We start from the raw sequence: 72,089 nt of genomic DNA on the forward strand, positions 1-72,089 counted from the left end.
ACATAGCAGTTTGAAACATTGTTGTCTTAATGTAGTAAATGAGAGCAGAGGCGAGAACATGGGATTGTATCGATATGATCAATGGGGCTGCTTGCCTGATGGAGTAGTAGTAGGGTACTGCCCTTCAGTTGGATACTCGGAGATATCCTCGGAGGCAGAACCTACCATGAAAGACACCACAGAATATAATCAACACATGGCAATATGCAACAATATGATGGATGCTATGACATGGCAAAATGAGGTGTCCTGCCTAATGCAATGTGAAACAAGTTGAAATGGGTCCATTTGAATCAAGGATTCAAATGGAAGCTTAAGTTCTTATGCATTATAAGTGTATTAGCTTGTTTCACCTAAACAGAAAGGTTAAAGTGTTTTGTCATGCATGAAACCATTACAGATGGAAAGATTGAATTTTTCTGATCATTTTTCATATGTAATTTGTTTGATTTGGAGCTATGGTTGATTTTCTATGATTTTTAGAAGTTTTGGCTATTTTCTGGAATTTCCTATATAAGAATAAACCCATAAAATAAATAACTGCGTCAGCAATGCGTCACTGTGACGTCACCGATTCAAAGGCGCCAGCCTAGGTCAAACCTGACGGCTGGGACCCACACGTCAGTGAAACAACTAATTAACAGGGTTAAGTTAATACTAACTAAACTGTCAGTGGGGCCTGGGCCTGCATGTCAGTGACCTATTGGGTTAACTAAAAGTTGATTAGTGCTAAGCTAAAATTAGCAGGGCTCTAGGCCCACCTGTCATTGACCCAGGGGAGTTAAACCCTAGGTCAAGCGAGGTCAACTCGCCGGCGGTTTGACACTGGCGATGACCGACGCGGCGGAGGGCTTCGGAAAACGCCCACAGGCGACTATTTGCCCGGCGGAGAGGCTCTACGTGATGAGGAGACTCGTCCGCGTCTAGTGGTGGTGGTGTTGAGGCTCGGGGTGGTCGGAAAAGACGCCGGCGATGAGTTTGGCGGTGGCCGGAGCTCGGGTGAGCTCGGACTCGTCGCTAGGGGACACGGAGAGGCACGTGGGTTAGTGCGTTGAGCTCCTGGGGGTGCGGTAGGGCTAGTGGAGAAGGTGGCACGGTCGTTGGGTGGCCGGAGCCTCGTCGGCGACGAGCTCCGCGGTGGCGCATGCGGGTGAGCTACATGCAGTCGCTACGGGGCTCGAGAGAGGGAACGGAGAGGGTGGGGAGGTAGCTAGGCTCACGGCGGTTGCGACGGAGCTGACGGCGAGGTCGGGGACGGCCTGCTGCGACGGTGACGCTGAAGGGGGTCTCCGGCGGTGGCGGAGTCGGGGGAGGTTGATGCGGTGGCTTCGGGGCACGCGAGCGCTCGGGGCTTGGCCTGCTCGACGGAGAGGAGGGTGGCGGAGCTCGTGGACACGGTAGGGCGGCCCAGAGACAACAGTGGCTATGGCTACGACGGTGAGATGGCGGCGGCTGCGGCGGCCATGGCGTCAGGGGAGCGAGGGAGAGAGCAGGGGGGAAGTGTCAGGTGTCCAGGGGGTCGGGGGCGCGACGTGGAGGTCATACTGCCCGTCCAGTGACGAAGCGGCAAGCAGGAGGTGGCGCACGGCGGTGCGTGCGCATCGGGAACGCGCCCATCGTCCTTCTGTCCCAAGGAAGGGAACGACTGGCACGGCCAGATGGACTGGGCCGTGCTGGGCCGGCCACTTGGGCTATAGGCGCGCCAGGTAAGAAGGCCCAGGTGGGTTTCTCTCTCTCTGTTTTTCTATTTTTATTTATTTTCTATTATTTCTGTAACTTTAGGGCTTTATTAAAAATGCCAGGGCATTTCCAAAAATCATAAAATTAATCATGGCTACTGCTTAGAATATATCCAACAGTAAACATTTTAGTTTATGATTATTTGAGCATTCAAAATATATTATAGCATTTAAATGCCCAAATGCAAATACTATATGAATTAATCCAATGACCTTAAGATGTCCTAGAAAAATGTTCACCATTTTTGTCAAAGGTGTTAACCCAAAACAAAAACGGTGGGCTTTTTAGAAGGGCATTTCAGGTTCATTGAAAAGTTATTTTAGTAAACCCTAGTTGTTCCAGGGGGTGTTGGGGGTTCTATCATCCCCATTTCATTTTTTTGGGAAATTTAAACATGATGCAATCACTCTAATGCATGAACTAGCTAGGGTGTGACACGCTATATCATGACAGTCAGTTTTTGGCTTTGCCTACTGAGGTGCTCGTCCGGATGAACCAGGGCACAATCACTGTAGTTCTCTTGGTGCTGCCTTACCCGATAAAGTGGAACGTAAGGCACCAAAACACAGGAGCCGGGAAAACCCAACATTTGACCAAGGACAATGATTCGGAGATGATGCATATAAGGCCAAACTTGCGACGCCGAACACTCCCTAAGGTATTCGGTCTTTATGGTATAAACCGGGCCTAAATAGTGCCCTTTGTAAGAAGCCCCTTGTGTCCAGGTATGTGCATTATTCTGACGTGGCCACATGCCAAGACGTCAGCATCCTTCTCAATTGTGCTGAGGATTCGGTGGATGTGTATCAACAAGAGACAGTAAAAAAGGTTTGCGCAGGGTCTTAATCTAAAAAGAATCCTTGGAGCGGGTCCCTGCTGCACGTCTGTGCCTGTGTCTCCGTTGTGCCGTATCCTGGACGGGTGTAGCACAATGGTCATCTGTAAAAAAGAGGAACTTAGGTGAAAAAGTTGTCGTGCAAAATGGTGGTTTTTTAAAGAGACCATGTATAACGAGAAATGAGTAGAAATTGCCACTTGTCTGCGCGCGTTGAGCCCCTTGTATTTGTAATAGGGGTGTGGCCATCAATCCAGTATAAATTACATATAGCAGCGCCGGACTCGTCTAACCGCGTCCGTGGTCTTGACGACCTATCAAATACTTTAGTTGGCGAGGCCGTTTTTAGTGTGCGGTTGCCAAGGCAGTCGCATTCTCTTCGGCGCGCAAGGATCTCTTAATACTTCCGTTCACTATAATGATGTCGCGTGGAGCGGGTATCTTGAGCGTCAGGGAAGCGTAATGTGGTATTGCATTAGAGCGAGCAAAAGCTTCGCGTCCAAGTAGTGCTTGATAACCGCATTGGAACGGGGCAATGTGGAAGGTTAAATGTTCGCTACGGGAGTTATCGGGGAAGACGAATATAACCTTTAGTAGCAGGGAGCCCGTGCAGTGAGCCCCTGGGCCTGGCATTACTCCTTTAAAGGTAGTGTTGCTATGGCAAATTTTCGTTGGGTGTATCCCCATTTTGCGGATTGTATCCTGGTATATCAGGTTTAGACTACTGCCACTGTCCATCAGGACTCATGTGAAGTGGTATCCGTCAATTATTGGGTCTAATACCAGGGCAGCCCATCCTGCACGCCAGATACTTGCTGAGTAATCACGATGGTCGAAAGTGATCGGTTGAGACGACCAGTGGCAGGACTCCGCGGTGATAGGCCCTTGGGCATATTTTTCTGGGAGTGCCGTTTTGTTTCTCCCCTTGATCACGTGTAACACGTTTACTATTTTGACTTCTAGTGGAAATTTCATTTGTTCCCCAGTGTCTTGCTTGAGAGGCTCATCCTTGTCTTCGCTTGGTGTATCCTCCCCCTTGTGTACGGCATTGAGCTTGCCGGACTGCTTGAAGACCCAACATTCTCTGTGGGTGTGATTACCGGGTTTACCAGGGGTGCTATGGATTTGACATATTTGGTCCAGAATTTTGTTTAGGCTGGACAATTCATCTCTGGCGCCTATAGAGGGCGGCTTTTGCTGACCTAGCCGAGAGCTTTTGAATCCGGCGTGTACTGCCGTGCTCTTCGTGCTGTCTTCTTTATTCCGGCGTTTGTTATTGCTGTTGCGCCGTGATTTCCCATTTCCATCTCTAACTTCGGATGTAATGGGGTCGCTGGTGCTGCATTTGGCTAGCCAGCTATCCTCACCCGCGCAAAAGCGGGTCATGAGGCTTGTTAATGCTGCCATTGTTCTCAGCTTTTCTTGGCCGAGGTGTCTGGCAAGCCATTCGTCACGGACGCTATGCTTAAAAGCTGCCAAGGCTTCGGCGTCCGAACAGTCGACAATTTGGTTCTTTTTAGTAAGAAACCTGTTCCAAAGTTTTTGGGCTGACTCTCCGGGCTGTTGAGTTATATGACTCAAATCATCCACGTCCGGAGGTCGGACATAAGTCCCTTGAAAATTTGCCTGAAAGGCGTCTTCGAGCTCTTCGCAACTTCCAATGGAGCTTTCGGGGAGGCTCTTAAGCCAGTGCCGAGCTGGCCCTTTGAGTTTGAGGGGTAAATACTTAATGGTGTGGAGATCATCTCCTCGAGCCATGTGGATATGGAGTATATAGTCCTCAATCCAGACCCCAGGGTCTGTTGTTCCATCGTATGCCTCTATGTTTACGGGTTTGAATCCCTCTGGAAATTCATGGTCCAGCACCTCATCGGTGAAACATAGGGGGTGTGCGGCACCCCTATATCTGGGTGTACCGTGTTGTTCAGATGTTTGTTGTGTTGCATCGTATGCTGGAGCACGCTTGCATGGTCCATAGATGGATCTGGTTTCGCCATCCTTTTGATGCGAGCCCTCGCGTAGACCGTGTATTGGCTTATGTGCGGCGTTGCTTGCCGCTTTGTGTTGGCCGTGAGGTCGTCTATCCGGCCAGATGGCTATTTTAATTTTTGGTTGTGGGGGTCTAAGGCCTCCTCATCGAATTCAGGTAGCAACTTCCGCTTTGGGTAGCTCTTGGTGGGGCGATTGCCGCCGTACTTCGCTGCTGTGTTGAGTACTTTACTCCATCTAATTTGGAGTGTGTCCTGCGCAGCCTTGAGCCTTTGCTTCTGCTTTTTCAAACTCCTCGCGGTGGCAACAAGCCTTTGACGGGCATTCTGCTACTCCGGGTGTCTGTCCGGCGTTATGTCGTCCGGACTATTATCTTTGACAGAATTGGTTTGTTCGGTTTGATTCTCCGTATTGCCGTGGTCCGGCGGTGGTTCGCCCTGCTCCAACGCTGGGTCTGTATGATCGTTATTTCTGCCGAGGCGGGATTTGGGGCGGCGCTTACGCCGCTGCTTTGACTGCTTCTCGAGGGAACAAGCCTTCGTTGCGTCCTTCCGTTCCTCGTCGTCGTCTTCTTTTGGTGTGTCCACCATGTATACGTCATATGATGAGGTGGACGTCCAGCACCCTGTGGGCGGTGGTTCCTCTTTGCCTCCCGCATCGTCGTCCATACCGTCAATGTCTTCGGAGTCGAAGTCGAGCATGTCGGTTAAATCATTGACAGTGGCTAGAAAGTGGGTGGTGGGTGGGCATCGAATTTCTCCGTCGTCCGCATCCCAATCCTGTTGGCCATAGTCCGGCCAGGGCTCTCCTGACAAAGATAGAGACCTTAGTGAATTCAGAATGTCACCGAAGGGCGAGTGCTGAAAGATATACGCGGCGGTGAATTCCATGATCGGCGCCCAATCGGATTCGATTGGCAGGGGCGCAGACGGTTTGGAGTCTAGAAAAGAGTCCGGTACCTTGGAGTCACGGGCTTCGCAGAGGATTAGGCCGGTGTTTGGCTCGATCGCCACTGAGACTGTAGCCCATGAGGCAGTGTCTAGCCACCCATCCTCGATTGGCGCAGTTGGCTCCGAGCTAAGGGTCGGAGCTGAAGCGGGTGCGGCCTCTGGGGTACTGTTCGGCGGCAGAGCTAGGTCATACCCGTCATGTCAGTGCAGCGCGCCCGGCTGTGGCTCAAATCCGTCGAAGATCAAGTCTCCGCGGATGTTGGCCGTGTAGTTCAAACTTCCAAATCTGACCTGACGGCCAGGGGCGTAGCTTTCAATCTGCTCCAGATGGCCAAGCGAATTAGCCCACAGTGCAAAGCTGCTGAATACGAAGATTTGTCCGGGGAGAAAAGGCTGACCCTGGACCACATCGCTATCGATGATAGTAGGAGCCATCAAGCCTAATGGCGATGACACAGAGGAACTCTCAATGAAAGCACCAATGTCGGTGTCAAAACCGGCGGATCTCGGGTAGGGGGTCCCAAACTATGCGTCTAGGCCGGATGGTAATAGGAGGCAGGGGACACGATGTTTTACCCAGGTTCGGGCCCTCTTGTTGGAGGTAAAACCCTACGTCCTGCTTGATTAATATTGATTATATGGGTAGTACAAGAGTAGATCTACCATGAGATCGGAGAGGCTAAACCCTAGAAGCTAGCCTATGGTGTGATTGTATGTTATGGTTGTTGTCCCACGGACTAAAACCCTTCGGTTTATATAGACACCGGAGAGGGTTAGGGTTACACAAGGTCGGTTACAAAGGAGAAGATATCCATATCCGTATTGCCTAGCTTGCCTTCCACGCTAAGTAGAGTCCCATCCAGACACGAGACGAAGTCTTCAATCTTGTATCTTCATAGTCTAACAGTCCGGCCAATGGAGATAGTCCGGTTCTCCGGAGACCCCCTAATCCAGGACTCCCTCAGTTATATTACCCATGTCATGCATGTTGTCTTGCATTGCTTAGTTTTTACATCATATATGGATTGCCATCTGCTTTCTTGCTTACTATATAAAACATATATTTGAATTATATCATGCCATCATGTTTACATAGTACATACACATCATCTATCTGAATTATGGCATGGCAACCCATTTAATAAAGCATCATATAGTTTTATCATCTCATCATGTTTAGTGTTTACAGTCATCATATTTTGAATTATGGCATTCTATCCGTGAATGTATGTGAATTATGGCATGCCAACCTATTTAATAAACACATTATATAGTTATGTCATGTCATCCTATTTACATAGTCTCGTATTTTGAACTATGTCTTTCCATCTTTTTTAGTTCGCCATCATAATGTGAAATTGTGTCATGCTATCCTGTTTAGTTAGCCATCATATATGTGAAATTGTGTCATGTTATCATGTTTGGTTAGACAACATAAATATGAATTATTTCATGCCCTCTTTTATTCCCCACTATCCATTACACCTGTCTATCATACAATGTCTATACTTTCAATTACTTTTCTTGTTTATCAGCCATTTGAATTGGAGAGCGTGATGGTAGTATCTAAGGGAGTAACAACACGGTCTTCAGAAAAGATAGTGCTACCAGTTGATGCAGATAGAACCACGGTTGTACTTTCCCAAGGACCAGATCCACCACACATAACCCAGACTCTCGCAGATTGTACCCCTACCCAGTTGGACAGAGAACCAGCTACACCCCTTCTAACCCCAACCCCGGAAGATAGTAACCCAGTTCCAGTTGACACAACACCATCTCCACCATAGAGCACCCAAACACGAGCAGTTAGTAAGGGAACTACAGTGCCCAAAGCACGAGGACCACCACTTCAAATCCCAACTCAACGCTTAAAGCAGAAGAAGATTTGTGCTCAGGTCAGGTTCTGTAGCTATGGTTCATACTCCTTTGCTCTTGCATTACTGTATTTACTCATACCAACTATTTTCAAATTTGAAGGATGGAATTGAAACTCCAATGGCGCAACAGGTATGTTTTAAACCTGTTTCTTTAACTGGTTTGCTGTTGTAACCTACTCTATGTTGATTTCAGTTTCAATTGAATAAACAGTTATGTTCTCATGTCATGCACATTACAAGTGTTGTTATTGCTCTATAGTTACCCACACTTATATTCTGTCTATTCTGCTTTGTCTTGAACAAATATTATTTGAACTATGTCTCTATCTTGATTTGGCAGCAAAAACTAGAATGATATAGACCATAAAGTGACCATGGTACATAGATATATGTTTGTTTCATGTTGTTATCCTGTCCACTTTACTACTGAACTCATTTACCAAAATGAGTTTCATATACAACATGGTAAACATGTGATGTGTCTGCTTGTTTCTCTTTTAGAATGTGGACAAAATATTGGAGAACAGTACCGTGTTATCCAATGGTAAAGGAAGTAATGCAGATAAGGTTCAAGATAGTGAGACATCCCTGTTGGTCTCCAAGAAAGCTGATAAAAACTATCTTGACGACAATGAGGGAACCCAAAAGTCATGTCTTGATGTAGTGTTCGAGTTACTGGCCACTACTGCTGGCACAAGCTCTTCGAACTCGCTGCCTGAATCCGTTTGTCTTCTTGAGTCTCAACTTCAAGTTGAAAGACATCGATCAGATGTGCTGCGATAGGAAGCTGAAGGACTGAGGAAGTCCCTACAGAATTCAGATGCATATTTTCTGGTGCAACAGCAAGCGCTGGAGGATTTAAGTGCCAAACAGGAGAAAGTTAATAAGCTTTCTAAGCACCTTACCAGCATTATGGGTACCCAGGATATTGTTTCTTGAGATCTTCTGAAGTGATTTCAGTTCTGGATTTGTTTTGCTGCGGCGTTTATTTGCGTTGGTCGCCAACTTTGACAACCAGTGTATATGATATGCTACTTTGTTCCCTATATTTGCACTGGTGGCAAACTTTGATGCCCAGTGGATGTAATATGTGTAATAGCCATGATAGCCTAGCGTTAGTTGCTTGCTTATTTATTTCCTTATTGTCTTGTTTATTTGTTTGCTTGTAGTCATTGCAGTTCTTTTTCCGCAGTTATCTAGTGGCTGCAATAACCTATTTTTTAAAACTAGGCCACAATAACCACGGGCTAATATTTACTGTAGTGACACCGGGCCTCCTACTGGCCGTAGAAACAGTGGGCCTTCTACGGGCCGTAGAAACAATGGGCCTTCTACGGGCTGTAGAAACAATGGCCTTTTGCGGGCCGTATCATCAATGGGCCTTATACGGGCTATATGATCGATTGGCCAAACATGGGCCAAACAGACCGCATTATGGCCATAAATGGGTTAGAGTTGGAATCGTCCATTCATGGGCTGACCATAACGGGCCATCGTTAATAGGCCATATTTGATGACGCTATGAAAATGGCCCAACGTATTAACAGACCACAAACGGGCCAACTGTAACCACGGGCTGAATTTGGCCCACAAGCAGAAAATGACAGTAACGGGCCGTAAGTAAACGAATGCTGGAAATGAGCCCAAGAATAAATGGGCTTTGAGAAGGCCGAAAGATAACATGGGCTGGAAACGGCCCAATGGAATAACGGGCCGTTAATGGGTATAAAGTGATACACTATTCATTACGGGCCAGTTTAACCACGGGCTGTTAATGGGTGTAAAGTGATACACTATTCATTACGGGCCAGTTTCACCACGGGCCGTTAATAGGCCAAGAGTTACATAGGGCCTCATATGGGCCGAAAGACGTCATGGCCATACATGCGCCAGAAGTGAAAACGGGCTGGAATCATATTGGATGGCCCAGATGGCGCTACTGGGCCTAATTCGGATAGGGCGTAACGGGCCTTTGGTTAGCGGGCTGTAAATGGGCTATATGCGAACAGGCCGTTAACAGGCTTTCCATGGGCTGGCCCGCCACCTTTTGACCAAGTCAAACAGGCCGGCCTTTTCACAGGAATGGGCCTCTGTTGGGCCGTGCCACGTGTCGACATATCATAGGCGCCTTCCGTCTAATGAGTGGATGACATCTGTCCCAACGATGAGCCGACACGTGTTTCCTCCAGCCAATGATGATTTTACACGTGGAAAATCCCCATTAGTTAGGGCTGTTAACGGGTTATTGGATCCAAAACCCGACCCGATAGATTAACGGTGTTCCATTACATGGATGCCACGTGTCGGTCACTCAGGGAGTCCTGGATTAGGGGGTGTTTGGATAGCCGGACTATACCTTCAGCCGGACTCCTGGATTATGAAGATACAAGATTGAAGACTCCGTCCCGTGTCCGGAAGGGACTTTCCTTGGCGTGGAAGGCAAGCTTGGCGATACGGATATGAAGATCTCCTACCATTGTAACCGACTCCATGTAATCCTAACCCTATCCGGTGTCTATATAAACCGGAGGGTTTTGTCCGTAGGGCAACATACACATCAACAATCATACCATAGGCTAGCTTCTAGGGTTTAGCCTCCTCGATCTCGTGGTAGATCTACTCTTGTACTACCCATATCATCAATATTAAACAAGCAGGACGTAGGGTTTTACCTTCATCGAGAGGGCTCGAACCTGGGTAAAACTTCGTGTCCCTTGTCTCCTGTTACCATCCGGCCTAGACGCACAGTTCGGGACCCCCTACCCGAGATCTGCTGGTTTTGACACCGACATTGGTGCTTTCATTGAGATTTCCTCTGTGTCGTCGCCATCAGGAAGGATGCCTCGCCCCGTCTTTAAAGACGGCACCGTTGCTAAGGGAGCTTTGGCCGTCGGCCAAACCCTCCAGTTAGGTGGCTTTCTTATGACCGCCTGTTTGGCTTCTGCGCCGACGATGACCTCTCGAGCCATCGAAAACAATCTTCATGTCAACTCGGAACTCGCAGAGCAGTTAGATCCAATAGAGCTTTCCTCCATAAACGAGCTCTTAGATCGCTTCGCCGACCTCGGAGTCGCTACAGATTACGACCAGATTGGGCCTAAAACCGATCTGAGAGAGATTAACTCTCGCCAAGTCACCCATCATGTTGCCGTGGTAGAGGGATAGTGCGGCGACCCTTCATCTATCTTAAGGACTTGCCACGTCTGGATTCCTGATCCCTCCAAGCCGGATACCCGCAGAGGGGAGGATATCACTCAAGGCCTAAAATTAGAGTCAGGCGACGGGCTGGATTCATTAGACAACATCCAGGAATCCAAATTTTCGAGTTCAGAAATTCCTCGGCCTCTGAGCCTTAGATGGGGTGAGGCTTCGGATTTAATTCCACCCACCCACCCCAACATAAGCGATCTATCCAAAATCAGGCAAGAACCCGGTGAAACAGTAGATCATTACTGTGCCAGATTCCTCCTGGTTAAGAACAGGCTAGGGGACTGCTGCGAGGAAGACGCAATCTCAATCTTCTGCAATAATTGCACGGACAAGGGAATACTCAACGCCATAAGTCGCCGTGATATTACATGCTTCGCTGACTTGGCGTCCAGTGTACGAAAGTATTGTGTGATGGAAAGCGCCTGGAAAACCGAAATAAAATTTTGGGACAATCCGGCCCTGAATACAAACCCAGTCCGAAATAAAAGGGTGCATCATCACCAGTCACCCGGGTCAAGCACTAAAAAGCGAAAACCCTCTACAGGGCATGGAAACGTACTGGAAGGGTGGCTTAATGGACCCTGTATAATTCACAGTAAAGAGGACGCCACACCAACTCACAGCCTCAGAGCATGTTGGATACTCCGGCAGGTGGCCAAAATTGGCGAAAATCTCCTAATTCCAGAGGCCACAGAAAGCCACCCCAGAGACACCAATACGGTATTAACAGTCTTCGAGACTTTCACATCAAATAATATGCGAAAAAGGACACTCCGCAGCCTTGTTGAAGTCTACCAAGTAGCAACAATAAACCCATGGAGCGACACGGCTATTACCTTTAACGCCAGTGATGAACCTAAATTCCGAACAGCCTGAGCACCAGCCGCATTGGTCCTCAGTCCAATAGTGGACGGCTTTCGTCTTACCAAGGTACTCATGGACGGCGGCAACAGATTGAACCTCATTTATGAGGAGACTCTTCAAAAAATGGAAATAGACTGGAACCGCATTGAGGGAAGTAGCACAACCTTTAGAGGAATAATCCCCAGTCAGGAAGCGCGCTGTACAGGAAAAATCACACTAGATGTGGTGTTCGGCACGCCGGATAATTACAGGTCCGAAGAGGTCACGTTCCAGGTGGCTCCGTTCAGCAGCGGTTATCACGCTCTGCTAGGGCGGGAGGCGTTTACAATCTTCGAAGCAATACCCCATTACGGGTACATGAAGCTCAAGATGCCCGGGCCTAACGAGATCATCACTCTCGCTAGTGATCCGGACATAGCACTCCGTGCCGAAAACAAGACAGCCGCATTGGCCCTCGAGGCACTATCTGAAGCCCTAGCGACTGAGGAGCTGACTGCGCTGCGCTCTACGGTGAATAGGGACGACGTGGTACTCGACAAAAGATCCAAGTCCACCTCCTTTAAACCGGCGGACGAAATAGTCAAATTCCAAGTCCATCCAACGGACCCCAATAAAACAACTTCCATCGGGGCACAGTTAAACCCTGATGTCGACGCTGCATTGCGAGAGTTCCTACGAGAGAACTGGGACATTTTCTCCTGGCACCCTTCAGACATGCCAGGAATCCCACGCAGGCTGGCCGAGCACAGCTTAAATATCCAAACAGGATTCAAACCTGTCAGGCATGCTCTTCGGCGTTTTTCCGAACCTAAGAGACAGGCCATGGGGGAGGAGGTAGCAAAGCTATTGGAGGCAAGATTTATCAGAGATATAAAACATCTGGAATGGCTAGCAAACCTGGTGATGGTACCAAAGAAGGAAAAATCCTGGCGCCGGTGTGTTGATTTTAAAGACCTTAACAAGGCTTGCACAAAGGATCCCTTTCCCCTCCCCCGCATCGATCAAATTATCGACGCTACCGCAGGACACGATTCGTTGTGTTTCCTCAACGCATATTCTGGCTACCATCAAATCAAGATGGCAGAACCAGACCAAGCCGCAACGGCATTTATCACACCATACGGGCCATTCTGCTTCAACACGATGCACTTCGGGCTCAAAAACGCCGGTGCAACATATTAGCACATGATTCAGACATGTCTGGCAAGCTAGATCGGCAAAATAGTGGAGGCATATGTAGATGATGTGGTCATCAAAACAAGACATGTTGAATCTCTAGTAGACGACTTGAGGCTCACATTTGATAACCTCCGAACATACGACATCAAGCTCAACCCGGAAAAATGCGTTTTCGGCGTTCCAGCCGGAAAGCTCTTGGGCTTCATTGTATCCGGTAGAGGAATTGAAGCAAATCCAGCCAAGATCCGAGCTCTGTCGCAACTGGATATCCTAAAGGACCTCAAACAAATACAAAAGCTAACCGGATGCGTGGCGGCTCTAAGCTGCTTTATCTCCCGCTTGGGAGAAAAGGCCCTACCCCTTTACCGCCTCCTTCGGCGCACCGAACACTTCAAATGGACGGACGCAGCCATGGCCGGACTCGATGAAATAAAAGCCATACTGGCAACAAACCCAGTCCTGGCTGCGCCAAACATTGGCGAACCAATGCTATTATACATTGCAGCAACACATCAGGTTGTAAGCGCAGTGCTCATCGTCGAACGAGAAGCGGACGGACACAAATTCCCCCTTCAAAAGCAGGTCTATTATGTGTCCACTGTCCTCACTCCCTGCAAATCACGGTACCCGCATTATCAAAAGATTGCGTGCGCGGTATTCATGGCATCCCGGAAGCTACGACACTACTTTCAAGAGTATTCAATAACGGTAGCCTCAGAAGTACCACTTAACGATATTATAAAAAACCGTGATGCAACGGGCCATATTGCGAAATGGGCCATCGAGCTCCTCCTGTTCGACATAACTTATAAGCCACGACGAGCCATCAAGTCACAATTCTTGGCCGACTTCGTCGCAGAATGGACGGAGGCCGAACTCCCTAAAGAGTACGGCACATATTCAAATTGGATCATGCATTTCGACGGCTCCAAGATGTTGGCCGGACTGGGGGCTGGCATCGTTTTGACGTCCCCCACAGGAGACATAGTTCAATACGTACTACAGATTATGTACACGGACTCCAACAATGTAGCCGAATATGAGGCCCTTTTACATGGTCTCCGGATGGCAGTATCCATGGGCATCCAACGCCAAGAGGTGCGCGGGGACTCGAACCTCGCAATATCCCAAATAAATGGAGACTTTGATGCCAAGGATCCAAAAATGGCAGCTTACCGCAACGCCGTCCTAAAAATGTCAGCTCGGTTCAAGGGGCTTGAATTTCACCATATAGCCCGGCAAAATAATCAGGCGGCAGATGTCCTGGCACGCATCGGCGCAAAACGCGATGTAGTCCCCCCCAACATCTTTTTGGAAAGGTTGTTCAAGCCATCCGTAGCATGGGAAGGGGAGCCGAACAGTAATAGCCTGGACCCAACCGCACTGCCCGACACTGAACATTCTGACACAATCGGAGGCTCTGCCAATGAAATAACACCTTCAGCCCACGTAATAATGGCCGTCATTGCCCCGTGGACAGAACCATTCCTCGCCTACCTTACTAGGCAGGAACTCCCCGAGGACCAAAATGAGGCACGCTGCATAGTGAGGCGATCCAAAGCCTACAAAGTCCACGAGGGAGAGCTTTATAAGAAAAGCACTACCGGAGTCCTTCAAAGGTGCATCTCCGAAGAGGAGGGGCGGAATCTCCTGGCTGAAATTCATGCTGGACTCGGCGGTCATCACGCTGCAGCCCGGTCCCTTGTAAGCAAGGCCTTCCATACAGGCTTTTATTGGCCGACAGCCCGAGCAGACGCTCAGGATTTAGTCCAACGATGCACCGGTTGCCAGCTCTTTGCAAACCAAAGCCATATGCCACCCACCACCCTCCAAACCATCCCCATTACTTGGCCCTTCGCGGTCTGGGGGCTTGACATGGTTGGCCCCTTAAAGGCGGAACCCACAAGAAAAAATACTTACTAGTCATGGTGGATAAGTTCACCAAATGGATAGAAGCCAAGCCTGTTAAGACGGCTGAATCCGGACCGGTGATAGACTTTATATCCGGGGTTGTACACGGTTACGGCGTCCCCCACAGCATCATCACTGATAACGGCACGAACTTCACGGCCGACGAGGTAAAACTCTGTTGCAAAAACATGGGCATCAAGCTCGATTATGCTTCCGTCTATCACCCACAAACTAACGGCCAGGTTGAACGTGCAAATGGTCTTATCATGAGCGGCATCAAACCCAGATTAGTGCGGTCCCTCAAGGAATCTAACACGCACTGGGTAGAGGAGCTCGACTCCGTACTCTGGGGGCTACGGACCACGCCGAATCGCACCACCGGATACACACCATTCTTTATGGTGTACGGCGCAGAGGCAGTTTTGCCTTGCGACATAATTCATGACTCACCTCAAGTGCGCATGTACAAAGAAAGAGAAGCCGAGCTCGATCGGCAGGACAGCTTGGACGCATTGGAGGAGGAGCGCGACATGGCAAAAGCCCGTTCCGCATTCTATCAACAGCAGGCTCGAAGATACCAAAGCAGAGAAGTACGGGCCAAAAATTACAACGTTGGCGAATTAGTTCTACGACTACCGGACAAGAAAAAGGACAAACTCAAGCCCAAGTGGGAAGGTCCCTTCATAATTTACCAAGTCCTGACTGGTGGAGCGTACCGCCTGCGGGATGCATCGGATAACCGACTCGAGCCAAACCCATGGAACGCAGCCCGTCTCCGAAGAATCTATGCCTAGCGTCGGACTCTGTGTTCGTCTCCTTCCTCTGTCCATTTTTTATATTTTCTATCTTACATTTATCTTCTTCTCTCTCTCTCTCTCTCTTATAGCCTCTAAAGGCTCATAAAGTGATGTGCTATCCGCGCTCATTAAACCTGGGGGCTTCTTTAAACAGAAGCTTATTCATGCGGGCTTCATGCCCAACACATGTGTCACACTTCCGCATGTACCTTTTATTCACCATTATATGCACCGATATGACTTAAGTTTTGGCCAAGCTGGGTTGCCTGGCTCCTGTGCTTACCCCTACGTTCCCGATTGTTCGGTTAGGTGGTAAAGGGAGCACCTCTGCGATTGTTACTGCCGGGTCAGCCAGATGTGTACCTCAGACTGGGTGAAGCCGAAAGCTAGCGTTCTTAAGGGAATATTCGGTCGGTGAACTAAAGATGATCTTTTTTATTTTTATCTATACGCCCCCAAATGTTTTTCCTGCATTTCTTTTCGCAGCATGGACATGCACCTTAGGGCATGCCTCCCAGGGAAAGGAACCCCTAACGGAACTATTCTCCCTGGAAGATGTTTCTTACTAACCATGTAATATAACATACCTAGTCGGGCACTTGTCTGTTCACGCCCTAATGACCCCTACGCCTGGTCTCCATGCATTCCCCGGTTCCTATATAACCACATGGGAATTCGGACACACTCCGGACCGTCAGGTCCTGAGGCTGAAGCGAAAAGGTCGGCCATGACAAATGATCTACAATCCGGCTAGAAGGCATTATAAATGTCAATTAAATTACATATTCATTTCGACTGGTTGTATTCCTATTCAGTACCATCTAACAGGCTATCTAATTTACAGGCCTGCTGGGAATACTTTGCGGCCAACCCTACTTGGCCGTATACTAAGCTTACAGGGATCTCCTTCCCATCGGGCCCTACAGGACCGACCTTGGCCATGTGGTTGCGGTCAGCCTTTACGTACCGCGTCCTCACCATGGCCCAGGCCTCCCTAGCGCCTTGATGGCAGGCTGATATCTTCCACAATCGAAAGCGCCGACGTGCTCCCTTTAGCTTCTTCGCAAGCTCTCCAAGACCTTCGGGCATGGAGACGGATGGCCACACAGCCTGGGTGACGCCTCGCATCGCCTGCCGAACTCGATCGAGTAGTTGCAAGAGCTCGGGAAGAAGGTCACCCGTAGAACCAGGCATCTCCTCTGCAGGATGACCTGTTAGCACACCTACAGACATTGCTCTGTTAGTCGACTTCCCCGCCGAACTTTCTTTCAAAAGGTTCGTTCAAGCACTTAATAAATATGCCGCGCCGAAGCCGCTGATTCTCCTTCATGGAGTCTGACAGCTGGGCACGAACATCTTTCAGCTTGACACCCAGCCTGGTGTTGGCATCTTGGAGAACGTTTTTCTCCCCCATCACCTTTAATAGCACCCTCTCACCATCCTTTAGCTGGCGTAGGAGGTGTTGCCTTTCCGGATTCAATCCGGCGCCATCTGCAATTTCATTTGTCAGATTCGCACCAAAGCCGTGCTTCGCAAAATACTTATCTTTCGAAGTGTATATTACCAGAGGGGGTCTCCTTAGGCTCCCCTGCCGCGGCTTGTGCGGCCTCCAGTTGGGCTTTGTACTCTTCCAGCTCCTTGGACAGTAGGGAATTCTTTTCTGTAAGAACCTGCATATCAAATGATCGTTAAATCAGTTATTGTCACTAGTAGAAAACGGACCATTAGTACCGGTTTGTAAGGGCCTTTAGTACCGGTTATGGAACCGGCACTAACATTTCGGCACTAAAGCCCCCCCCCTTTAGTACCGGTTCGGCACGAACCAGCGCTAAAGTGCCACCACGTGGCGTGAGCCCGCGCCCTGGTAGGGGGGACCTTTAGTACCGGTTGGTGTTACCAACCGGTACTAAAGGTTTTTTTTTTGAAAATTTTGGAAAAAATTTTTGTTTTTTTTATTTTTAATTTTTCTGAATTATTTGATGATTTAGTCTCTAATAACCTCTCTTAACTGCTCAAGTGTGGATCACTCATTCCAAATCATCTAACTTCCCGACCGGTCACCCATCCCTCTCACTACTCCAGCCCGACCACGCTTAGCTTTCAGGTTCTATTCTCCTTCGTTTCCGAGTCTGCACTTGTTGTTTTCCTGACAATAGTAAGATGTCAATCCTATTAACCTTCAGGAATTTTGCTTGAGCATGAAGTGACACATTTCACTGTTTAAGTTTGAAACTATTGTTTTAAAAACAATAATTATTTAGTAACACTAATATTTCTTGAATAATTAGTTTGACCATTGTTTGACCACAGTTTGACCACAGTTTGACCAGATTTGACCAAAATTGAAATAACTAAAATAATTATTTAGTAACACTAATATTCTAGAATAATTAGTTTGACCATTGTTTGACCACAGTTTGCCCACTGTTTGAATATTTTTCAATTTTTTCCACTCTAGATCTTAAAAGCCCCGTAACTTTTTTCTATTAGGTTTTTGAGGATTTTGCAAATGTTTAACGGGGTTCCCCCCGTTAAATTCGGATGTAACTTTTTGAGTAGATGATTTTTCATATAAAAAACTTTTTCATCCGAGTTAGTATGCAAAAGTTATGCCCATTTTTACAAATTTCAGAGAGATTTTGCAAATAAAGTCAAAATTCACATTTGCAAATTTTCCCAACAACTAGACCACATATCACATGAAAAACTTATTTTCTTTTATTTTTTTGACATTTCCATTATTTTCTTTTATTTTTTTAAACTGAAAAGGCGATCCACCGGGGGGGGTAGAGTTTGAAAATGGGACCTTTAGTACCGGTTCGTGCCACGAACCGGTACTAAAGGTGATCGTGGGGCCCCGGCCTGACGCCAGCCTGCCACCACCCCTTTAGTGCCGGTTCGTGCCACGAACCCGTACTAAAGGTTCAACACGAACCGGCATTAATGCAAATCCGTTCGAATCGGCACTAATGGTACCATTAGTACCGGCTCAAATACAAACCGGCACTAATGTGCTTCACGTTTGACCCTTTTTCTACTAGTGTCTAACTGTTTCAAGTCTCGAGGGCTACTGCTATATATATATACCAAAATTTTCTCACCCGTATGTCTTTTACATATTGCTCTGTGGCTCTGGCTAGACCATTTTGAGCGGCACGGAGGTGCGCATCTCGCGAATTGAAGGCATCTAACGCCCCTTGGGAGAAACAAGCGTCGTGAAGAATTGTCCGGCGATGCCTGTGGTTCATGGCACTCTCCACCTCAGAGTTGGTGGCAGACAACCGGTCCACATCCTCCGTCGGAGGAGCGTCTGGCACGCGCCTTGCGTTCGCCTCCGCCTCCGGACCAGGCTTTGGAGCCTGGATGGTGGAGGCGCGATTGGCAGCCTCTCTGGGTATAGACCGGCGAGGTCTCTTTGTCCTGAAGAGAGCACGAGTGTCAATGTGCCTTGAAGGTATAACACCTGGGATAAGGGGGTGCGCCATACCTTTGCGCTAACGCCTTGGTCCGTACTGCACTTCTTTTCGGCCCATGGGGCCCCTCGTTGGCTTGTCGCCGCAGGTTCGGCCTTCCGCCTTAAAAACCTCCCCTGCAAAGTTCGGTTGCAATCAGGAAACTGAACACGAGTGGGCGGACACCTATTCGGGGTACTGGGACTTCGATCTCAGGTACCTGGGGCGTTAGGATTAGCCCTGGGTAGTCGGCCGTAATGGCCACCAAGGCGTTGTCCTCGCTCAATTGATGGAACACTCCATCAATCAGCTGCACAGATATGTCCGGATCCTCTTGAGAGGCCGGGTCGAGGGACCGTCCTGGGTCCTCGGGTTGTGGATGAGGGCTGCTTATTTCCTTAACAGCCCGGCGCAGTTCCTGCGTCAAGGTCGTCAGACTGAATATTTAACAATGGGAATACAAAATGGATGGACAAGTAAATACGGCCACTTACCCAGCTCAGGGGATTGTGCATGGAGAATCCACCCTGAGGGTTGACGCGGATAAATTCCTCCTCTTCTCCCTTATACAAAGTGGACAAGATCTTTAGTAGAGCGGCAGCTGAATCCGGCCCCTTATGACCGTAGCGGGTGGCGTCGTCCTCCCCGTTGAAGTCCCACATGGGGTGGCTTCTATACTGAAGCGGCTGCACCCCCCGCATAATGCATTCGGCCATAACCCCGATCATGGTTAGTCCAGAATGGGCTAACAATCTTATTCGGCCCATCAGGTAAATGATGTCCCTGTCACTTTCCCTCTGAGGGCTCCATGGGCGCCAGCTTAGGCGCTTCTTTAAGGGAGCACTGTTGAATTCAGGGAGGCCGATCCGGACGGGATCCGGCAGCGGGACGTCTTCTATATAGAACCATTTCGAGGGCCAGTCTTCGGAAGCCTTCTTTAGGGTTCCGGACAGATATCCAGTCCCGGCGATGCGCCACACTTCGGCTCCGCCCACCTGATACATTGACCCCTTCTTGGAACGGGGCACGAGGCATAATAGCTCCTTCCACAGTCCGAAATGAGCTTCAACACCCAAGAACAGCTCGCAGAGGGCTACAAAGCCCGCGATATGCAATACTGAGGCAGGCATGAGATGATGTAGATGGAGGCCATAGAACTCCAGCAGCCCCCGGAGAAATGGGTGGATTGGAAATCCGAGCCCCCTTATTAAGTAAGGGATGAGGCACACCCGCTCTCCTTTGGAATGATAAGGGGCATTCTCTGCTTGCTCTCCGCCGTTGTAGACGGCAAGACCGGCTTGAACCGGGACCATATAGGCCGGGGGGAGAAATCCCTTGGTCTGGAGCGTCACTAGCTCACTATGTGGGGTGGAACATCTCTCCCAATATCCAGGCTTAGGGCTGGAAGGGCGAGGGGAGGAGTTGCGATGGCTGGCCATGGTGGAATAGACCTTTGTCGGATGCGCTTTGATGAACACTCGCGGAGGGGAGAAGGTGTGGATTGGATCTAAATCTTCGTCCCCTTAAATAGGGCAGCCCATTTACGCGGCTAGGGGTGTGAATGTAAAAGCACTCAGACTTTTCATATTCGTTTGACACGTGGGAAGCGGCCATTATTGGGCGTAGAAGCCAAGGAGCGCAACATCTACAAGAAACCGGACTTTATTCAAATAGGTACACGGAATTTGGAGGAGAACCCGCCTTGAATTGCCGAAGACAATCTGCGCGCCGGACTCGTCGTCATTGAAGCCTGGTTTAGGGGCTACTGAAGGAGTCCTAGATTAGGGGGTGTTCGGATAGCCGGACTATACCTTCAGCCGGACTCCTGGACTATGAAGATACAAGATTGAAGACTCCGTCCCATGTCCGGAAGGGACTTTCCTTGGTGTGGAAGGCAAGCTTGGCGAGACGAATATGAAAATCTCCTACCATTGTAACCGACTCCATGTAACCCTAACCCTATCCGGTGTCTATATAAACCAGAGGGTTTTAGTCCGTAGGACAACATACACATCAACAATCATACCATAGGCTAGCTTCTAGGGTTTAGCCTCCTCGATCTTGTGGTAGATCTACTCTTGTACTACCCATATCATCAATATTAATCAAGCAGGACATAGGGTTTTACCTCCATCGAGAGGGCCCGAACCTGGGTAAAACTTCGTGTCCCTTGTCTCCGGTTACCATCCGGCCTAGACGCACAGTTCGGGACCTCCTACCCGAGATCCGCCGGTTTTGACACCGACAGTCACCCTTGACGAAAGCACTTCTGTGACGCGCGATTTGTCGTCATGGAAGTGGACACTTCTGTGATGATAATTTTGGTAATGTCATGGAACACTTCTACGATAGCGCAGGTATGACTATCTTGATTCTATCATAAAATCATCATGTATGTACATGCATGACAAAAAACGCGACCTACAGTGACAAACACGTATCATCACGGAAGTGTATTTTTTGTAGTGGAGGCATTATCCGAAGCCCTTGTGGAGGAGGAGTTAACCGCGCTGCGCTCCACGGTGGACAGGGACGACGTGATACTAGACAAAACATCCAAGTCCACCTCCTTTAAACCAACAGAAAAAATAGTTAAATTCCAAGTCCATCCAACAGACCCTACAAAAATAGCATCCATTGGGGCACAGTTAGACCCCGCTATAGACGCCGCACTACGGGAGTTTCTGCGCGAGAATTGGGATATATTCGCCTGGCACCCTTCAGACATGCCAGGAATCCCACGCAGATTGTCCGAGCATAGCCTTAATATTCTAAAAGGATTCAAGCCAGTCAAGCAGACTCTTCGGCGTTTCTCCGAACCTAAGCGACATGCCATGGGAGAGGAGCTGGCCAAGCTACTGGAAGCCAGATTTATTAAAGAAATAGAACATACGGATTGGCTAGCAAACCTAGTGATGGTACCAAAGAAGGACAAATCCTGGCGCCTATGTGTTGACTTCAAAGACCTTAATAAGGCCTGCCCAAAGGATCCCTTCCCACTACCTCGCATCGATCAAATCATCGACGCTACCGCAGGATACGAATCATTGTGCTTCCTCGACGCATACTCCGGTTACCACCAGATTAAGATGGCGGAGTCTGATCAAGCCGCAATGGCATTTATCATGCCATACGGCCCCTTACGTTTTAACACAATGCCCTTCGGGCTCAAAATCGCCGGCGCAACATATCAGCGCATGATCCAGACATGTCTGGAAAAGAAGATCAGTAAGACTGTGGAGGAATATGTAGACGATGTGGTCATTAAAACCAGACACGTCGACTCTTTAATAGACGACTTGAGGCTCACGTTCTCCAATCTCCGAACATACGACATTAAGCTCAATCCAGAAAAATGCGTTTTCGGCATTAAGCTCCTGGGCTTCATCATCTCCAGTAGAGGAATTGAAGCAAATCCGGCTAAAATCTGAGCTCTGTCGTAGTTGGCTATCCCAACTGACCTCAAGCAAATCCAGAAATTGACTGGATGTGTGGCGGCTTTAAGCCGCTTTATCTCCCGATTAGGAGAAAAGGCACTTCCCCTTTATCGACTTCTTCGGCACAGTGAACACTTTGAGTGGACGGATGCAGCCATGGCCAGACTGGAAGAAATAAAAGCCATCCTGGCCACCAACCCAATCTTGGCCACGCCAACTGTTGGCGAACCAATGCTATTATATATAGCGGCAACTCACCAAGTTGTAAGCGCAGTACTCGTCATCGAACGAGAGATGGACGGACATAAATTCCCACTTCAAAAGCCAGTATATTATGTATCCACCGTCCTCACTCCATGCAAATCACAGTACCCACATTACCAAAAGATAGCATACGCGGTATTTATGGCATCCCAGAAATTACGACACTACTTTCAAGAGTGTTCAATTATAGTGGCCTCCGAAGTACCACTCAATGACATAATAAACAACTGCGATGCCACGGGCCGGATTGCCAAATGGGACATCGAGCTCCTCCCGTTCGACATAACATATAAGCCACGACGGGCCATTAAGTCGGAAGTACTGGCCGATTTTGTAGCCGAATGGACAGAAGCCGAACTCCCAAAAGAGTACGGCGCATACTCCAATTAGATCATGCACTTCGGCGGCTCTAAAATGCCAGTTGGTCTGGGGGCTGGCGTCGTCCTGACATCCCCCACCGGAGATACGGTGCAATACGTGCTCCAAATACTATATACAGACTCCAACAACGCAGCCGAATACGAGGCCCTATTACACGGCCTCTGGATGGCAGTCTCCATGGGCATCCAACGCCTAGAGGTGCATGGGGACTCAAACCTCGCAATATCCCAAATAAATGGAGACTTCGATGCCAAGGATCCGAAAATGGCGGCATATCGCAACGCCGTCCTCAAAATGTCAGTTCGGTTCGAGGGGCTTGAATTCCACCATGTAGCTCGGGAAAACAACCAGGCGGCGGACATCCTAGCCTGTATCGGCGCCAAACGCGACCCTGTCCCACCGAACATCTTCCTGGAAAGAATTTTTAAACCATCCGTGGTATGGGAAGGGGACACTGGCAAAAATAGTCCGGACGCGGCCACAACCCCAGATACTGAATACTCTGACACAATCGGAGGCTCTGCCACCGAAATAACACCTTCAGCCCACGTGATAATGGTCGGCATCGCCCCGTGGACAGAACCATTCTTGGCCTACCTAACTTGACAGGAATTACCCGAGGACCAAAATGAGGCCCGCTGCATAGTGCGGCGATCTAAAGCCTACAAGGTCCATGAGGGAGAGCTTTATAAGAAAAGCACAACCAGAGTCCTTCAAAGGTGCATCTCCGAAGAGGAAGGGCGGAAGCTTTTGGCAGAAATCCATGCCAGACTCGGCGGCCACCATGCCGCAGCCCGGGCCCTTGTAAGCAAGGCCTTCCGTACATGTTTTTATTGGCCGGCGGCCTGGGCAGATGCACAGCATCTGGTACGACATTGTGTCGGTTGCCAGCTTTTTGCAAACCAAAGCCACATGCCACCTACCGCCCTCCAAACAATCCCCATTACTTGGCCCTTTGCGGTCTGGGGGCTCGATATGGTCGGTCCCCTCAAAGGGGGAACCCATAAGAAAAAATACTTACTGGTCATGGTAGATAAATTCACCAATTGGAAAGAAGCCAAACCTGTCAAAACGGCTGAATCCGGACCGGTGATAGACTTCATATCCGGGGTTGTACACCGTTATGGCGTCCCCCACAGCATCATCACTGACAACGGCACGGACTTTACAGCCGACGAGGTGAAACTTTGGTGCAACAACATGGGCATCAAGCTCGATTATGCTTCTGTCTATCATCCGCAAACTAACGGAAAAGTCGAACGAGCGAATGGTCTTATCATGAGCGGCATTAAACCAAGATTAGTCTGATCTTTAAAGAAATCAGACACTCATTGGGTAGAGGAGCTCGACTCCGTACTTTGGGGCTGCGGACCTCGCCGAATCGCACTACCGGATACACACCGTTTTTATGGTGTACGGAACTGAGGTGGTGCTTCCTTGCGACATAATTCATGACTCACCTCGAGTGCGCATGGACGAAGAAAGAGAGGCCGAGCTCGATCGGCAGGATAGTTTGGATGCCCTCGAGGAGGAGCACGACGTGGCAAAAGCTCGTTCCGCATTCTATCAGCAACAGGCTTGAAGGTATCAAAGCAGAGAAGTGTGGGCCAAAACCTATAACGTTGGCGAACTAGTTCTACGCCTACCGGAGAAGAAAAAGAACAAGATTAAGCCCAAATGGGAAGGTCCCTTCATTATCGACCAGGTTCTGACCGGTAGAGCGTACCGTTTGCGGGATGCATCGGATAATCGACTCGAGACAAACACATGGAACGCAGCCAGACTATGAAGATTCTACGCCTAGCGCCGGACTCTATGTTCGTCTCCTCACCTCCATCAATTTTTTTACACATCTGTTTTTTCTCTCTTTCTTTCTCTTTTCTCTCTTCGAGGCCCTAAAGGGCTACACTTGTGTCTTGGTTACACAATCTTGACGCGCTAACCACGCTCAATATACCTGGGGGCTTCTCATACAGAAGCTCAATTTAATTACCCTTCCGGGCTTTATGCCCCGCACATGTGTTATTCTTCCGCATGTACCTTTTTCGCCATTATATGCATCGATATGACTTCAGTTTTGGCCAAGATGGGTTGCCTGGCTCTTGTATTTATGCCCTACGTTTCCTTAATTCGGCTAGGGCATAAGGGGAGCACCTCTATGATTGTTACTGCCGGGTCAGCCGGATGTGTACCTCAGACTGGGTGAAGCCGAAAGCTAGCATTCTTAAGGGAATATTCGGTCAGTGAATAAAAGATGACTTTCATTTAAATTACTACACGGCCCCAGATGTTTTTAGCCTGCATCTCGCAGTTCAGACATGCACATTAGGGCATGCGTACCCAGGGAAAGGAACCCTTAACGGAACTATTCTCCCTGGAAGATGTTTCTTACTATCCATATAATATAACATAGCTAGTTGGGTACTTGTCTATTCAAGCACTTATGACCCCTATGCCTGGTTTCCATGCATACCCTGGTTTTTATATAACCGAGTGGGTATTCGGATACACTCCGGACTATCGGGTTGAGAGGTCAAAGTGAAAAGTTCCGGCATGACAAATGATTTACAATCTGGCTAGGGACATTACATATGTCACTTGAAGTACACAGTCACTAAGACTGATTAAATTCTTCTTCTATACCATCCAACAGGCTGTCTAGCCTACAATCCTGTTGGGAATACTTTGCGGCTAATTCTACTTGATCATACACTAAACTGACGGGGATCTCTTTCCCATCGGGCCCCACAGGTCCGACCTCGGCCATGTGGTTTGGGTCAGCCTTGGTATATCGTGTCTTCACCATAGCCCAGGCTTCCCTTGCACCTTGTCGGCAGGCTGATATCTTCCATAATCGGAAGCGTCACCGCACTCCCTTGAGCTTCACTATAAGCTCCCCCATGCCTCCCGGCGGGGGCGCGGATGGCCACAAGGCTTGAGCAATACTCTGCATCACCTGCCGAACTTGTTCGTGTAGTTGTGAGAGCTCTGGTAGAAGATCACCCGAAGACCCGGGCATCTCCTCCGCGGGACGACCTGTCAGCATACCTGCAGACATAACGCTGTTAGCAGGCTTCTTCGCCGAACTCCTTTAAAAATTCGTTCAAGCACTTACTAAAAATGCTGCGCCGAAGCTGTTTATTCTCTTTCACAGAGTCCGCAAGCTGGGCTCAGACATCCTTCAGTTCCACGCCCAGCCGGATATTGGCGTCTTGGAGATCATTTTTCTCCTACCTGACTCGCGTCAGCATGCGGTCGCCAGCATTTCGCTGCCGATCATCACGTGTCGTATCCGCCTCCACGGCCTCCAGATTCACTACGGGGCCACCTGCAACATCTATTGTTAGGTGTGCATGCATGCCGCATACTACCCGGTAACGATATTCTTTGCAATAGACAAAAGAGTTACTAGGGGGACCCTTTTTGGACTCCTTCAATGCGGCAGCAGCGGCTTCCAGCTGGGCCTTGCACTCGTTCAACTCTTGAGAGAATTGGGAATTCTTCTCCGTAAGAACCTGCACAAATAATGATCCTTAAATCAGTTGCGTCAAATGTTTCAAGTCTCAGGGGCTACTGATACATATAATCGTCAGATTTGCTTACCCGATATCCCTTACATACTGGTCCGTGGCTCTGGCTAAACCATTTTGAGCAGCACGAATGTACGCGTCTCCGAAGTTGAAGGCATCAAATGCCTCTGGCGAGAAACAAGTGTCACGGAGTACGGCCTGGCGACGCCTATGATTCATGGCGCTCTCCACTTCTGAATTTGTAGCGGATAGTCTATCCGCATCCTTTGTAGGAGGAGCATCCGGCGTCCGCCCCATGTTGGCTTCCGCCTCTATGTCCGGCCCTGGAGCCTGACTGGTGGAGGCATGATCGGCAGCCTCTCTGAATATAGTCCGGTGAACGTTTTTTCTATGAAAGAAGCATGGACGTCATTGCATTTTAAGAAAGACGACCACCACGGAGCGAGGTTTTGTTTCATACCTCTGCGCCGGCGTCTCCGTCCTGACCGCCATCCTTTTTGGCCTACCCGGCTTTGGTGCCTCTTGCTGGTGAGTTGCTACGGGTTCGGCACGGCGTCCCGAATGCCTTCCCTGTAAAACACCATATGTGTATGGTAGGTGAAGTGTCTAAAAGGGGATCCTATTTTTGGAGTTGGGATTTCGGTTTTTCTTATGTGCGACGCAGGGAGCAGTCCGGGATAGTCGGCCGTTATGGCCACCATGGCGTCATTGCAGCTCAATTGATAGAATTGTCTGTCTATCAGCTCCACGAATATGTCCGGATCCTCTTCGAGTCCAGGACCGAGGGCCCGGCCAGGGTCCTCTGGTTGTGGAGATGGGCTGTTGACCTCCCTTACAGCTTATTGCAGTTCCTGCCGTAAAATGGCAAGGTGAGTACCTACGACGAAGAATGCGGGAAGAATGGGAGTAAGAGCTATAACTCACCCAGCTTGGAGGGCTGTACATAGAGAATCCATCCCGTGACTTGATGCGGATGAACTCCTCTTCCTCTCCCTTGAACAACTCGGACAGAATTTTTGCTAAAGCAGCTGCGGAGTCTGGTCCCTTATGCCCGCAACGGGTGGCATCATCTTCCCCATTAAAACACCACAGGGGGTGCCCTCGATATTGAAGTGGTTGCACTCCCCGCATTATGCATATTGACATAACCTCGATTATTGTCAATCCTGATTGAGCCAGCGCTTTAATCTGGTTCATCAGGTAAAGGACTTCTCATTTGTCTTCCTCTTGGGGGCTCCGTGGGCACTAGCTTCGGCGTTTCTTCAGAGGAGCATTGTTGAACTCAGGAAGACCCCGCCGAACAGGGTCTGGAAGGGGGACGTCCTCCATATAAAACCACTCCGAAGGCCAGTCTTCGGACATCTTCTTCGGAGTACCGGACAGGTATCGGGTTTCGGTGATGCGCCATATTTCGGCTCCGCCCACTTGATAAAGTGACCCCTTCTATCTGTGGGGCACAAGGCAAAATAACCTTTTCCACAGCTCGAAATGAGCCTCGCAGCCCAGAAATAGCTCACAAAGGGCAACATAGCCAGCGATGTGCAATAAGGAAGCAGGGGTGAAATTATGCAGTTGGAGGCCGTAAAACTCCAGGAGCCCGCGGAGGAACGGATGAATTGGAAATCCGAGTCCCCTTAGAAAGTAAGGAACAAGGCACACCCGCCCCCCTTAGAGGGGCTAGGGAAGCTCTCCGCTTGCTCCCCGCCATTGTAGGCGGCGAGCCCGGCTCGGACGGGGACCTGCTACCTCTTGAGCTTGCGTTGGATTTCCCCGAAGAGGAAAGGATGATGCAGCAGAGTAGCGTAAGTATTTCCCTCGGTTTTTGAAAACCAAGGTATCAATCCAGTAGGAGGTGTCGGCGTTCTGGGAACGGGGGTCCCCAGACTTGCCTGCCTGCGGCCTGCGGCGTGGCTCAGGTGGGGGCCCAGTGCGGCCTATCTTCATCAGCGCAAGCTCAAGACCCTCGCGAGGGGCCAAGCCTCGCGGGGCGGACGACAGTAAGCTTCCTCAAGAGCGGCCTCATTAGGCAGGCTCGCGAGGAGGCGGAGAGATCAATGCAAGGGTACCTCGCGAGGATCCCATGACAAAAGCCATGACGATCAAGGCCATGCGGGCGCCAGGCGGGCGCCGGCCTGCGCAGGGTCCTTGTTTCCCCTTTGGTGCAAAGGGGGCAAGCACAGGCCAAGGTATCAGGCAAAGGTTACCATTCCGGTGCAGTGAGACCAAGACCAGCCGAACGGCCGGACGGAGGTCACCGTGGAGCCCAAGACGGCGTCATCACCAGTGCTTTTGGCAGTCGAAGACCACCTTTGTTCAGGATAACTTGTACTAGATGTTCCCCTTCAAAATGGCCAATTGTTGGCGCCCTTCCCGCTCAATTATTCGGGGAGAGGCCCAGGGCCTCTATAAATAGAGCTAGCCTCCACAAAGGAAAAAGGGGGCAGCAGTAGAGAGAAAGAGAGGGGAAAACCCAGTAGAGACTAAGTAGAACACATCGCACCAGCTCAAGAACACCTCTCGCGAGGCTGTTCTTCCCTTGTATAGTCCATCATCAGCCCTAGAGGTAATGCACCACACCACACCACTGGAGTAGGGTATTACACCACAACGGCGGCCCGAACCAGTATAAACCTCGTGTCTCTTGTGTTGTTCATCATTTTCATCTTAGTTCGCACGAGAGGATCAGACGCAGATCAGTAGGGGAGAGATCTCCGCGCGCACCCAAGTGTTCGAACCTCAAGGGTCTACCAGAACCTGAAATTCGACATTTGGCGTGCCAGGTAGGGTGCGCCGGAGTCCTTCTTCCTCCGTGTCGCGTTCCGCCGCTTTGCCACCCATATGTCAAGCAACCCGGCTGCCAACGCCGACCGCTGGGCGGCGTGGCCCGCCCACACCGTGTCGCCGTCTCAGGGTGACCTCAACCTTGCGCCTCAGGCAGCTCGTGCTCCACAGGGCACTGCGGGACGCGGGCGACGCGGCCAGACGCTACCTGCCCTCACACCACGGCAGGTGCGGGCCGCAGCAAGGGCCTCGAACCACGCCGCTGCCACGGCGCCATACACCCGACGAGAGCAGGCGAACTCCAGGGTTGCGCTCACGGTGGCCCGAGAGCTACTACGGTGCCGCTTTCTAGAAGGCGGCCGCGACGTGTTGTTGGGGCGAGTGGCCGAGCTCCTGGACGCCGCTGCCTCAGGAGCGCCCCCCTTCTACATCCAGCTGCTGCCCCAGATCCAGGACAGGTCGCACGACGGCGTTACGCACGCCCACGCGATTTTAGGCGGGCCCCAGGGCCGGTCCAGCGCCAACACCTCCGCCAGCACCAGGCGGTTGATCGCGCCGGCCCTTCCCCAGGCCGGCGAAGGGATGGGCGTCGCGGCCTTTGGCCTCGGCGGACCACCGCGTCATCACATACAAGGCAACGCCCCAAGCCAGACTGCGTGGCATACGGGGCGCCACAGTGAGGTCCACGAGGTGGTCGCCCCGTAGGCCTATGTACCCCGCATGGTGGATCAAGGGCGCGAGCTGGAAGAAGGTCATGGCACGTTCCTCGGGCCCGGCTGGGACGAGGAGGCGCCGGAAGCCGAGCTCTTTCAGGAACCCCAAGAGAGCATCGCAATCACGCCGACAGCAGCAACTATCGGGTACCACTCATCCCTCAGGAGCAAGCTTACGCTAACCATGGGTCGCAGGAGGTACAGGTCGCCGCAGCGGACGGCTGCACCCACGCCGCAGCCTCTTATCCCTCAGGAGGAGGGTGCAGGGGGCTGCAGGAAAGGGGCCGAGATCCGGGCTCACCCTCGCGGCGGTCGGGTCAAGGTGTTCTCAGGAGGTAGGCCCTCTGCCGGGGAGGTGCCCCATGGCTGCCCCCGGCGGAGGACCCGTGGTCGTCGGGGGAACCGCTGGCGACCGCTCTACCCCATTGGCGTCGTCCTTGGTTTCCGGGGCCCTCGTCTGGTGATATGAAGCAAGGTCGGTACCTGTGAAGAAGGCCCAGTGCCTGTGAAGCTCGCCGCCCTGTGACACTCTCACGTAATAATGAGTGGGGCTGTACATGCCCCGGAGTCTCAGGAGCGCCGGCCTCAGGCCCTGGGGCTCCCGCCCACGCCCAGTGGCAGCACTTAGCTCCGCGCTGGTGAGAAGACGTCGAAGACTAGACTAGGTGTCGGACGCGGCTTTTTTGCTTTTCTTTTGCCTTTTTTGCTTTTTTGCTTCTTCCTTGTCGGCAAGTTTCTTCGGTTTGGATTTAAGTTGGATTCGAGTTTGAAGCTTGCTTGCATTCGGGGAAGGGGTGTTTAGTCTCGTTCGAGCAATCTCTCGTGTTCTAGTTTCAGATTTACGCCCCAAGCTAGCGTCAGCTACCCCCCCTCACGAGCCCCTCGTGAGCTGGGCCGGGCCAGGCACGCCTACAGCCGGGACCACTGCCTCCGCACCCTCTCCGGAGGTCCTCATCACAGGATCAGCAGGTTAATCGAGGGACGCTGGAGGCGTAGCATCCCCCCGCAGGCCCGCTCAGGGCATGCCAGGGCCGGAAGGTAAACGAATCAACCGAACCATCACTGGGCTAGCGACTAAACTCACGCATAACGTTGTGCTCACCAGAGTACGGATTACAAATCTTTACATGAGGGGCCTCCCCTCCCAAAATGCTCTTATATTCTTCAGGGACAAGCCCGAGTCTTCTTCATGCAGGATGAACTACGGAGACATGCGGTCAGTCAGACATATCACTCACCGCGTCTTCTGGGGCGTCCTCGGAAGCGTCACTGGCATCACTGACGTCGTCGCCCCCACCACCCGCGTTTCCATCAGTGCCAGGCTCATCTATAACGCCGCCTTCGTCAGCGCCCACGACCACACCATCGTCATCAGACGCGAAGGCCCTGACGAGGGCGTCCACGTTGTTCTCCACCCACTGTGCCAGGTCGCCCCGGACAGCTATGGGCAGAGGCGCGATGGCAGCGTCAAAGTCGAAGTGGGGGTCCATCTCCTGCAAATGGCTGAAGACACGGGAGAAGACACGCCTGAGCAGGGCTAGGCTCCTCTCCTCAACAAGCCTGCGAGCTCTCTCAGAACGATCCTCCAGAAGCGTCATCACGTCAGTGAAGAACCAAAGATTGCCTGCGTAGCTGGCCTCGTGCGGCTCCTTAGCGGCAGCCTCGCAAATCTCGCCTAAGGCTGAGTTGGCCCTCTCCCTGAGCGTCTAAAGCATGGGAGCATGCTCGCGCTCCAGAACCCTCCGCTGGCGGATCTCGTCCTCGTTCTGCCACGCGATGGCCTCAGCGTCATCGACCCTCCGTTGAAGAAGAAGCAGCTCCGCCTGGGAAGAGGACAGCTCCACCTGTGCCGCACAAAGGGCGGCTGCGGAGGTATCCGCACGCCGCGTCTCTTCAACCAACTTGGCCTTGATGGCCGCTGTCCTGCCCTTAGCCTCGGCCCCGATCAACATCAACCTCGCCTCGTATTTGCGCTCGAGGACCGAGCAAGCTCCCGCCACACGGCGGTCGACCTCTTCCTGGACTCGGGCTTCGCGCGCTGCAACATCGTCCTCCGCCTGGACCGCCAGGCGCTCCCTCGTCTCCAACCGCTCCAGGTCAAGGCTGCGCTTGGTGGCCTCGAGTGTCAGCGCCTCCTCGCGCCTCTGGAGCTCCGCCCGGTCGACGGCGGCCACCTACATCGACCCAAGGGCCGCGTGGCGCAGCTCTATTTGCTGCTCCAGGGAGTTGCTCCAGGCTTGGAGCTCCCATACGCGCTCCTCTGCATCCTTGCGCCATCGGTCTGCCTCCCGAGCCTCCTCGACGGCCCGGGAGCAGGCCTCCCGCGAAGCCGCTAGCGACGCTTCGGCCTTTGCTTTGTCAAGGTCACATTGATGACACGCGAGGACAATGGCGACCTTTAGCTTGCGCCTCTCCTCAGCAAGGCGCAGGCCTTCAGCCTCGACGTGTGAATCCTCAGCAGCAAGCTCTGCTCCGACCCGGTTCACCGCGTCCGACGCCCCCTGGAGGAACTCTTCACGAACGGCACGGCGCTCCCGAGCGCGCCTGAGCACATCTTCCACATCACCCTCTTCTGCTGGAGCATGCAGAGGGCCCCGAGGCGGTAAGCCCCCTCCAGGCATGGGGCAGGGGGCTGCCGCCCCAGCCGTTACCGGATGGACCTCCCTGAGAGTCCGGCCCGGCGTTGATCCACCCACGGAGGAGGATCCAAGGACAGACCTCAGCCATTCGCCTTCTATGACCAGAGAAGGGGTGCGGGGCAAGCATGACGCGCCCCAAGAAGACTCGCAAAGAAAGGGCGTCGGGCGAGCAAGCTCGAGGCGCCCTATGGAGCAGATCACCCCACCAACCGGTCCAGCGGCGAGGGCGCCACCCGAGCTCGGTGGACCCGGAGCCAGCAAAGGGGGCGAAGCTGCGGGGGCCGGCTCCTGGGTCGACTCGGCGGACTCAGCAAGGCGGGACCTGAAGGGCCACAATCAGCCACAAGGATAACAGAGCAAATGAGCAGGGAAAGAAGAAGGCTTACTCGTCCATGGCAAAGTACTTCATGCGCTTCAACAAGCGGCAAGGGTGGTCGCTGCCGCCTGAGGCCTCCTTCCTCTTGCGAAGGGCCTCGAAGTCTACACGAAACCGACCCAAGCGCCTGGGGCGGGGGTCGGCCTGGGGTGTAGAATAAGCCTCAGGATTGTCGGTGCCGGAGGAGTCAGCTTTGGGGGCACCGTCGGGCGTCGCCTCGTGAAGAACGGCTGGGGGCTCGGGAGCCCCGGCCTCAGGAGCCGAAGGCCAAAACCCTGCATCAACCGCCGCCCCAGGGCGGGCCTCGGGAGACGTCGCCTCCGAGGCTTCACGCGACGCCGCCACCTTGACATCAGCCACCTCAACTCCCGTCGGCTCTCTCCCCGCTCTGTCACCTGAGGAGGGACCGCTGTGGGCGGCGGGGGGAACAACCACGACGATTGGGTTCTCGCGTGGCCCCATGAGGCCAGCCGGGCGCAGCCCCCACTCGTCGAAGCTGGGCATCTGCTTCACGAAATCAGCCCTGCCGAAACAAAGGTACAGAAGGACGCCACCACTCCGTAGGCTGCCTGGGGAAGGATCACCAGTCAAGACCCAAAGCACCGTCCGCAGCACTTCGGGCGCCAAATCCTCCTCCTGAAGCCGCATGCGGTCTCCGCGCCCTGTAAAGTCCCACATCCGGCGAGAGTGGCGCTGGAGAGGAGCAATGCGACACAGAAGGAACTCCCTCACCACCTTGGGCACTGTCACATTGTGCGCCCTCAAAATTTCGAAGCGGCACCAGACGAAAGCGAGCCGGGGGCTCGCGAGCGGTTCATTACCCCAACCTGGGTTGGGGACAGCAGGTAAGGTCGGGTGCGAGAGCAAGGGGCTGGGCACCCCGACATCCACGTACAGCCACCGCTCTCTGAACCTGGCCTGAGAAGGCGGAAGGCCGAAGTCAATCCCTGAAGCAGCCGTCTCAAGCACGGCAAAGAAGCTTACACACCCCGAGCACTGAGTGGGATCGCTCAGGCGCAGAGAAAAGAAGTGGCGTAGCAGGGCAATAGAAGGAGGGATGCATATCATCGCCTCGCACACGAAAGCAAAGACAACCAAAAGGGTAATGGACTCCGGCCCGAGGTGCATCATGTGGATCTTATAATGGGAGAGCACGACATTGAAGAAAGTAGAAAAGGGGGGAATCAGACCCGCCCATGAGGCATCGGCGAAGAATCGGACCTCCGTGATAGTCCTAGCAAGAAAGGCGCGGGATGCGGGCCAAACTATGGTCCGGCCGCACTCGCTGAAGATGGAAGCAAGGGCGGAGTGGACCTTGTCCAAGGCTTCCGGGTTGAGTATGATTGAGCAATCGATGGCAGGGGCCGCCGCTGGAGGTGCGCAGGACGAAGGCACGGGCTTCTTCCCCCTTCCCTTCTTCGTCGGCGCCATGGTGTTGGGGAAGGGGAAGAGCTCGAGTCGGATTGGCGGCGGAGGTTGGAGCTCGGAGAAGAAGGAAAGGTAGGAGGCGAGCGGGCAGCCAAAGGAGGAACAACTGTGTGCAACTACGGGTACGCTTAGCCGGGCGCGTAGCAAGGCGTCGTGGGAAGTGCAGACGCCCACGCCCAATCAACCGCCACGCGGTGCGCAAGGCCGCAGGCTGTTAGGGCCCGTGGCGCTTCGTTCTTGCCCCTTCGCTTCCCTGCTAAGCCAAGCCCGCGCGCGCCTTGGGCCCGGGGGCTACTGTCGGTGTTCTGGGAATGGGGGTCCCCAGACTTGCCTGCTTGCAGCCTGCGGCGTGGCTCAGGTGGGGGCCCAGTGCGGCCCATCTTCATCAGCCCAAGCTCAAGACCCTCGCGAGGGACCAAGCCTCGCGGGGCGAACGATAGGAAGCTTCCTCGAGAGCGGCCTCATCAGGCAGGCTCGTGAGGAGGCGGAGAGATCAATGCAAGGGTACCTCGCGAGGATCCCATGACGCAAGCAATGACGATCAAGGCCAGGCGGGCGTCGGCCTGCGCAGGGTCCTTGTTTCCCCTTTGGTGCAAAGGGGGCAAGCACAGGCCAAGGTATCAGGCAAAGGTTACCATTCCGGTGCAACGAGACCAAGACCAGCCGGACGGCCGGACGGAGGTCACTGTGGAGCCCAAGACAGCGTCATCACCAATGCTTTTGGCAGCCGAAGAGCACCTTTGGTCAGGATAACTTGTACTAGATGTTCCCCTTCAAAATGGCCAATTGTTGGCGCCCTTCCCGCTCAATTATTCGGGGAGAGGCCCAGGGCATCTATAAATAGAGCTAGCCTCCACAAAGGAAAAAGGGGGCAGCAACCGAGAGAAAGAGAGGGAAAACCCAGTAGAGACTAAGTAGAACACATCGCACCAGCTGAAGAACACCTCTCGCGAGGCTGTTCTTCCCTTGTACTGTCCATCATCAGCCCAGAGGCAATCCACCACACCACACACTGGAGTAGGGTATTACACCACAACGGTGGCCCGAACCAGTATAAACCTCGTGTCTCTTGTGTTTTTCATCATTTTCATCTTAGTTCGCACGAGAGGATTAGACGTAGATCAGTAGGGGAGAGAACTCAAGGGTCTGCCGGAACCTGAAATCCGACAGGAGGCCACGCTCAAGTCCCTCATACCTGCACAAAACGATAGCTACTCGCAACCAACACGATTAGGGGTTGTCAATCCCTTCACGGTCACTTACGAGAGTGAGATCTGATAGATATAATATTTTTGGTATTTTTGGTATAGAGATGCAAAGTGAAAAGTAAAAGGCAAAGTAAAAAACCAAAGCAAGATTAAAGTGATGGAGATTGATATGATGAGAATAGACCCGGGGGCCATAGGTTTCACTAGTGGCTTCTCTCAAGAGCATAAGTATTCTACGGTGGGTGAACAAATTACTGTTGAGCAATTGACAGAATTGAGCATAGTTACGAGAATATCTAGGCATGATCATGTATATAGGCATCACGTCCGTGACAAGTAGCCCGAAACGATTCTGCATCTACTACTATTACTCCACTCATCGACCAGTATCCAGCATGCATCTAGAGTATTAAGTTAAAAACAGAGTAACGCTTTAAGCAAGATGACATGATGTAGAGAGATAAATTTATGCGATATGAAATAAAACCCATCTTGTTATCCTCGTTGGAAACGATGCAATACGTGCCTTGCCGCCCCTTCTGTCACTGGGAAAGGAGACTGCAAGATCGAACCCAAAGAGAAGCACTTCTCCCATGGCAAGAACTACCAATCTAGTTGGCCAAACCAAACGGATAATTCGATGAGACTTGCAATGATAACCAATCATACATAAAAGAATTCAGAGAAGATTCAAATATTATTCATAGATAGACTTGAACATAAACCCACAATTCATCGGTCTCAACAAACACACCGCAGAAAGAAGATTACATCGGATAGATCTCCACGAGAGAGGGGAGAACTTTGTATTGAGATCCAAAAAGAGAGAAGAAGCCATCTAGCTACTAACTATGGACCCGAAGGTCTGAGGTAAACTACTGACACTTCATCGGAGGGGTTATGATGATGTAGAAGCCCTTCGTGATGACGGCCCTCTCCGGCGGAGCTCCGGAACAGGCCCCAAGATGGGATCTCGTGGATATAGAAAGTTGCGGCGGTGGAATTAGGTTTTTGGCTCCTGTTTTGGGTGTACGTAGGTATATATAGGAGGAAGGAGTACGTCGGTGGAGCATCGAGGGGCCCACGAGGCAGGGGGCGCGCCCCCCACCCTCGTGACCGCCTCTTTGACTCCTTGGAGTAGGGTCCAAGTCTCCTGGATCACGTTCGGTGAGAAAATCACGTTCCCGAAGATTTTATTCCATTTGGACTCCGTTTGATATTCTGTTTCTCCGAAATACTGAAATAGGCAAAAAATAGCAATTCTGGGCTGGGCCTCCGGTTAATAGGTTAGTCCCAAAAATAATATAAAAGTGGCAAATAAAGCCCAATATAGTCCAAAACAGTAGATAATATAGCATGGAGCAATAAAAAATTATAGATACGTTGGAGACGTATCAGGCATCCCCAAGCTTAATTCCTGCTCGTCCTCGAAAGTTCATCCCTACAAAATCATATAGTTTAGTCATGCTCCATTTTTGTCACACAAGAATGCTCTCATCATGCACAACCCCGATGACAAGCCAAGCAATTGTTTCATACCTTAATAATTTCAAACTCATAAACTTTCACGCAGTACATGAGCGTGAGCCATGGATATAGCACTATGGGTGGAATAGAATATAATGATGGAGGTTATGTGGAGAAGAAAAAAAGGAGAAAGTCTCACATCAACGAGGCTAATCAATGGGCTATGGAGATGCCCATCGATTGATGTTAATGCAAGGAGTAGGGATTGCCATGCAACGGATGCACTAGAGATATAAATGTATGAAAGCTCAACAAAAGAAACTAAGTGGGTGTGCATCCAACTTGATTGCTCACGAAGACCTAGGGCACTTGAGGAGGCCCATTCTTGGAATATACAAGCCAAGTTCTATAATAAAAATTCCCACTAGTATATGAAAGTGATAACTCAAGAGACTCTCTATATGAAGAACATGGTGCTACTTTGAAGCACAAGTGTGGAAAAAGAATAGTAGCATTGCCCCTTTTTATTTATTTTTTTATTTTTTTGGGCCTTCTTTTTTTTCTTTGGCCTTTCTCTTTTTTTGGGGGACAATGCTCTATTGAATGATGATCATCACACTTTTATTTATTTACAACTCAATGATTACAACTCGATACTAGAACAAAGTATGGCTCTATATGGATGCCTCCGGCGGTGTACCGGGATATGCAATGAATCAAGAGTGATAAGTATGAAAAAAAATTATGAACGGTGGCTTTGCCACAAATACTATGTCAACTACATGATCATGCTAAGCAATATGACAATGATGGATGTGTCATGATAAACTGGATGGTGGAAAGTTGCATGGCAATATATCTCGGAATGGCTATGGAAATGCCATAATAGGTAGGTATGGTGGCTGTTTTGAGGAAGATATAAGGTGGTTTATGTGTGAAAGAGTGTATCATATCACGGGGTTTGGATGCACCGGCGAAGTTTGCACCAACTCTCGATGTGAGAAAGGGCAATGCACGGTACCGTAGAGGCTAGCAATGATGGAAGGGTGAGAGTGCGTATAATCCATGGACTCAACATTAGTCATAAAGAACTCATATACTTATTGCAAAAATCTACAAGCCATCAAAAACCAAAGTATTACGCGCATGCTCCTAGGGGGATAGATTGGTAGGAAAAGACCATCGCTCATCCCCGACCACCACTCATAAGGAGGACAATCAAATAACACCACATGTTTCAAATTTGTTGCATAACGTTTACCATACGTGCATGCTACGGTACTTGCAAACTTTAACTCATGCACTTCTCAAATTCAAAATTACTCTACTAGCATGACTCTGATACTACTACCTCCATATCTCAAAACAATTATCAAGCATCCAACTTTTCTTAGTATTCAACACACTCAAAAGAAAGTTTCACAAATCTTGAATACCAAGCATGTTATTATTAAGCAAATTACCATGCTATTAAGACTCTCAAAATAATTTAAGTGAAGCATGAGAGATCAATAGTTTCTTTAAAACAAATCCACCACCGTGCTCTAAAAAATATAAGTGAAGCACATAGAGCAAAATTATAGCGCTCAAAAGATATAAGTGAAGCACATGGAGCAAAACTGCTTAGCTCAAGAAGATATAAGTGAAGCACATAGAGTATTCTATCAAATTCTAATTCATGTATGGCTCTCTCAAAAGGTGTGTACAGCAAGGATGATTGTGTCACACTAGCAACCAAAGACACAAATAATACAAGATGCTCCAAGCAAAACACATATCATGTTGGTGAATAAAAATATAGCTCCAAGTAAATTACCGATGGAAGTGGACGAAAGAGGGGATGCCTTCCGGGGCATCCCAAGCTTTGACTTCTTGGTGTCCTTGGATTATCTTGGGGGTGCCATGGGCATACCCAAGCTTAGGCTCTTGACACTCCTTGTTCCATAATCCATCACAAGAATTAACCCAAAACTTGAAAACTTCACAACACAAAACTTAAAGTAGAAAACTCGTGAGCTCCGTTAGCGAAAGAAAACAAAAAACCACTTCAAGGTACTGTAATGGACTCATTATTTATTTATATTGTTGTTAAACCTACTGTATTCCAACTTCTCTATGGATTATAAACTATTTTACTAACCATAGATTCATCAAAATAAGCAAACAACACACGAAAAAACAGAATCTGTCAAAAACAGAACAGTCTGTAGTAATCTGTAGCTAGCGCAATATCTGGAACCCCAAAAATTCTAAAATAAATTGCTGGACGTGAGGAATTTATCTATTAAGCATCTTCAAAAATAATTAACTAAATAGCACTCTCCAAATAAAAATGACAGCAGTTCTCGTGAGCGCTAAAGTTTCTGTTTTTTACAGCAAGTTCAACAAGACTTTCCCCAAGTCTTCCCAACGGTTCTACTTGGCACAAACACTAATTAAACACAAAAAAAACAACCAAAACAGAGGCTAAATAAATTATTTATTACTAAACAGGAGCAAAAAGCAAGGAATAAAAATAAAATTGGGTTGCCTCCCAACAAGAGCTATCGTTTAATGCCCCTAGCTAGGCATAAAAGCGAGGATAGATCTAGGTATTGCCATCTTTGGTAGGCAATTCTTTGATGAGGCATCTATTTTCCTTAGGAATTTCTTTCTTTCTAGTGATTATCAAACTTTTAGGCACAAGATCGAAAAATTCATTTGTAGCAATTGGTTCCTTAATGATAGCAAAAAGATTGGAATGAATACTTATAGATTTAAGATCCGCAGTTTCCTTACTAGATGATTCACCCTTACTTTTAGGAACATACATAAGCTTGTCAATTTTAGTAGGAGGACTTGGAGTATTCTTCACGGAAGAAAAAGTGGTTCCCAAGTTTGTAATGATACCCTCAAGTTTATCAATTCTAGTAGAATATAAGTTTATCTTCTCATTAGCTATGGGTTCATTTTCCTTAATATTTTTCAAAGTCATTCCTACCTTAGATCCATATTGAGTAATTTGATTGTGGATCTTTTTATCTAGATTTTCAATTAATTCAATAGTAGCAACTTTATTTTCAATAATATCAAGTCTTTGCATAACATGCTCCAAAGATAACATGGTTCCATTAACCAAAAGAGGTGGTGAGCCCAATAAATCTAACATAGCATTATAAAAATAAAAAGTATGGCTACCCAAGAAGTTCACTCCGGTAATGGTATCGAGGATATATCTATACCAAGGATTAACACCTACATAAAAATTGCGGAGAAGAACTGAAGTAGATTGCTTCCTGGTAGATCTATTTTAATCATTGCAAATTCTATACCAAGCATCTTTTAGATTTTCTCCCTCCCTTTGTTTAAAATTTAGAACTTCATTCTCGGGAGACAACGGAGAAGAGATAAGATTAGCCATGACGACAAGGCAAGCGAGAAAAAACAAACGGAAAAGAGAGGGCGAATAAAATGGCAAGGGTGAAGTGGGGGAGAGGAAAACGAGAGGCAAATGGCAAATAATGTAATGCGAGAGATAGGGATTGTGATGGGTACTTGGTATGTTGACTTTTTGCGTAGACTCCCCGGCAACGGCGCCAGAAATTCTTCTTGCTACCTCTTGAGCTTGCGTTGGATTTCCCCGAAGAGGAAAGGATGATGCAGCAGAGTAGCGTAAGTATTTCCTCAGTTTGTTGAGAACCAAGGTATCAATCCAGTAGGAGGCCATGCTCAAGTCCCTCGTACCTGCACAAAACGATAGCTACTCGCAACCAACGCGATTAGGGGTTGTCAATCCCTTCACCGTCACTTATGAGAGTGAGATCTGATAGATATAATATTTTTGGTATTTTTGGTATAGGGATGCAAATTGAAAAGTAAAAGGCAAAGTAAAAAAGCAAAGCAAGATTAAAGTGATGGAGATTGATATGATGAGAATAGACCCGGGGGCCATAGGTTTCACTAGTGGCTTCTCTCAAGAGCATAAGTATTCTACGATGGGTGAACAAATTACTGTTGAGCAATTGACAGAATTGAGCATAGTTATGAGAATATCTAGGCATGATCATATATATAGGCATCAAGTCCGTGACAAGTAGCCCGAAACGATTCTGCATCTACTACTATTACTCCACTCATCGACCAGTATCCAGCATGCATCTAGAGTATTAAGTTAAAAATAGAGTAACGCTTTAAGCAAGACGACATGATGTAGAGAGATAAATTCATGCGATATGAAATAAACCCCATCTTGTTATCCTCGATGGCAACGATGCAATACGTGCCTTGCCGCTCCTTCTGTCACTGGGAAAGGACACCGCAAGATCGAACCCAAAGCTAAGCACTTCTCCCATGGCAAGAACTACCAATCTACTTGGCCAAACCAAACGGATAATTCGAAGAGACTTGCAAAGATAACCAATCATACATAAAAGAATTCAGAGAAGATTCAAATATTATTCATAGATAGACTTGATCATAAACCCACAATTCATCGGTCTCAACAAACACACCGCAAAAAGAAGATTACATCGAATAGATCTCCACGAGAGAGGGGGAGAACTTTGTATTGAGATCCAAAAAGAGAGAAGAACCCATCTAGCTACTAACTATGGACCCGAAGGTCTGAGGTAAACTACTCACACGTCATCGGAGGGGCTATGATGATGTAGAAGCCCTCCGTGATGACGGCCCTCTCCGGCGGAGCTCCGAAACAGGTCCCAAGATGGGATCTCGTGGATACAGAAAGTTGCGGCAGTGGAATTAGGTTTTTGGCTCATGTTCTGATCGTTTGGGGGTACATAGGTATATATAGGAGGAAGGAGTACGTCGGTGGAGTACCGAGGGGCCCACGAGGCAGGGGGCGCGCCCTAGGGGGGTGGGCGCGCCCCCCACCCTCGTGACCGCCTCTTTGACTCCTTGGAGTAGGGTCCAAGTCTCCTGGATCACGTTCGGTGAGAAAATCATGTTCCCGAAGGTTTTATTCCGTTTGGACTCCGTTTGATATTCTGTTTCTCCGAAATATTGAAATAGGCAAAAAAACAGCAATTCTGGGCTGGGCCTCCGGTTAATAGGTTAGTCCCAAAAATAATATAGAAGTGGAAAATAAAGCCTAATATAGTCCAAAACAGTAGATAATATAGCATGGAGCAATCGAAAATTATAGATACGTTGGAGACGTATCAGGACCATATACGCTGGAGGGAGAAATTCCTGAGTCTGCAGCTCTACTAATCGACTGTGTGGGACAGAACACCTCTCCCAATCACCGGGCTTAGGGATACGGGGGCGGGAGGAGGAGCTGCAGTGGTCGGCCATGTTGGAGTGGATTTTTTAGAAGCGCGCTCCGATGGATTCTCGCTGTGGGAGGATGGTATGGATTGGATCTAAGAATCCCCATCCCTTTAAATAGACAATTTATTTACCTGGCTAGGGGGGCGAATGTAAAAATGCCCTGGCTCCTCGTATTCATTCGACGCGTGGAAGATAGCCCTTATTGAGCACAGAAGCCAAGAAGTCCAACATTTATGGGGCCGGACACTACTTAACAGACATTCAAGATTTGGAGAAGAGCCCGCCTTGCAATGCCGAAGACAATACTGCGCGCCGGACTCAACATCATTGAAGCTTGGTTCGGGGGCTACTGAGGGAGTCCTGGATTAGGGGGTCTCCGGACAGCCGGACTATATCCTTTGGCCGGACTGTTGGACTATGAAGATACAAGATTGAAGACTTCGTCTTGTGTCCGGATAGTACTCTACTTGGCGTGGAAGGCAAGCTAGGTAATACGGATATGTATATCTCCTCCTTTGTAACCGACCTTGTGTAACCCTAGCCCCCTCCGGTGTCTATATAAACCAGAGGGTTTTAGTCAATAGGACAAGATACAATCATACCATAGGTTAGCTTCTAGGGTTTAGCCTCTCTGATCTCGCGGTAGATCAACTCTTGTAATACTCATATCATCAAGAACAAACAAGCAGGACGTAGGGTATTACCTCCATCAAGAGGGCCCGAACCTGGGTAAACATCGTGTCCCCTGCCTCCTGTTACCATCCGCCTTAGACGCACAGTTCGGGACCCCCTACCCGAGATCCGCCGGTTTTGACACCGACACCAGCGCCGACGGAACCGCCTGCTCGCGCCTCCCATGGCCAACTGTGCTACCGGGCAGGCCTCATGGCCCCACCATACTGGCATCCCTGGCCTGGCTATCCCTCTACTCACCCACACCTCCTGTTATTCTCCGGCGACGGCAACCGAACCAGTCAACCCTCGTACTCCCCACCGCGTGGGCAGCCACTGTCGTGTCTTCCCCGGCTCCGTGTCGTTCCCTTCCTAGGCCTAGCCGTCGTCCACCGCCCTGGTGCTCTTGGTGCGCCGTGGTCAACGTGGTCAATGAATGACATCTATCGGACGTGGACTGTACGTGGAGAGGCTGACAGCTAGGTCCACGGTCGCACGCAAGGAAACATCTCCTTATTACACGCAAAATAATGATTCCTCCACCTGACATCTAGGACCCATCGGAAGGGCATCTATATTTCACGAAAAAAATGTTCCCCCCGCTGACAGGTCGGACCCACCAGCTATAGCTTTACACGCAAGGAAGTGCCTCCTTATTACGCACAAAAAAATGAATACTCCCCCTGCTAGCTGGGACCTAGCATAGTGGGAGGCTAACATGTGGGCCTACTAAGTTGACGGGGAGGTAGGGCTTTGTCAACTTAGTCAATATGAACAATTCTAGCTAGAGTGATCATACGATGTCCATCCAATGGTCATAGTGCTTCTTCAACCTCTGGTCTTCTTGCTCCAGCCGCCCAAAGAAGCGCCGGTCGTGCCGCCTGCTTCTGCCTCCCGTGGCCGGCTGTGCTGCCATGGAGGCCTCACAACCCCCTACTACTCCCACCGCTGGCTAGGCCCTACGACGACGGCAGCCTCACACCGCAGTCGAACCAGTGAACCCTCGTACTCCTCTCCACATGGGCATCCACTGTCGCGTCTTCCCCAGCTCCGCACCGTCCCCTTCCTAGGCCTCGCCGTCATCCACCGCCTTGGTGCTCTCGGCACAGCGTGGTCAATTTGGTCAACGAACGACTTCCATCGAAAGAGCACTGTATGTGGAGAGGCTGACAGCTGGGTCCACGGGCGCAGCAAGGAAGTGCCTCTTTATTACGCACAAAATAGTTATTCCTCCACCTGACAGCAGGGACCCACCGGATGGGCCACCGTATTTCGCAAAAAAAGTGTTTCCCCCCTGATTGTTGGGACCCACCAGCTACATCTTCACATGCAAGGAAGTGCATCCATATTACGGGCAAAAAAAATGATTCGCCCCGCTGACTGCTGGGACCCACCAGCTACATTTTCGCACGCAAGGAAGTGCCTGACAGTCGGGACCCACCTGGTCAAAGCGTATGTAGCGTTGTCATTCTGGTCGCGAACGTGTATGTACATACGATCGGTCTATCTACAGGCTGCAGCGATGAACCGTGGTTGTGTAAGGAAGGGCATGTGTCGTAGTAGAGGCGCGCACGTGTCATAGTAGATGCGCGCACGTAGCATGTACATGTACGTACATCGGCCAGGGTAAAAGAAAGTAAATACGTCCACGTACGTACATATGGGCGGGGTCTCGAATGCCTACTCACGAATACGTACGGCCAGGGCTCCTGTACATGGCTGGGTCGGAACGGAGAAACTGCGTCGCCATCGTGTTCATGGGGAGGCAACAGAATGTGTCGTGTTCATCGGGAGGCAACGGAACGCGTGCTGTTCATCGGGAGCCAACCAGCTTGGACGGAACAGCCGATGGAAACGAGGCCTGGCGTACCGCAGAACGGAGGAAATGGCCTTGTGTTCGACCGGCCACGGTTGAAACAGGGTCCTGTTCATCAGGAGGGGTCTGGCATACCACAAAATGGAGGAAACAGACCTCCTACGGTGGAAGCAGGGTCTTGTTGATCAGGAGGGGTGTGGCGTACCGCAAAACGGAGGAAACAAACTTGTGTTGGAGCGCTACGGTCAAAATGGGGGTCCTGTTCATCAGGAGGGGTGTGGCATACCGCAAAACCGGACTCCACGGGATACTGTTCATCTCCACCGTCGACCTCCTCCAGCCTCCACGGGCTACTGTTCATCCACCGTCGACCTCCTCCAGCCTCCACCTACGACTGTTCATCCACGGGCTCCTGTTCATCCAGCCTCCACCGCGCGCTCCTCCACCGGCTACTGTTCAACCAACCCTCTCCACGGGGTCCTATTCAACCACCCCTCCACGGGCTACTGTTCATCAAGCCCTCCACCAGCTACTGTTCAACCAGCCCTCCACGGGGTCATCATGTTCATCCAACCCTCCACGGGGTCCTGTTCATCCACCCCTCCATGGGGTCATGTTCATCCACCGGCTCGATCGATCGGGGTACTGTTCATCCAGCGGCAACGACCTCTACTACCACGGGGTCCTGTTCATCCAACCCCCACCGGGAACTATTCATCCAAACCCCCCAACAACACTCACTGTTCATCCAGAGGCAGCATCGATCGGCTTCATTTAGTAGTAGTAGCAAAGGAATCACTCGGGTTCAGTTAACAGCAAGGGATCGATCGCTCGGGTTCAGTAACGTAGCTAGTGCAATCGCTCTGTTCGGTTAGAGCCCAACGCCTCGCTCGGGTTCAGTTAGAGCCCAACGTCGCACCCATGCGCATACGTGTACAAGAGAAATGCTCATCGCTCGGTCCTCGACCACCCACCATAACCGGGAACTCCCCGATATTTTCCTCGCCCTCGCTTCTACCATGGTTTTTTTGTCATGGACGGCCCAAAGATTGTCATGCAGCTGCGTCTCCGGCCCGCCCAAGATGAAAAGCCCATTTTCTGTCATGATTTTTTGTCATAGAAGTAGGACCCCACCACATCTATGATGATATCGGGTTTTGTCACAATTATCATCATAGAAGTGTCATAAGTATGACAGAAAAAAAAATTGTTTGGCCCAAAATGTCACGGATGTGTCTTTTTTTGTAGTGAATGGTTGAGCTCCTCCTATCTCCCATCGCAGACCGAGGATTGACCTCCTATGACGCCGCCACCGCCCACCAACCGAGGATTGACCTCTTATCTGGTAGCCGCTGCCTCGGCCGCCGCCGCCACCATCTCTATCTGCAGAGAGGCTGTTTTATTTTTTGACGGATATCAGCAGAGCGGCTATTTACACTAAGTATTACTTTAACTCAATTATTGCAGCCCCATATGTATAGGGTAGCACATCACATACGGTTATGTCACGGCAACCGTGTCTCACCTATGGTGTCTTGTCACACGGTTTGGTGTGGAAATCGTGTGTGAAGTTGTAATACCTAACACAAACGACATGTATAAACAATGTGCCATATACAACATAGTGCGATAAGTAGTTCCCGACCGTTAGCTTATCCCCACAGTTTCCCCAATTCCCCCAAATCCCTAGATAGCCTCCAAATTCCCTCGCGTGGTGCTGACATTGGGGGAATGCGGACGAGTGGTGCTGATGGTTTCGGTGCGGCTGCTCCTGCTCCTGCTCATATCGCCGCTCTTGGCAGCGCCGCCACGACGGCGGTCACCGCCGAGCACTTGACTAAGGTCATCAGAAGGCAGGTGTACTACAGATCCGAATCGCCCTGTCAGGTTCCAATCTATCCCAATCTTTTTTAGCATGTCCAAACTAGCTCCCTGTTGAATCCGTCCTGAATGACCCCCCCCCAGAAAGCAATCAGTTGCTGGATCTGGAGCATGACTCTAGACTCCCGCAACACGAGTTCGACTTCGAGTTTTGCACCACCAAGAAGTACCAAAAGCTGAGTTGTGTGCACGGGCACACTCCCGCTCAACGTGTATGCACGGAGGGATTCAACATTGGCAGACGGTTTGTCAGTTGCCCCTTGGAGGTTAGTGCTAAGTTCATCATTTTAGTTGACTCAATGGTACCGCTCATCCTGAATACTATTTAATATTGGTAGGGATATGAGGCTTGTGCCTTTGTTAATTGGCTGGATGAAGAATGGCATGGCAGGGCTCAGAGTGTTATCACCAAGCTCGCAGAAGATAACATAAAGATGAAGAAGAAACTGACTGATCTGGAGTCTACAATTAGTACGATGAAGTAAGAAAGAGTCAATCACAGGCAACATATGTAAGCAAGAGACAACAAGGAACTAGCATGTCTAGTTGTGGTTGTCGCATTAGCCATGTTCTATGTGTTGTTTGCAATGATGATTAGGGGTTTTGTTTGACAGTATTGCTAAAGCACATCTAGATGTGCTCTAAGTAATGCACATCTAGGTCCTATGCCTTGATGTTATGCGAAGATTCATGAAGATATTTTCCTTTGTCTTTTTTCTTTTCCTTTGTAGTTTGATTATTACTAGCTTCATCACTAAGAAGAGCTCAATGTATTGCTTGCCAACTGTCCTACTCCATTCGTACCGCTGCATAAGTCACATTACGAAAACCAAATAATCCGAAAACTCGTTCCTGTTTTTTGTCCTGAAAAAAAGAAATCATCCAATAGGAGTCCTGGGGTTTGTATGCATTCAATGACTTCACACTACTTGGTATAACATGTAATGGTCAATTATCTGCACGCAATGGTACTGATTACCAAATAATCATCAAGTACTCTCGTTTTCCCCCACCTAGGTCGTCGGTACGGAGGGAGTAGTACTATGAAAAATGCTTGTTTCATATTTGGACTCTCCAATGCGTGTACGTAATTTTCACATTGACAACTGCGCAACCCCGAGAATTTGGAGCGACTGGGTAAAAAATAATTGTGGTTGATTATATAAGATGTTAGAGAATACGTCAATCCCTCGCTTTAATCGGAAACTAATATGATGGAAAATAGACCCGAGGACCATAGATTTCACTAGAGACTTCTCTCTTTAAGGCAAATAATACGGTGGTTGAACAAATTACTTCCGAGCAATTGATATAAAAGCTTTGCCACAAATACGATGTCAACTACATGATCATGCAAAGCAATATGACAATGATGAAGCGTGTCATAATAAACGGAACGGTGGAAAGTTGCATGGCAATATATCTCGGAATGTCTAGGGAAATGCCATAATAGGTAGGTATGGTGGCTGTTTTGAGGGAGGTATATGGTGGGTTTATGGTACCGGCGAAGTTGCACGGTACTAGAGAGGCTAGCAATGGTGGAAGGGTGAGAGTGCGTATAATCCATGGACTCATCATTAGTCATAAAGAACTCACATACTTATTGCAAAAATCTACAAGTTATCAAAGCAAAGTATTACGCGCATGCTCCTAGGGGGATATATTGGTAGGAAAAGACCATCGCTCGTCCCCGACCGCCACTCATAAGGAAGACAATCAATAAATAAATCATGCTCCGACTTCATCACATAACGGTTCACCATACGTGCATGCTACGGGAATCACAAACTTCAACACAAGTATTTCTCAAATTCATAACCACTCAACTAGCATGACTCTAATATCACCATCTCCATATCTCAAAACAATTATCAAGTATCAAACTTCTCATTGTATTCAATACACTCATAAGAGAATTTTATTATTCTTGAATACCTAGCATATTGGGATTTTAAGAAAATTACCATGCTATTTAAGACTCTCAAGATAATCTAAGTGAAGCATGAGAGTTCATCTATTTATTCAAAATAAAACTACCACCATGCTCTAAAAGATATAAGTGAAGAACTAGAGCAAATGACAAAATACTCCGAAAGATTTAAGTGAAGATCAATGAGTAGTCGAATAATTATGCAACTATCTGAAGACTCTCTAACATTTAATAATTTAAGATCTTGGTATTTTATTCAAACAGCAAGAAAAACTAAATAAAATAAAATGACGCTGCAAGCAAAACACATATCATGTGGCGAATAAAAATATAGCTCCAAGTAAAGTTACCGATGAACGAAGACGACAGAGGGGATGCCTTCCGGGGCATCCCCAAGCTTAGGCTCTTGGTTGTCCTTGAATATTACCTTGGGGTTCCTTGGTAATCCCCAATCTTAGGCTCTTGTCACTCCTTATTCCATAATCCATCGAATCTTTACCCAAAACTTGAAAACTTCACAACACAAAACTTAAAGTAGAAAACTCGTGAGCTCCGTTAGTATTAGAAAATAAATCACCACTTCAAGATACTGTAATGAACTCATTATTTATTTATATTGGTGTTAAACCTAATGTATTCCAACTTCTCTATGGTTTATAAACTAGTTTACTAGCCATAGATTCATCAAAATAAGCAAACAACACACGAAAAAACAGAATCTGTCAAAAACAGAACAGTCTGTAGTAATATGGATCAAACGTATACTTATGGAACCCCAAAAATTCTAAACTAAATTGCTGGACCTGAGGAACTTATCTATTAATCATCTGCAAAAATAATTAACTAAATATCACTCTCCAACTAAAAATGGCAGCAATTCTCGTGAGCGCTAACGTTTCTGTTTTTTACAGCATGATCGCAAAGACTTTCCCCAAGTCTTCCCAAAGGTTCTACTTGGCACAAACACTAATTAAAAGCATATAACCACATCTAAACAGAGGATATATGAATTATTTATTACTAAACAGGAACAAAAATAAAGGAACAAAAATAAAATTGGGTCGCCTCCCAACAAGCGCTATCGTTTAACGCCCCTAGCTAGGCATGATGATTTCAATGATGCTCACATAAAAGATAAGAATTGTAACATAAAGAGAGCATCATGAAGAATATGAATAGCACATTTAAGTCTAACATACTTCCTATGCATAGGGATTTTGTGACCAAACAACTTATGGGAACAATAATCAACTAGCATAGGAGGGCAAAACAAGCATAACTTCGAAATTTTAAGCACATAGAAAGGAAACTTGATATTATTGCAATTCCTACAAGCATATGTTCCTCCCTCATAATAATTTTCAGTAGCATCATGAATGAATTCAACAATATAACCAGCATCTAAAGCATTCTTTTCATGATCTACAAGCATAGAAAATTTACTACTCTCCACATAGGCAAGATTCTTCTCATTCAGAATAGTGGGAGTATCATAAGACACTTGAATACTATAAATTGTTTCCACATTAAAATAGTAATGTTAAGAAAAAGGGTAATCATAATCATTACAAGTTTTATAAATATAATCATCACTACTTTTTATAGCATATGTATCATCACAATAATTATCATAAGTAGGAGGCATGCTATCATCATTATAAATTTGCATATTAAAACTTGGGAGACTAAAAATATCATCTTCATTAAGCGTAGCATCCCCAAGCTTGGGACAAACATTAATTGCAGCAAATATATTCTCAAAAACATCATATTCATCAAACATAGCATCCCAAGCTTGGGCCTTTTCATATCATAAGCATAATCACTCTCATCATTAATAGTATGGATAGCACCAATAGTATAGAAATTATCATATTCTTCCAAGCAAGTGCCAAAAAGATTTTCAAGATCATAAGAAGTATCATTATCTTCCGCAATTATATTTTCATGAGGCACAATAGTAATAGGAGCAGCACTATTTGGGAGAGATATCTTTTTACCTCTCTTCCTTTTCTTTTCTTCTTCTTCACCATGTCATGTGTGGATTCAATCCTCTTTTTGGAGCTCCTTATTAATGAGATTGGTTGAATAGGAGGCCCTCCTCGTTACCTGATTCATCATAAGAAATAATAGGAGGGTATTGGGAAGCCTCTTCCCTTTCATTAGTATTCTCTTCATCTTCTATTTGTTTTCTTTTCTTTATGTAGTTGGCAATATAAGGATTTTCAATACAATTCACCGCACAATACATATAAATTTTCTCTAGATCAAAATCAAGAAATATATCAAGATTAAACTTTGTAATACCCTCAGTTATACATTTCATTTCCTCATACCCCAAAAGAAGACTAAGCTCTTTATGATGCTCAAGGGTAATCAAATTATCACAATTTTTGGATATGATTCGGTCATGAAACAATTTGCATTGGAGATTTAAATGACCATGTTCATTGCAAAGTTCACAAGGGGCGCGAAAAATATTGAATTTTTCAGCACAATCATCAAGACTTTCTTGCAACAATTCAGTTTCTAAGTACTTATGCCTCTTGCAATATCTATCTTCCCTATTTGGTGTGTACTTACAAACCCAATGCACTCCACAAAAATTGGCATGTTTATAGGAGACATTTTCATCATAACTAGTGTAATCATCATTAGTATCATGGATATTCAAAGAATTCGTACTAACAACATTGCAATCATGCTCGTCATTCAAATATTTAGTGCCAAACATTTTATAGATTTCTTCTTCTAGCACTTGAGCACAATTATCCTTTCCATCATACTCACGAAAGATATTAAAAAGGTGAATCGTATGAGACAAACTCAATTCCATTTTTATATTGTTTTCTTTTATAAACTAAACTAGTGATAAAACAAGAAACTAAAAGACTCGATTGCAATATCTAAAGAGATACCTTCAAGCACTCACCTCCCCGGCAACGACGCCAGAAAAGAGCTTGATGTCTACTACACAACCTTCTTCTTGTAGACGTTGTTGGGCCTCCAACTGCAGAGGTTTGTAGGACAGTAGCAAATTTCCCCCAAGTGGATGACCTAAGGTTTATCAATCCGTAGGAGGAGTAGGATGAAGATGGTCTCTCTCAAGCAACCCTGCAACCAAATAACAAAGAGTCTCTTGTGTCCCCAACACACCCAATACAATGGTAAATTGTATAGGTGCACTAGTTCGGCGAAGAGATGGTGATACAAGTGGTATATGGATAGTAGATAATAGTTTTTGTAATCTGAAAATATAAAAACAGCAAGGTAACGAATGATAAAAGAGAGCGTAAACGGTATTGCAATGATAGGAAATAAGGCCTAGGGTTCATACTTTCGCTAGTGTAAGTTCCCTCAATAATACTAACATAATTGGATCACATAACTATCCCTCAACATGCAACAAAGAGTCACTCCAAAGTCACCAATAGCGGAGAACAAACGAAGAGATTATAGTAGGGTACGAAACCACCTCAAAGTTATTCATTCCAATCAATCCTTTGGGCTATTCCTATAAGTGTCACAAACAGCCCTAGAGTTCGTACTAGAATAACACCTTAAGACACAAATCAACCAAAACCATAATGTCACCTCAAGTATCCGTGGGTATGATTATACGATATGCATCACACAATCTCAGATTCATCTATTCAACCAACACATAGAACCTCAAAGAGTGCCCCCAACGTTCTACCGGAGAATCACGACAAAAACGTGTGCCAACCCCTATGCATAGATTCATGGGCGGAACCCGCAAGTTGATCACCAAAACATACATCAAGTGAATCACGTGGTATCCCAATGTCACCACAGATACGCACGGCAAGACATACATCAAGTGTTCTCAAATCTTTAAAGACTCAATCCGATAATATAACTTCAAAGGGGAAACTCAATTCATTACAAGAGAGTAGAGGGGGAAGAAACATCATAGGATCCAACTATAATAGCAAAGCTCGCGATACATCAAGATCGTATCATCTCAAGAACACGAGAGAGAGAGAGAGAGAGATCAAACACATAGCTACTGGTACATGCCCTCAGCCCCGAGGGAGAACTACTCCCTCCTCGTCATGGAGAGCACCGGGATGATGAAGATGGCCACTAGAGAGGGATTCCCCCTCCGGCAGGGTGCCGGAACGGGTCTAGTTTGGCTTTCGGTGGCTACAGAGGCTTTTGGTGGCGGAACTCCCGATCTATTGTGCTCCCGGATGTTTTTAGGGTATATGGAGATATATAGGCGGAAGAAGTACGTCAGGGGGGCCACGAGGGTGGAGAGCTCGCCCACGGGGGTGGGCGCGCCCCCTACCTCGTGGCCTCCTCGAAGCTTCCCTCACGTGCACTTCAAGTATTATGGGCTTCTTTCCTTCCAAAAATGGGTTCCGTGAAGTTTCAGGTCAATTGGACTCCGTTTGGTCTTCCTTTTCTTCGAAACCCTAAAACAAGGTAAAAACAGAAACTAGCACTGGGCTCTGGGTTAATAGGTTAGTCCCAAAAATGATATAAAAGTGTATAATAAAGCCCATAAACATCCAAAATAGTAAATAACATGGAGCAATCAAAAATTATAGATACATTGGAGACATATCACCGCCCTACCTGTCAGCCCCGTTCATACACCGTGGGCGCCAACCACCCTCTCCTCGCCCGAAATCGCTCTAGGCAAATATTTGCGAGATGCGAGATTACCGTCATATCCCCAACCGACGAGACGTACAAATTTTAAACGGGGGCTAAGTTCGTAACTTTCCCATATTTTAGACAGGCGCGTCCCAAAAACATGGTTCCCCGTACCTCTCTCTCCATTTTCCCATTCATACACCGTCCGCACTAGAACAACATCCCCTCACCAGCCTCCGTCCGCCACCCCATCCATCGCCGCTGTCCTCCACCACATCCATCGCTGCCGTCCTCCACCACATCCATCGCCACCATCCTCCACCATGCCGGAGCGCCTACCAAGACTCCATCGTCCACTGCTAGAGATGGACGTTTCTCATCCACGGCGACGGACCAAGAGCCTTGCATCACGTCCTCTCGCTTCATCGGTGCCGTCCTCCTCTTTGCCGGGGCCGCTCACACGACCTTCTCTTCCAACGCAACGGGACTTATCCCCCAATGCACCCATCTACCATCGCAGAACTGCTTCAACGCCACCGACAACCATCGCACCCCCGATGCCTACACGGCGCCGCAAGAGAGGTGGTACTTCATATCTCCTCAACTTTTTGATCTCAACTAGAAAATAGATCTTAACTTGGTTACTCTACTTTCTTTTTAGCTCTTAGAATTTAGTTCTTAGTTCGAAGCAAACAATGGCAGCTAAATATCATTTCTCCGGTTTCCCCCTTTTATCATCACTATACGATCATAATACGTGCTTCGTGTCATAATAGCACTGCTCGACCCATCAAGCTAAACAAGCTTAGTTGTTCAAATACGAATCTGATATTATTAAAACAGTTTCGTTTAATTGGTCAGCTAAATGTTCCTAAATTAGTTTCAAAAATGCATGTTCTCCGCTCGGGTGTGTATCTCTACAGGGTGCCCATGGTGGGCCAGCCCACCCTGGGATTTTGGGTCGTCCTAGGCCCCGATTCCCCTCTGTTCTGCTGCGTGCTTCCGATCTCGACTCGCCCCTAGCTGCCTGCCTCGCTGGCGACTTGCCATCCCCGGATGGCATGACTCTAGGAGGAGACGCCGGACTAACAAGAGGTCAGGAGCCGCTCGCCCAACGGCGTCACCACTGCCCGGGCGCGCCGCCGTGCCTACCTTCCCAGTCCGTTCAGGGCTCAGGCATGCAGCACCCACTAAGCCAACCCGATTTATCCTGAGATAAGTCCTCAACACTCAGCAGCCACTCCTCATCACCCATTTTCTAATTGATTCATTACTCATTAGGCAGGACTGTCATTAGGGTTTGTTGTGTGCTTAGTGCTACCTACACTTAATGGTTCAGATGTATTTCGGTAATCTTTAGTACCTGTAAAGTTCACAGGGTTTTCAAAATTCCGTCCCAAGGAACAGACACTATTCATTTTGGATTGTTGGTCATAGTGACATTGACCCAGATTACTACTAGAAGCCAGGTTTGTTGACAATTTTACTTGTCTTTCTTACTCATTCGCTATAATATCCAATTATTCATGTCAATTAGTTGCAAACAATAAGTGCTAGACAAACTTATTGATTTAGATTTTGGACGGTCTCTTACTGTAGTTACAATTCTGCATACTTGTCCTAATAAGCTCACAAGTAAATGATTGATTCACTACATCTATGATTGCCTTGTCATATTTGTTGTCAATATTCTTTTAGGGTGGACCACCCTATTTCTAAATAATGCAACCGTAGACATGAGTGAATAGTATTTCTCTATGTGATCTCTTCCATCATGTGTGGGCAACGAACACTGCATTGTATAGAAAGAAAGTGTCATTTCCAGCTTTTACATAGGCTCCGATCTTTTACATGGAATAAAATCTGCCTACTTGCTTTGTGTCGCACTACCAACACTCCACGCTTGAAGCTAAACATTATGCCACTCATAATTCCTTAGTTTATTTGTTCAAATACGAATTTCATATGATTCTAATGTTCCTACTTCAGTTTTCAAATGTGTGTCTGCCTGTTATAGAGACATAAGGGGTTTGTATTTCTGTGTGTGGTCTGGTTAGCACGGTTGGGGAGTGAACTTTGCATATGTAGGGGTTTACAGGGAGACACTCTTCGAGTTGAATCCGCAATGCATTCCATAGATAATCTGACTACTTTTTATGTTTTCATGAATCTCAGATTCTAAATAGCATCATAATGATTATGAGCTTGCGCGCATGAAAAAAATAAAGCAGAACAATGCCATGGCTGTCAAACTTGGCATTAAGGGACTGAAATCAAGTCTGGATGCAATGCAATGCAAACGCTCTCCACCTACAGATTCATGCTCAGAATATGATCCTAACAGTGATTCTGAGCTAGAGGGAGACCTAAGTCAATGTAGCTCCCTAGTGGAGGAGTCAGAGGAAGATGCCCTATCTTATTCACCCATCAAGGTGCTTGCTCTAACTTTCCAAGGTTATATTTGTCGCACATATCTTGCAACTGATGCTTTGTATTGTTTCTACTTTGTTGAACTGCCATTAGCTTAGTTTACACATCGTGTATGTGAATATGCCCTACCTATCCATTTTTAGTACATATTCCATCTGTCATCATACCATATTTATCCATTCAAATGTTGTTCTTGTGTATCAGACGTTCAAAAGGAAGAGGGCGATTGCTGATCGTGGAGGAGCACAAGCAAAGTATTTGGAAAAGGTAGTGGCACATGATAAATCAAATAGCCAATTAGGTGTAGTTGCAATATCACCTGGCCCACAAAACACCCCAACTCTAGCAGACTCTAGCCCTACTACACTGGTCATTTCTGATGCCCCAACTCAGCAGACCCCAACAGCAGCAAACATTATGATTATGCCAGTTGACATAGCACCAGCTCTACGACGCAAAACCCCCATTCCAATAAAAGAGTACACCAAATCCAGTTGCCAATTCCCTTTTTGAACCAGAGAGAGCCCCAATTGCAGCAAATAGGACCCATGTTCCATTTCTTCCCAGTTTAGAAGACAAATCTTATATTGTTGTCAGGAACTTTGTGCGCATATTTCCTTCATGGAAAGATTATACCGTGGACACAGAAAAATTTCTAGTCTTCCTCTGCAACTTACGCGTAAGTAATGTACTAATGTTATTCATGGTCATTGCTGCATATGTTTCTGCTGACAGAACACACAAGATTTCATTCTTTTAAATAGGCGAGGACCAAACTGGATTGTGAAGACGAGCAAGGGTTGGCTGCGCTTTTCAAGCACTCATTGATGAAGTATCGTTCCTACCTGAGGCAAGCGCACTTCGATGGCAAGCCTCTGAGCAAAATTTTTGTAAAGTCTTCGGTGCTACATTTATCCGACGGTGACTGGAATAATCTTGTTACACATTGGTCACGGCTGCAGCGTAAGGTACTATCTATGATATCACATCACAATTTGAACTACATTTCTGCATTTGCCTTAATGTCCCACTTGTACAAAAACTGTTAGTAGAAGAAAATTCATTCTCAAGGGACCACAGAATCTCGCAACTATACTGCACACTACATTGCTCTTGTGAGTACCTCTTGCCCTGCATGACCATACTTACTTTCATAGTTGTTTGATTATGTAGCATCACTACACATGTTAGCCTCGTTATCGTCCATTTGGTGGACATTATAAGATCCGTATGGACTCTTACATAAATTTAGAATCAACCCAATGCTTTTGAAGAGGTTTAGCTCTGCAGTCCTCTTGTAAGGACTGAACGTCCTCTATCACTGTACGTACATTAACAGCTACTCCCTCCGTCCCATAATATAAGAATGTTTTGTACAGTACACCAGTGTTCAAAACACTCTTGTATTATGGGAAGAGGGATTGGTTCATTGTGTAGCATTCTGCATCTTATCTCCCTCGCCCACCATTTACTAAAAAAGATCAGATCTATATTTAATCTTTCCAAAAAGTAGAATACACAGATAATACCAGTGCAGAAGTGTAGCACATTGCTCTTGTCAGTACATTTTGTCCTGTAATGCTTGTACTTCCAGGGATTGGTAGTTGATTATGTAGCATCAATCTGCATCTTATCTTCATTATCCTCTATCCCTTCTAGTATTATCATATCTATAATTACTCTCTAAAAATATAGAGTACATGCAATGCTTATGAAGAAGATTCTATGCTGAAATTCTTGAGTTATCCTTCCCTTGACATGGAGAAGGGCATTATAAAGCTGGTGTTAACTGTTAATGTAAGTCAGTCCTTCGAAAGCCTTTATCCTCAACTGCTATTTAATTTGCTCACACTCCCTATCATTTACTGCTGTTTAGTTTGCTGTTTCTACCAAAATGCATGTTCGCAAGAACCGTAGGTTCTAAGTTTTACTTGTAAAACCAAATTCCTTATTCATACCATGCACATTACTCAATACTCCCTATATGTATGCTTGTTTTTGTGGCTCTATAATCCAGTGTTTGGTGAAGCAGCCCACATTTGCACCTTGTCATCTCCTGTTTTATCTTATTGATGTGGCTAAAGATATGAACAACATGACATGCACATTAACCAAAATAGTACAATGATTTTATTTGCCCTTCATCTATGCTTGTTATGTCAAAATGGTAATCCAGTAGTGTGGTGAAGCTCCCCGCATTATGAACAATGACAAATTATGCTATTGATATTTGAACTTACTCTTTATTTTCTAATTTGAAATTGGATGGAATTGGCAGCACAGCTATCATCTTTGTTTATACACATGCAAAACCTATCATCTCTTTGCTTTGTTTCAGGGTGATATGCCTGATGGTATGCACAAGTCTGTTGAAGGCTGTGAGACAAACCCAACATATATTGCAGCAAAGACGGCAAAACATCTTGAAGATAGCGAAACAACCCCAAAGTCTTGTCTTGATGCAGTGTTCAAGTTACTTGAGACTAGCAGTCAGACAAGCTCACAGAATTTGTTGTCTGAATCAGTTCGACTTCTTCAGTCCCAAGTTCTAGTAGAAAGGCATTCTGCAACTCAACTTCGACTTGAAGTCCTATCTCTAAGAAAGATTGCGGAGAACACCAATGAGAACCTCATCGCTAAACAGCTACACCTGGAAGCTATGACCGACATGCTAGGCCGGTCTCACAGCCTTGCTCAGCAGCTTGTGCAGCAGTTCCCGCGCAAGGCTAACCTTTCTTGAACTGTCTTGGAAGTGGTCTCGGTTCAGTATTATTTTGTTATGGCGCAATGGTGCCCAGTTTTTGTAATCTGCTTCTTCGTTGCGCGTTATGATCACTGGTGGCGAACTTTGATGCCCAGTGGATGTAATATACCATAAATTCTTTATTGTATAGTGTAGGTTTATTCTTAGTTACTATGTCGTAATTTCTTTATTGTATAGAGTAGGTTTGTTCTTAATTCTTACTAGTTACTGCCATCATTCGCTATCTGAAAAAAATCAGATGTAGTCGACCGGGCCGAAACATTCGCCTCTAACGGGCCTGGTGTTTAGCAGGCCACAATTGGGCCGGCCTGCATCTTTCATGGGCCCGAATCATTGGGGCCTTCACACTTTGCGCGAGGCCCACAACTTACACCGGCCTATATTTTAGTTGGGTCTTTTGTGGACCCAGCGCTTAGTTTGGCCCAGGTAGTGTTGGGCCATTAACAGGCTGAATATTGTACTGGCCTGTTACGGGCCAGATGAAACCATGGGCCTTTAGCAGGCCAAAATGCATATTGGGCCTCAATTTTCACTAGTCGTCGACGGGCCTTCAGCAGGCTGAAATCTAGACCGGGCCTTTTTGGGCCCAGTTATATCACGAGCAGTTACCAGGACGAAACATATCTCAGGCCTTAGTTGGCCCACTGATATCATGGGCCTTTAAGAGGCCGAAAGCTTAGTACAGACATCAACGGGCTGAATTATGCGACAAGCCTTTAACAGGCCCAAAGTCAATTTGGGCTTAACTGTTGCCACCTTTATAACGGGCCGTTAGTGGGCCCGATGTCCTATCGGACCATATATGGCCCATGGGCAGCACGAGCCATTCCTAGGCCGAAAGTCACACGTGGCTGAAATGGGCCCATGTCTACATCGGGCCTCTAACAGGCCGAAAGTCACTGGGCTGTAATTGGGACCAAATATTCGGCGAACAATTAACGGGCCAGATCTGGCTTCGGGCCGTAAATGGGCCCAAATATTCGGCAAACAATTAACGGGCTAGATCAGGCTTCGGGCCATAAATGGGCCTTTATTAAGCAGGTCGTTATTGGGCTGGCCCACTAGTACCTGAGTAAGTACTACGGGCCTTTGACTGGGTCGGCCTTTTTAACCAATATGGGCCTCTGTTGGGCCGTGCCACATGTCGACGTATCATAGGCGTTTTGGGTCCAATGAGTGGATGATATCTGTCCCAACGGTGCGCCGACACGTGTTTCCTCCAGCCAATGATGATTTTATTACACGTGGAAAATCCCCATTGGTCAGGGCTGTTAACGGGTTATCGGATCCAAAACCGGACCCGATAGCTTAACAGCGTTCCGTTACGGTGGATGCCACGTGTCGGTCACTCTTGACGAAAGCACTTCCGTGCGCGATTTATCATCATGGAAGTGGACACTTCCGTGATGATAATTTTGGTGATGTCATGGAACACTTCTACGACAGCACAGGTATGACTATCTTGATTTTTTCATAAATTTGTCATGGATGTACATGCATGGCAGAAAACGTGACCTACTGTGACAAACACGTATCATCACAGAAGTGTATTTTTTTGTAGTGAGGAGGGGGGCTCTCTCCCCTCTCTCCTGGTGGTGCCTGCCCCGGGGCAAGGATCGTGACAGCGATCTACATCAACAACCTTGCTACCATCAACACTAACTTTCTTCCCCTCTATGCATCGGTGTAACACCCCTTCTCGCCGCTGTAATCTCTGCTTAAACATGGTGCTCAACACTATATATTATTTCCCAATGATATGTGGTTATCCTATGATGTTTGAGTAGATCCGTTTTTCCTATGGGCTAATTGATGATCATGGTTGGTTTGAGTGTATATTTTATTATGGTGTTGTCCTATGGTGCCCTCCATCTCGCGCAAACGTGAGGGGTCCCCACTGTAGGGTGTTGCAATATGTTCATAATTTGCTTATTGTTGGTTGCTGGAGTGACAGAAGCCTGAACACGGATAAGTGGGTTATTGTGTCTGGGAGTAAAGAGGACTTGATACTTAATGCCATGGTTGGATTTTACGACCTTAATCATCTTTAGTAGTTGTGGATGCTTGCTAGAGTTCCAATCATAAGTGCATATGATCCAAGTAGAGAAAGTATGTTAGCTCATGTCTCTCCCTCATGTAAAATTGCAAGAATGATTATGTTAGCTCATGTCTCTCCCTCATGTAAAATTGCAAGAATGATTACTGATCTAGTTATCCATTGCATAGGGACAAATGACTTTCTTGTTGACAAAAGTTCTGTACTCTTATTACCTTGCAATTTATTCATAGTTTTATTCTCACAAAATACATCTAGTTTTATTCTTGTTCTAGGTAAAGCAAACACTAAGTGTGTGTAGAGTTGTATCGGTGGTCGATAGAACTTAAGGGAATATTTGTTCTGCCTTTAGCTCCTCGTTGGGTTCGACACTCTTATTTATCGAAAAAGGCTACAAGCAATCCCTACACTTGTGGGTTATCAAGACCTTTTTCTGACACCGTTGCGGGGGAGCAATACGTGGGGTGAATAGTATCGTGTGTGCTTGTTTTCTTTATCACCAAGTAGTTTTTATTTTGTACTCTTGTTTTCTATCTTTATTTATGGGTAGAAAACAAAAAATACCAAAAAAATAGTTGTACCTACTAAACCTATGGTTGAAGAACCACCCAAAATATATCATACAGCTGAAGCTTTTTACTTGGATCATCTTCGATCCCTTTGTTCTCGTGCTGAAACCCCAAAAATCATTAGATGAGCATGTTCATTTTGTGCGACACTTCTTATCTCAAAATGGGAAACTGTTACTGCATTAAATTAATACTATGCAATGCTATGCTTGCAATTTATGTGAAACACATGATTTTACTTGTTGTTCTAAAGACCCTAAGAAACACCTTCTTATCAATGTGAGTTTAGAGATAATGGAATTCTATCTTCTTATGCTAAGGGTGTTTATAATTACTATGATGTTGAACAAATTGAAGAATTTGTTGCTTTTAAGGGTGCTTATGAAATTGCTTCTTTGATTGAAAAGTATGATACCACTCTTTACAAATCTGAAAATTTTGCCATACTTAAATATTGCTAGAAAACTATTCTTCCAGTGCTTATATTAATGAGTTTATCGAGAAAGTCGGGGATATCCAAGAAGAGACTAATATTTTGCAGGAGCCTATGGAAGAAGAAATTGATGAAACTGTGAGCTCATTGGATGAAAAAGATGATGAGGAGAGTGAAGAACAAAAGGAGGAAGAGCGGATTAGCTACCCGTGCTGACCTTCTAATGAGAGTAACTCTTCAACTCGTACATTGTTTAATTACCCTTTATGCTTACCGAAGGATGAATGCTATGATAATTGCTTTGATACCATTGATTCATTTGAAATATCCCTTTTTGATGAAATTGATGCTTGCTATGCTTGTGGCCATGATGCCAATATGAATTATGCTTTTTTTGACTGGGAATTGTGGGGCAAAACCCCCATAGCATATCAAAAGATTTATTTAAACAGATGGTAACAGATACAACAAAGGGATTACAAGAGGTAATCAAAGAAAACTAATCTAGGAGAAAGCAAAAAGAGAGAGATCTTACAACACTATGCCTTAAGGGGGCAGAAAAGAAATCCACTTTAGGAGATCATCCTTGTAAGCAGATTTTATCCTGTATTGCATAAGACTGATATCATGCCTAAAACCACCTCTCCATTTATTAAAACTGCCCCCTCATTTCTGAAGACTTTTGCATTTCTGATGATCCAGATATTCCAAGAGGCAATGAAGACCACTTTAGTGAAAAATGGCTTATCAAACCGTCTCCTAGCCTGAATAACCAATTCAGACATTGAATCTCCATATGCCCACTCAATCTGTAGATAATTCCATACTCTCACACTGAAGTTGTAGTTAAAAATAGGTGATCCCTGGTTTCCCTTGCCTGCAAGGGGCAGAGCCTACAGTGAACTCCATCCTCCATGTGCCAATGCCTTTTGTCCACCATATCCTTTGTATTCAATCTGTCCATAATGAGCATTCAGGAAAACACCTTAATTTTCATAGTACAAGATGATTTCTATATCTAGCAGGTCAAAGGATTAAAGGTTTCAGATACAAAAGTGTGAGAATAGAACATCTTGGGCCTGTACTCTTTGGAGGAGGCTTGCCAAAACCACACATCCTTAGTGCCAGTTGTCTTGGTGTGACAGCCCATCAAAGATTGCAACATAGCCAAATCCTCATAAGCCCATGCTGACAATGGAAGATGAAAATGCTGGTGGATGTCCTGAGAGTTGAAAATGTCCTTAACAGAAATCCATGGGTCCTTAGCATATGAGAATAGTCTAGGAAATCTGGACTGGAGAGTAGAAACTTCATTATCAAGATTCCTGTTGTCAGACCAAAAAAGTGCAGTGTCACCCTCATTTATTTGAACCCAGGGACATTCTCTGAAACTCTGCATTACCTTGCAAATATCCCTCCACCAAAAAGAACCAATATCAGAAGTTCCTTGGGGCACCCTGCCATGGTAATATGAGTCCCAAATTAGGGACACCTAGATGAATTATGCTTATGAAGATGAACTTGCTATAGTTCCTTATGTTAAGAATGAAGTTGTTGCTATTGCACCCACACATGATAGTCCTATTATCTTTTTGAATTCTACTAACTACACTATATCGGAGAAGTTTACACTTATTAAGGATTACATTGATGGGTTGCCTTTTACCTTGGCACATGATAATTTTGATGAATATAATATGCATGTCCTTGCTGCTCCTACTTGCAATTATTATGAGAGAGGAACTACATCTCCGCCTCTCTATGTTTCCAACATGACAAAATTGCAAGAAACTACTTATGCTATGTATTGGCCATTACTTGATGTGCATGAATTGTTCTTGTATGACATGCCAATGCATAGGAAGAGAGTTAGACTTCTTCATTGCATGATATATGTTGCTTTGTGCTCACTACTAAATTATAAATCATTGCTAATTAAAATTGTCTTTGATATACCTTAAATCCGGGTGGATCAATTACTTGAGCACTTTGTGCCTAGCTTAATGGCTTTAAAGAAAGCGCTGCCAGGGAGAAAACCTGGAAGTTTTAGAGTCATTTATTTCTGTTGAGTGCTTTTATAAAGTTTAAAAACAAAAAAATATAGAGGGGAACCTAAAAACCTTTTTCTAAAAGAGAAGCGATTGAAAGGTGATGCATTGGAGAAGTGAGGGTCGACCTTGAACACTTGTGTTCATGCTCATGGAAATAATGTAATTTTTTCATGGAAAATTCTCACAAAAATAATTATCCCCTTGTACAAATCCTTTCTATTGTAAAATAATTGTGCCAAGATTTTCCTTTAGGATGAGCAGATTGCTTGTTCGTATGTGCGGTGCAAAAACAGAAACTTTGGCTATAGTGCGTGATTTTACATTTTTTTACTGGAACGTCGAAAGTTTCTAAGATTTTTGCACATTATTGCTATACAAATTGTTTATTTTTTCCTAATTTCTCTGAATTTTGGAATTACGGAAGTATGGTAGATGTCCAGATTGCTACAGACTATCCTATTTAAGACAGATTCTGTTTTTGATGCATTGTTTTGCTTATTTTGATGAAACTATCGATTCTATCGGTGGTATAAGACATGGAGAAGTTATAATACAGTAGCTACAATGCAAAAACAAAATATGAATGGGTTTTCAATAGTACTTAGAGTAGTGATTTGCATTATTATACTAACTGATCTTATCGAGCTTTCTATTGAGTTTCGTGTGAATGAAGTGATCAAAGATCGAGGAGGTGTCGATATGAGGAGAAGGAGAAGAGGAAAGAGCTCAAGCTTGGGGATGCCCAAGGCACCCCAAGTAAATATCCAAGGAGACTCAAGCGTCTAACCTTGGGGATGCCCTGGAAGGCATCCCATCTTTCTTCAACGAGTATCGGTATGTTTCCGTTTTTGTTCCGTTCATGTGATATGTGTAAATCTTGGAGCATCTTTTGTGTTTAGTTATCAATTTTCTTTTATGAACCATGCTGGTATGAGATAGTCCATGGTTGATTTATAGAATTCTCATTGCACTTGACTTATATCTTTTGAGTATGGCTTTATAGAATGCTTCATGTGCTTCACTTATATCATTTGAAGTTTGGATTGCTTGTTTCTCTTCACATCGAAAACCGCTATTTGTAGAATGATATTTTGCTTCATTTATATTTGTTAGAGTATGGCCTTTTGTAGAAAGAATTAAAATATCTTGCTTCACTTTTATCTATATAGAGAGTCAACGGGAATTGGTCAATTGCATGGTTAGTCATAAAATCCTACATAAAACTTTTGGATTACTGAATATGATATGTTTTATTCCTTGTAATAGTTTTGCGACATAGAGATGGAATATGTGGGGGGTACTAGTGGATGATCGTGTTTAGTAAGATATCGGTGTTAAGGTTTGTGATTCCCGAAGCATGCACGTATACTCTCTCATTATGCTATGAAGTTGGAGCATGATTTATTATTGATTTTCTTCCTTTGCGTAGAGGTCGGGGGCGCGTGATGGTTAACTCCTACCAACCTCCCCCGTCGGGGCATGCGTAGTAGTATTTTGCTTTGAGGGCTAATAAACTTTTGCAATAAGTATATGAGTTATTTATGACTAATGTGAGTCCATGGAATATACCCACTCTTACCTTTCCGCAATTTGCTAGCCTCTATGGTACCGTGCATTGCCCTTTCTCACCTCGAGAGTCGGTGCAAACTTCGCCGGTGCATCCAAACCCTGTGATATGATACGCTCTATCACACATAAACCTTATTATATCTTCCTCAAAACAGCCACCATACCTACCTATTATGGCCTTTCATAGCCATTTTGAGATATATTGCCATGCAACTTTCACCTCTTCCATTTTGATGACTTGAGCATTCATTGTCATATTGCTTTGCATGATCATGTAGCTGACATAGTATTTGTGGCTCACCACCGTTTATCATTTTTTATACATGTTATCCTAGATCATTGCACATCATGTACACTACCAAAGGCATTCATATAGAGTCATATTTTGTTATAGGTATCGAGTTCTAAGTAAACAGAAGTGTGATGATCATCAACTTTCATTATTAGAGCATTGTCCCAATAAGGAATGGATGATGGAGACTATGATTCCCCCACAAGTCGGGATGAGACTCCGGACCAAAAGAAAAAAAGGAAAAGAAAAGAAAAAAATGAAAGAAAGAAGGAAGAGATGGCGCATGCCAATTCCACACTTGTGCTTCAAAGTAGCACCATGTTTTTCATATAGAGAGTCTCCTATGTTAACACTTTCATATACTAGTGGGAATTTTTCATTATAGGATTAGATGCACACCCACCTAGTTTTCATATTGAGCTTTCATACATGATACGTCCATTTTGCATCATGCTTTTATATGGATATTTATTGCATTATGGGCTGTTATTACACATTATGTCACTATACTTATGCCTACTGTATCTCATTTTACAAGGTTTACATGAAGAGGGAGAATGCCGACAGCTGGAATTCTGGGCTGGAAAAGGAGCAAATATTAGAGATCTATTCTGCACAACTCAAAAAGTCCTGAAACTTCATGGAGGCACGTTTTGGAATATACTAAAAATATTGGGCGAAGAAAGAACCAGAGGGGGGCCACCCACCATCCACGAGGGTGGGGGGCGCGCCCCTGCCTCGTGGGCCCCCTGGCAGGCCTCTGGTGCCCATCTTCTTCTATATGAGGTCTTTCGTCCGAGAAAAAATCATAAGCAAGATCACGGGGTGAAACTCCGCCGCCACGAGGCGGAACCAATCTAGGGCTCCAGCGGAGCTGTTCTCCCGGGGAAACATTCCTCCGGGAGGGGGAAATCATCACCATCGTCATCACCATCAATCCTCTCATCGGGAGGGGGTAAATCTCCATCAACATCTTCACCAGCACCATCTCATCTCAAACCCTAGTTCATCTCTTGTATCCAATCTTTGTCTCAAAACCTCATATTGGTACCTGTGGGTTGCTAGTAGTGTTGATTACTCCTTGTAGTTGATGCTAGTTGGTTTATTCAGTGGAAGATCATATGTTCAGATCCTTTATGCATATTAATACCCCTCTGATTATGAACATGAATATGATTTGTGAGTAGTTACGTTTGTTCCTGAGGACATGGGAGAAGTCTTGCTATAAGTAGTCATGTGAATTTGGTATTCGTTCGATATTTTGATGGGATGTATGTTGTCTCTCCTCTAGTGGTGTCATGTGAACGTTGACTACACGAAACTTCACCATTGTTTGGGCCTAGAGGAAGGCATTGGGAAGTAATAAGTAGATGATGGGTTGCTAGAGTGACAGAAGCTTAAACCCTAGTTTATGCGTTGCTTCATAAGGGGTTGATTTGGATCCATATGATTCATGCTATGGTTAGGTTTACCTTAATACTTCTTTTGTAGTTGCGGATGCTTGCAAGAGGGGTTAATCATAAGTGGGATGCTTGTCCAAGAAAGGGCAGCACCCAAGCACCAGTCCACCCACATATCTATCAAATTACCGAACGCGAATCATATGAGCGTGATGAAAACTAGCTTGACGATAATTCCCATGTGTCGTCGGGAGCGTTTTCCTTTATATAAGAGTTTGTCCAGGCTTGTCCTTTGCTACAAAAAGGATTGGGCCATCTTGCTGAACCTTATTTACTTTTATTACTTGTTACCCATTACAAATTGCCTTGTCACAAAACTATATGTTACCGATAATTTCAGTGCTTGCAAAGAATACCTCACTGAAAACTGCTTATCATTTCCTTCTGCTCCTCGTTGGGTTCGACACTCTTACTTAGCGAAAGGGCTACGATAGATCCCCTATACTTGTGGGTCATCAGAATCTTTTCTGGCACCGTTGCCGGGGAGTGAAGCGCCTTTGGTAGGTGGAATTTGGTTAGGAAAAATTTATATAGTGTGCTGAAATTTACTGTCACTTGTTACTATGGAACATAATCCTTTGAGGGGATTGTTCGGGGTATCTTCACCCCGACCAGTAGAGCAAATAGTTGATCCTCAACCTACTGAACCTACTAAAAATGTTTACTTTGAAATTCCTTCGGGTATGATAGAGAAACTGCTAGCTAATCCTTTCACAGGTGATGGAACATTACATCCCGATTTGCACCTAATCTATGTGGATGAAGTTTGTGGATTATTTAAGCTTGCAGGTATGCCCGAGGATGTTATCAAGAAGAAGGTCTTACCTTTATCTTTCAAGGGAAAGGCATTGACATGGTTTAGGCTATGTGATGATATGGGATCATGGAACTACAACTGATTGAAATTGGAATTTCATCAGAAGTTTCATCCTATGCATCTTGTTCATCGTGATCATAATTATATAATTTTTGGTATCGCGAAGGATAAATCGTCACTCAAGCTTGGGGAGGCTTAATTCAATGTTATATTCATGCCCCAATCATGAGCTCTCAAGAGAAATTATTATTCAAAAAATTTATGCTCGACTTTCTCTCAATAATCGCTCCATTCTCGATACTTCTTGTACTGGCTCTTTTATGATGAAGACTATTGAATTCAAATGGGATTCATGGGAAAGAATTAAATGCAACTCTGAAGATTGGGATCTCGACGAAGGTAAGGAGTCAGGTATAACACCCAAGTTTGATTGTGTTAAATCTTTTATGGATACCGATGCCTTTCGTGAATTTAGCACTAAATATGGACTTGACTCTGAGATAGTAGCTTCTTTCTGTGAATCCTTTGCTACTCATGTTGATCCCCTAAGGAGAAGTGGTTTAAATATAATCCTCCTATTGAAGTAAAAGTAGTTTCACCTATTAAAGTTAAAGAAAAGACTACCACTTATAATGTTGATCCTATTGTTCCTACCGCCTATATTGAGAAACCACCTTTCCCTGTTAGAATAAAGGATCATGCTAAAGCTTCAACTGTGGTTCGTAAGAGTAATACTAGAACACCTACACCCTCTGAGCAAATTAAAGTTGAACCTAGTATTGCTATGGTTAAAGATCTCTTGGCTGATAATATTGATGGGCATGTTATTTACTTTTGTGATGAAGCTGCTAGAGTTGCTAGACCCGATACTAAAAATAAATATAGACCTGTTGTAGGCATGCCTGCTATTTCTGTTAAAATAGGAGATCATTGCTATCATGGCTTATGTGATATGGGTGCTAGTGCAAGTGCAATACCTCATTCCTTATACAAAGAAATTATGCATGATATTGCACCTACTGACATAGAGGAAATTGATGTTACAATTAAGCTTGCCAATAGAGACACTATTTCACCAGTTGGGATTGTTAGAGATGTTGAACTCTTGTGTGGGAAAGTTAAATATCCTGCTGATTTTCTTGTTCTTAGTTCCCCACAAGATAACTTTTGTCCCATTATATTTGGTAGACCCTTCTTGAATACTGTTAATGCTAGGATAGATTGCAAAAAGGATGTTATTACTATTGGTTTGGGGGATATGTCTCATGAGTTTAGTTTTGCTAAATTTCATAGACAACCGCATGATAAAGAATTGCCTTGTAAAGATGAAATTATTGGTCTTGCTTCTATTGCCGTGCCTCCTAATGATCCTTTAGAACAATATTTGCTCGACCATGAAAATGATATGTTTATGAATGAAAGAAGGGAAATAGATGAAGTATTCTTTAAACAGGGACCTATTTTGAAACACAACTTGCCTGTTTAAATTCTAGGGGATCCTCCTCCACCCAAGGGTGATCCCGTGTTTGAGCTTAAACCTTTACCTGATACTCTTAAATATGCTTATCTTGATGAGGAAGAGATATATCCTGTTATTATTAGTGCTAACATTTCAGAGCATGAAGAAAAGAAATTATTGAAAACTCCGAAGAAGCATCGTGCTGCTATCGGATATACTCTTGATGATCTTAAGGGCATTAGTCCCACTCTATGCCAGCACAAAATAAAATTGGAGAAAGACGCGAAACCGGTTGTTGATCACCAACGACGGTTAAATCCTAAGATGAAAGAAGTGGTAAGAAAAGAAATACTAAAGCTTCTGGAGGCAGGTATAATTTATCACATTGCTGATAGTCAGTGGATAAGTCCTGTCCATTGTGTCCCTATGTAATGCCCCGAGAGCGACGTGCCAGGTGTCCTCCAGTTATTCGCTGTTGTTGCCTTGTCATTGCTTGCATGTCATGCATCTCATATCATGTCATCATGTTCATTGCATTTGCATACATGTTCGTCTCATGCACCCGAGCATTTTCCCCGTTGTCCGTTTTGCAATCCGGCGCTCCTATGTCACCTGGTGTCCCTTTCTACCTCTTTTCGTGTGCGGGTGTTAAACGTTCTCGGATTGGACCGAGACTTGTCATGTGGCCTTGGTTTACTATCGGTAGACCGCCTGTCAAGTTTTGTGCCATTTGGACTTTGTTTGATACTCCAACGGTTAACCGAGGGACCGTAAAGGCCTCATGTGTGTTGCAGCCCAACACCCCTCCAAAGTGGCCGAAAACCCACCTAAACCCCCTCCATCCTCTCGGTCATTCGATCACGATCGCGTGGCCGAAAACCGCACCTCATTTGGACTCTCCTAGCTCCCTCTACCTATATATATGTGCCACCCTACGAAATTCTCGCGCAGACAAACCCTAAACCGCTCCTCGCGCTGCCGGACAAAAGCATCCCACCGCGCCCGGGCATGTCCGCCCTGTCGTCTGCGTCCAACCATGGCGTGCCACCTGTCCACCGCTGCTGTCCCCGCGCCGCCGGGCCCGAGGCGCCCAGATCCGGCCCTCCCCGGCACGGGTCCTTCCGCCGCCGCTGCCGCCCGATGGGAGCCGGATCCCGCGCCACCCGTCTGCTACTCGCCGGCGCTCCGCTCCTCCTCCGCCGAGCCGGCGCGCTCCGGGCGCCGCACCGCCGCCGCGCATCATCGCCGGTGGCCACCGCCCCGCCGCCCTTCGCCGCTTCGGGCGCCGCCACCGCTCCTCGCCGATGCCGCCTCGCGCCGCCGCCACGACGCTCTCTCCGGCGAGCTCCGCGCCCACGCCGACGCCCTCTTCTTCAACTCCGGCAAGAGCTCTGGTGAACTTCGAAGTCCGTGCCGCTATAGTGATTTGACATCCAGATCTGGATCCATCCTCCTCGGTTGACTTTTCCCTCCTAAACCCTAATTTTTATGCAATCTTCATCGCATCGTAACTCCCTCATCGTAGCTTCGATTCGTGCATGTAGCATATCAAAATGTTCGTCTCGACGAGTACATCATTTTGTCTCACTGAATCATTTTCATTTGAGGTCATCTTGATGCCCGAAATGCTGTTGGAAGAGGGCTATGTGAGTAATATTTCAGATCTGTTTCAGCAAATGGCCTTTTGTCATTTTTACCATGATTAATGTGTGCATGCTATTATCCTGAACTCTACAGGTGTTTTGTTATATGCCATCCCATCTTTACAGAGGCGCTTGCCATGTATTTTTGTGATATTTGTGGTGACTAGCACAAGCTTGCAAAGTAGCGTAATCGTTGATGCTGATTTCAGGGACTTAGAATTTCACTAAGTCCTTGTCCTGTTTTCGTTGTCATGCCATATGTTCATGTTGTTTCCTAGTGATGCGCGCCTCTTTTGAGGATGATCAGTAAGGATGTTTTGTTAACATTGTGGTTCTCTATCCATCCGTGTCTTTGTTTGCATTTATGGATCACCCTAGCTTGAGTCAATCGAGCTCTACTTTTGCTATAAAATGTTCCTGGAAGATCGTTGACATGATTGGCGATTTTGCCGAGGTTGTTGCTATTGATCTGTGCATTCTATGTTGTTGTTGTTCTTGATGGGTGTATGCTTAGTTTGTCATGCAGTTCTCTGTAGTGAGTGCATCGAGCTCGTAAACATGCCTACTCGTTAACTGTTTTGCATGCTCCAGTTTTTCACTAAGTCTGTATCTGTTTGTGTTTTTGCTATGTTTACATGCTTGCAATTGTATTTTCTGATCCCTTTTGGCTCTAGGTCACTATGGGACTTTTGTTAAGTGCTTTGAGTAGCTTCATGCCATGCCTTGCTTTGCCATGTTATGTTCCTGTAGCATGTAGTTTTCATGCTCGTAAGATTGCTTCCTGATGATAAATTCCAGACTTGTGTTAATTTCACAAACATGTTATCATTTGCACTTTTGTCATGCTTGTTTGAACCTGTTAATGAGTGAATTATCCGTAGCTCAGTGTTCATCTTTTGTCAAGCATCTGGATCCCTGCCATGTATTTTGTTGCCATGTTTGAGTGTTTTAGCATATTTATCTTGATGCATTTAGATGGTCTCTTGCTGATTATCGCAGTCTGGTGCTATATTTGTTTTGCTTGCCTTTTCTAAACCGTGCATCCGATTCCGGTGATCTTTATATCGATTTCAACCGAAATCATCTCCCCTTTCTAGTGGCACTCTTGGTTTTCCAAATTGAGGCCAGGTTCCATCATTCCTTTCCAAGTCATGCATATGCATCACATACCGCATCCCGCATCATACCATGTTTATGTGTTGGTTGTTTACTATGTCGTGTGCTTCTTTCCGGTGTTTCTTCTTCGGGTTGGTTCCGTTTACGTCGTGTTTGTGAGGACCTGTTCGACTACGTCTGTTTGTCTTCTTCATGGACTCGTTCTT

The sequence above is a fragment of the Triticum urartu genome, chromosome 4A (genome assembly GCF_056163025.1).
Source record: "Triticum urartu cultivar PI428250 chromosome 4A, HENAU_Tu73, whole genome shotgun sequence".
In the NCBI taxonomy this organism is placed as follows: domain Eukaryota; kingdom Viridiplantae; phylum Streptophyta; class Magnoliopsida; order Poales; family Poaceae; genus Triticum; species Triticum urartu.